Below are 72,089 nucleotides of genomic sequence, written 5' to 3'. Positions count from 1 at the left end.
TTATATCTATAAAATTGTATTCATTTCAATAAAGTACTTCTATTTCTTTTATATTTTAAGTTGAAACCCTATCTTTTTGCACTCCCAGGCATTGCTCATGCCCAAAATCAACTTGTTGCATTCATATCTTCCTAATGGAAGATCATTTTTTAGATTTGTAAAAAGAAATTTTTTCCTTAGAATGTCTAGTTTATGCATGCCAATTTTTATAAACTTTTATCAACTTCTCGTCTGTGATTTAGATCAAAAACCAAAACCATGTTGATTTTTTTTCAGAGGCTTTTGCAGATTTTTTGTCAATTTGATTGGATTGGATCTCCCCAATGAGATAGCATTTTCTAGATCTGTAGAATGGATATTTCTCTTTTGCATGTTTATTTTATGTTTCTAAATTTTCAACAATTTCTATAAAGTTTTCATATCTGATTCTCATAAAAAATCAGAACCATATCATTTTGCTTTATTAAGCATTTATTAAATTTTATTTCAACTTGTATACATGTGTCCTTTCTAATGAAAATTCATTTTTGAAATATGTAATTTTTTACGGTCATTTGATCCTTCATTCATTGCATTTTCCAAAACTGATTTTATAAAAGGTATTACTTTGTTAAAATGAAGTTAAATTAGGCATTTTAACAACTTTAAATTCAATTCTCAAATACAATTTATTAATTTCATGAACTGGAAATACTTTTTTCAATTTATAATGCCTTAACTTGATTTTATACAAATTTTAGAGTTTATTTGCCTTTATTTCAATCATTTTCAATGTATTTTCAATAGAACCTCATTTCCAAGGTTAAATTCATTTTGAATTCAAATTTTAAAATGAAATTACACATTTTAAGCCCCAATTTCAAAAATATAAAACTCCAAAAACATCATTTTGAAATACTTTTGCAAAGGCCATACACCATTTGCAATTCTTTTTATTTTTCTTTCTTTATTTTTTGATGCATAAAAGGCTAACTTTGGATTTTCTTTAATTTTTCAATAATTGAAGAAAATTCATAAATGCCTACATTTCTAATATGCTTGCTCATTTTGAAGGATTTTCTTTATATTTTATTTTATTTCCATTTATTATAATTAATACAAGGTCGTAATAATTCCATTAATAAAAATTTATTTTATGCTTAGTTTAGAATGGATGAGCATATTAGTTTATTTTTTAATTTCATTTTAACTTGTTGCATTCTTTTTCTATTTTTCTTACATACACGAATGACACATGCAACATTTAATAAAGAATAAATAAAACTAAGTAAAGTTTATATTTACGTCCCTAATCAGAATATGAATAATACTTAGAGTTATTATTTTTTATTAAATAAAAATTTGACCTACACTTTTAGGTCGTTTTAGAAAATCACCAGCTCTTTCATAACTAATTCTCTTTTCTTTTTTATTTAAATTAAAATAAAGATTAATTCAAATTATATTTGTGTCCCTAGTCATGAATATATTAAAAATTAATCTTGTTTTAATTCTATAAAGGCAAAAAATACTTTCTTTCTTTTTCTTTATTAGAATTTTAATAAAGATTAATTTAAAATATATATGTGACCCTAGTAATTAATATATGAAAGTTAATCTTGTTTTAATTCTATAAAGTATAAAATTTTCCTTAAAATTCAAATGATTTTTCAAAAGAATAGCATATTCATTATTTAAGATAGAATTACATCATTTTTCTTTAATTTTTCAAGTTATTTTCAAATTTTCAAGTGCTTTTTGAAATGATTTTAAAAAAATAATGTTCATTTCTAAATTCAAAGTCATTTTCAATTTGCAATACCAAATTCAAAGCTATTTTTCAATTTCATTTTCAATTTCATTCAATTTTAAATCCTATTTCAAATTTCAATTTTTATTCTCCTTTTCCATTTTTAAAATTCCAATTTTAATTTAACTTCTCACTTCAATTCCAAATATTAATTTCAATTTCCTATTCAAATTTAAAATTTTTATTTTTATTTTAATCAATTTCAACTTTCCATTTTTGAATTTTTTAAATTTCAACTTTGAATTTCATTTCAATTTATCAATTTCAAATTTTCTATTTCTTTCAAATTCCAATTTTGGGAATTTATTTTCATTTCAAATTTGAATATCAATTTAAAATTTTTCATTTTTAAATTCCAAATCTTAAATTTTGAATTTCATTTCAATTCCCAATTTTGAATCCAAATTAAATTTCAAATTTCAATTTGTATTTCCAATTCTCGATTCCAATCTCATTTCCAATAATTCAATTTCAATTTTAAATTTCAAAATTAATTTTTATACTCAATTATATTTTTAATTTCAGATTTCGATTCTTCAATTTCAAATTCAAAGATTAATTTTAATTCTAAGTTCTGATTTTCAAATTCAATTTTAAATTCGAAATTCAATGTCGAAATTCGATTTCTAAGTTCAATTCTCAATTAAAAAATCAACTCCAATTTTAATTTTCAATCAATTCACATTTCAAAGTTCTTAAATTTGAATTCAATTTCAAAACCTTCAATTTCATTTTTGCCATTTTCATAATTTAAACGTCGAATTTTATTTCAAAATCGAATTCAAATTTTAAAATCAAATTCAATTTAACTTCAAGTTTTAATTCAAAATCAAATCCAACTTTAAACTTTTCAATTCAAACTCAAATTGATTTCAGTTTTAAAGTTCAGATTCAATTTCAAGTTCGACTTTCCACTTCATTTGTAATTTCAAAAACTTTCAATTTTGATTTCTAAATAAATTTCAAGTTGTAATTCTGAAATAATTCTAAGTGATTTAGATTGATTTCTAAATCATTTTAAGTCATTTACAATTAAACTTTTGCAAATATATCTTCAAAATCCATTTCAAAATCACTTGAAAAATCCAAATTTCTGACATATCTTGAAAAGCATACATATTTTGCAAGTTCAAATTCATAGTACAAGCCTAATTCAATGTGCGTTTAGGATTTAGAATAATTCTTTTGGCAAAGCAAAGGCATAAATTCGATCATTGGTTCAATTACCTCTGGTAAAGGCGCTTGGAACGGTTGAACCTCATATCGACGAGTGAGCCCTGTCTCTCTATTTTTTCGTATTTTCTAAAAAAATAAAAGCGAGTATTTTTTCAAAAGGTCAAGTGGACCTTGCGAGAGCTTTTCTCTTTCCCTAAAAAGAAAAAAGGAAAAATTGTGCAACGATCACAGTTTTGGCGACCATGGTGGGACTCATCTCTGTCTGATCGAATTTATGCCTTCGCCATGTTTAAATTTTTTTAAGTCATTATTCCATAAATGTCAGCTTCATTTTCATGCAAACCTTAGGACTCTAGACTATGACCCAGTTGACATAATGCATATAGGATTAAGTATGGTTTGGTAGGACCAAATTGAAGAGATTTTATTTATGTTCACTTAGACTTAGGTTTAATACAACTCTCCTCAATCAAGGGATTGAATGCGTACAATGTATGCCAGTATGTGCTTCTTTATGATTTTCAAAATTCTATCTCTTTAGGACTTTGCATTAAAGACATCTGATTTCTTGCATGTTGATCATGTTTCTAAAAATATCCCCTACCTATATTATCTCAGTCTTCACGTTGTTGGGCTTTCCATATGAATCGTAGTTAAGGAAAAAGCCTCACAACTAGGTCAGTTCTTTGGGCTAACAACCCACTGCCACGTACTAAGGGCCCTAGTCTAAAGTATATGACAAGCGCTCAAGGATGTTAGAAAACTATTACTATAGAACCAGGGATAATTTTTATGCGACATACTTCAAGCTTCGGCTTGGGTATATTGACATATCTTGATTGGATTCAAATGATCTAACCCTTAGAGTTAGGATCAGGGTCCTGCAATCATTTCAAAATTTGTGCATTTAGAGTCAGCCTTTAGGGAGTGTTGTTTTCACATTCTTGTTTGTAATACTTTATCATGATTCTGTGTTACTTGCTTATTTCTTATATTTCCTTACATTTTCTAGAATAAATTTCTCAAAACCCTAGACATTCTCTTTTAAAATTTCCTCTCTATTTTCAAAATCTAAGTGTATATTTTCTTCTTCTTTTCTTTCATTTCTTCAGATCAATTTTCTAAAAAAATCTAGAAATCCTTTTCTAAATTCTCCTTTGTTTTCCAAAACTCTAGGTGATTTTTCTTTCTTTTCTTCATTTCTTTTGGATCTCAAAAATTCAACCATCCTGCCTGCTATTTTTCTCAAAAATCGTGTATTTTTTTTCTCTATTTCCTTTTCTACTAGATTGTGATCCCTATATTTCGATTATGTTTTCAAATCTCTTCACCTTATTTTTCTCATGTTTTCCAGTAAATCTCTTAATCATTACAGTGAAAAATCGCCAACCTGATTCTCGAATATCTCCTTCACCATCTTTTTTATCATCTCTCTTTCTTTTAGAAAAAATCTAATCTAAAACTATTCCTTTATTCAGCCGAAGAGAAAGCATTGGCGTTGTGATATGGTTTAGACAAGGTCTGGGAAGAAGACAGTTCCACCCAAGTACAACTGTGCAGAAGAAATGAATTCCCCCAGATCATCTAGAGGACATGGTCAAAAGTGGAAGGCGATATCGATCCGGCTATGTACAAACTATTTCAGAAGATGATGACAAAGATGATATCGGAGCAGGCTGAGGCAGGTCCAACAAAGGTATCTTGCAAGAGCAAAATGAGATGGAAGCCCATAAAGAAGCATGTCAGAATTAGCAGAATGAAAATTCAGCAAAACAACTCTTTTGAAAAGACAAATTCAACAAAAGAAGATTCAAAGGAAGAGCAACCCACATTTTTTCAAAACCATCTTCATCAGTCTAAGAAAACCCTTGAGGAGCCTAAGTTAGTAAACAAACCCAAGTTTCAGATCCCGATGGAAGATCCAATTCAGCTGCAATTGAAAAAGATGACCCGCATTGTCCAAGATTTGCATACTCGGGACAAAGGCAAGAGAGTCTACACCAACGATGATTTCTATAATGGCTTCGAAGGGGATGACAGTTTGGAAGACCTTCCTCATAAATTCATTAAGTTTGATGAAACTGGTAATCAAAAATCTCATTTGGCCGAGTTCTTCACAGAGTGCAGTTGGTTCAAAATGGACAACAAGGCCCTATTCATATGCTTTCCGCGCAATTTGGAAGGCACAACAATAAAATGGTATGCAAAGCATATCAATCCCGTAGAGTTGCAAGAATTTGACAAAGTTGTCAATTTGTTCATCGAGCGGTTTCTCTTTAACACTGAAGCTCTACCCACACTAAACTATCTCTGCAACCTCAGGCAAAAAGAAAATGAAAAGGCCAAAGACTTTATTCACAGGTGGAGATCCACTTGCAATCGAATGAGGGATCCCATATTAGAAGGGCATGCATTGTCAATGATCCTGAATAATTTCTCCCAACCTCTGAGGGGCCTGATCTCTACTTTCTTGACGCAATTCTTTGTTGAATTGATAGAAGGAACTTAATGTCTCAAAATGGGGATAGAAAATGACATATATGAGAGTCTCGTGCTCTAAAAAAGCAACCCATATGTCAAGGGGAAAGCGCAAGCTACTTACACAACAAACGCCACCGGCCAAAACAACAACAATAGCATGAAAGGCAAAAGGGATAATGCCCTCAAGCACGACAACAAGCTCGCTGGCTCTCAGCAGAAGCCGAATGCCCGTGAAAAGATAAAGCGCGATAGATGGGTTATGATTGCAAGTTCACTCCTCTAGGTCAGCCCCTTGAAAAGGTCCTTGAATATACGTTGAGCAGGGAAATGGTTAAACTCCCAAGAATTGATGATCCTCCAGTCACCCAAGAAAAATGGAAAGATCATTTTGGTAAGTTCCATCGAGCTATGGGGCACAATACTGAATGATGCTTCATCCTAAAAAAGATTGTTCAAGACTGCATTGATAAAAACCTCATCGTAGAAGAAGAAGATGACAAACCAGCCAACACATCAGCACCTTAAGAGCAACAATACCAATGTTTTCTCGCTTTCTTCTTTTGTGTTCTTTACTTATAAGGACGTCATAGTCCTAATTTCTTTTTCTTAGTTGGTCATCCTCTTGTAAATATTTGAGTCATCAATAAAATATCAATTTTCTTCTTATCTTTGATATACAATATTTATTTCCTTTGCTATACTGGGGCATCTTTTATTATGAAACTCTGTTTTCACTCTAACGTCTTGTGTACAAGCAAGACCAAAATCTTTCATCCTCAATCTCTATTAATTTTCATCAAATTTTTGTTCTTTCCCCTTCAGAATAAGGGAAATCCTGACATCATTCATGAGAGCGATGGGATTACCTATAGAGGTTTGTCCAAAATCATGAATTTTTAAAAAAATTTGCAAACCCTCCATCATGATCATTGAGAGTATTTCAAAGCAACAGTCTTTTTCAAAATCATGAGTAGAGTATTTTTCATCAAAGTTAATTTTTACCAATCTATTTCAAGATCAATTCTTGGGTTTGATCTTCTTTTTCTAAAAGTGGTTTCAAACCGGTCGTTTCAAATCAACCCGCCTGTTGATCTTCTTTTACAAAACTGGTTTCGAACCAGCCATTTCAAATCAACCCTCATGTTGATCTTCTTTTCTTCAAAACTAGTTTTGAATTGGTTATTTCAAATCAACCCTCGTGTTGAACTTTTTTCTTTAAAATTGGTTTCAAACCGGTCATTTTAAATCAATCCTCGTGTTGATCTTCTTTTCTTTAAAACTGGTTTCGAACCAGTTATTTCAAATCAACCCTCGTATTGATCTTCTTTTTCCAAAACTGGTTTCAAATCGGTTATTTCAAATCAACCCTTATATTTATCTTCTTTCTTCAAAATTGGTTTCAAATCGGTTATTTCAAATCAACCCTCGTGTTGATCTTCTTTTTCCAAAACTGGTTTTAAATTGATCATTTCAAATCAACCCTCATGTTGACCTTCTTTTTCTAAAACTGGTTTCAAACCGGTCATTTCAAATCAACCCTCGTGTTGACCTTATGGTTTCAAACCAGTCATTTCAAATCAACCCTCGTGTTGATCTTTTTTTCAGAAATTGGTTTTGAACCAGTCATTTCAAATTAACCCTCATGTTGATATTATTTTCTTCAAAACTGGTTTCGAATCGGTTATTTCTAATCAACCCTCGTGTTGATCTTCTTTTCTTCAAAACTAGTTTCGAATCAGTTATTTCAAATCAACCTTTGTGTTGATCTTCTTTTTCCAAAACTGGTTTCTAACCAGTTATTTCAAATCAACCCTCATGTTGATCTTCTTTTCTTCAAAACTGGTTTCAAACCGGTTATTTCAAATCAACCCTCGTGTTGATCTTCTTTCTTCAAAACTGGTTTTGAACTGGTTATTTCAAATCAACCCTCGTATGATCTTCTTTTTCCAAAACTGGTTTCGAACTGGCCATTTCAAATCAACCCTCGTGTTGAGCTTCTTTTTTCAAAACTGGTTTCGAACCGGTCATTTCAAATCAACCCTCGTGTTAACCTTCTGTTTTCGAACCGGTCATTTCAAATCAACCCTCATGTTGATCTTCTTTTTTTTCCAAAGCTGGTTTCGAACCGGTCATTTCAAATCAACCCTCGTGTTGATCTTTTTTTATAAAAACTATTTTTGAACCGGTCATTTTGAACCAACCATCGTGTTGATCATTTTTTTAAAATCAACCCCTAGGTTGACTCATTATGTTAAAAAATTATATTTTATTGGTCTCTTTCAAAAGCAAAGGCATAAATTTGATCCTTGGTTCAATTACCGACGAGCGAGCGAGCAACCCCGTCTCTCCATTTTCCCGCATTTTCTAAAAAAACAAAGGTGAGTAATTTTTCAATATCTTTTCAAAAGGTTAGGTGGACCTTGCGAGAGTTTTTCTCTTTCCATAAAAAGGAAAAAGTTTTTTTTTTTTGCAACGATCACATAAACCGATATGGATAAGTCCTAAAAACACCTTTTTTAAACTTGTTTTCAATTTAGAAAACTCATTTTTGGTGAATCCATGTCATCACGTGATCATTGGAAAAATGGTTTGCAAAACTAGACTGGTTTTGGCTTCTAAAATGAAAAACGATTTAGGAAGGCTTAGATTTTAGTTATTTGTTAGAACTTGTTTGATTTTAATATGATTAAAGGTGATTATTAGATTAGATTAATGCCATACAAGTTTAAAAAATTCTAAAAATTCCACATGTGCCTAAATCTATGTTCGTTTATGCAAAATCGTTTTGAAAAAGGATTTGTCAAAATCGATTTAAGGTTTTGTATTTTATGATTTAGATAAATTAATATGAGTATGTTTAGTTAGTCTAGTTCATACTAGTATGGTTAATGAGCATGTTAGTGCATATGTAAACCATGATTTGATGATTGATTAGGTCCCATGTGATTAATGAAAAGATATAAGTTTATTTGAGTAACTCATAAATATAATGTGATTTTTTGATGATAGATGCTAATGTTTTAATGCAATTTAGTACAAATACGCTTAAATATGTGTTGTATAGTTCTATAAATATGTTTAATACAATTATAGTCCTGATTAATTGGATTTTAATATTATCCTTAATTTTGCCTAATGAGTGTCTTGAGTTTGAAATCTTTGATATTCAGTTCTCATTTTGACCTGATCACTTTTGGAAAAAAATAATATCTTTGAGAATACAAATTCATTAAATAAAAATACTAGAGTGTTTTACACATCCTGGGCTTGAATCTAGAGAATTGATTTGTCCCATTTAAGTTAGTTGTGAGGTTGAAATGTCTATTGCAACAAAGCATAGGTTTTTATGTCAGTAGGATTGTTTTGACCAGTGCTTTTGAAAGTTCTAGAAAGCTAATCAAAACTATTCAAAATAAAGTGTAAAAAAATTGAGTGAAAACTAACACATTAAAATATTTAATATAAAGGATTTTGTCAAAAAAAAAAGAGTAAATCCCAGAAAATTTCCCAATACAAGACAAATTTCGACAGTTGACAAAATCTGCCTTATATATTTTTTTAACTGGGCTCACTCTCAAAATTTTCATAATTTTGTTACAACTGATTTTGAAGTTTCGTTTTTTGGGTTGTGTTTCCATGTTAGTGCAACTCTAGTTAAATTTTAAGAGCTAAAATCAATTCGTATGATTTTTGATAGCTTTTTCAAAATCATTTTAGCGGATACCCAAACTACATAATTGTCATGTGTTAGTACCTAGTCATTTTTTAAATTATTCAACTTTATATATGTTGCTTAAAAGTTGATTGGTGGTCTGATATGCATGCTAACTGAATGATGAATTATGAATGTTAAGAATGTATGCGCCATATATAAGGATGTGCAATATGCATCTTGAGGCATGATCAATAAGAAACACATGAATGTAAATGTTAATTTTGAATGAAGCATAGACTCAATTGAATTATGTATGAAACCTTTATGTAAGCATATGTGCATATGATATGGTGCATGCATGATAATAATGAGCATAAACATGACTCATGAGTGAGCATGGGTTCGATGAGACTCATGGGTGTTTGTTAAGCACCAAAGAAAGAAAAGACAAAATCTAAATGCACATAATCACATAATTGTCTCAAGGAGGTCATACTCAATGTCACCGAGTGATAGTGTTTGAACTACGAGTAGTTTGAATGAGTTAAAACAACCTTGTGTTATAAAATATCTCCAAGAGGAGATTGGGCTAGTGAGCCCGTGTGATGAGAGCACTTGAAATTAATTCATGAGCCTAATATTAAATAACGCCTATAACCCATTCAAACTCATGACCACCTTAGAGAGAGTGGTGGTACACTCGATCGGTCGACCATTGTCGCTTTAGAGAGCTAGGCGTCTTTGTTGGTCCTCAGTCGCTGGTCATAGGGGCGAACTACCGTGTGACATAGGTGGTATGTCTTGAATCTCTTCATAGTAGGAATCGATTTAGTATGGACCACTGAAAGATTCTCTTAGTCACTGACTGCTCCAGTAGAAACTCCGAAGAGAGTTTATAGATTTTTCTAATCAACGAGGCTAATAAATTATATGGTATAATAAACACCATATTTGATTGGTTGAATCAGAGTTAAGAATCCAGAGTGTGTACCCTTCAGGGCTATAAACATAAGTATTGAATCACTGACATTATTTCAGTCTGTACATGATTATAAGATTTAAGATGTATTGTTTGTTTACATGAATTTATGCATTATAGAATATCTGTTATGAAATTTGACTGCAAGTATGGTTGATTATGAAAATGTAAATTATGTTTAAACTGATATGTTGCATTGCACAATTTAATCATTTATATGAAAATGTGCCAATGCTTATTTTTTGTATTTGAATTATTTATGTGTTTATGCAATTTGGTGTAACCTACTAGGGTTGTTAACTAATGCCCCTACTTTAACATTTTTCAGATAATGCATAGGATGGTGTGATGGTGGGTTGCTTAGTGACATCTGATGGATCATCATCATTCTTTTTTCCTGGAGAATCCAACTTTCTTTTGAAATATTTTTTATTAAGTTAGATTTTGATATTACATGTAAACTTTGAATTTAATTATGTATTGAATTGCATTAAATCTTTTAATTAAGTACTTTAAACCCAATATGTGTAATTGTGTTTTCATAATCTCCCCAAAGTTACATTGGTTTTCAATTCTATTATTCCATTGTATTTAAAAAAAAAATTCTTCAAAATTTTCTTGATGCAAAATTGGGTCATTACAATTTTGGTATCAGAGCCTAAGAAAGAACTTGATGATTTATGAACACCTCATAAACCACTCACCCAACCAACCCAAAACTAATCCAACCTCTCTTTCAAGCCCTTCTAGCCGGCTCCCATACTTTCACCTCTAGTCTTTCTTTAACCCAACGCCGCTCCCCATCCTTATTTCCCTTTAAATTTCCATCAATCATTAACATCCTAAATTGAATGTAACATTTGCATGCATGTGACCTGTTTTGTAAGAAAGGATACATGTAGTGTTATTGAAGCCACAAAACTATTGAGAATAAGTCACATTTTTTTCATATTTTTTTAGATTTTTTTTCAGGTCAAACGTTGTCTTTGGTAGAAAATTAGTTTTGAACATGTGATTGCGACAAGATTTTTAAGGGGCTTAAAAATCATAAGCCAACAATGCACTAAAATTTTATGACTAAAAAGTTTCAAAAATTTTAGATTGAAATAAGATGATCCAAAATTTGTTCCTTAGCAAACAAACCATGCTGTACACATCCACGTGGTCAAACCAGTCAATAAATCTCGAGCCTATGACTTTTAGCTCGATAATTTTTTTGACTTCAATAGCACCAAATACAACCACATACACACGTGTGCGTGTGAAAAATATTGGCTACCCTTGAGTGCAGGTAGGGATGCAAGCGGCTTGGATTTCGGATAAAAAATACATTGGAGAGTTGGAACGAATCGTATCCAGGACAGCCAAATTTTGCAAAACCCCCATCCTGAATCCAATCCGTTTGCAACCCACTTGAGTGTACCATATACTCCAGTAGAAAAACCAATTTCCTGTCATTCTCGTGAACTTTTTATTGATCAAGCCCTATGGATAACGATCTATAAAGTTTGTTTAGTAAAAAACATGCATTAGATCGCTCGATCGTATAACCAAAAATTTTGAAGGCTGCGAAATTCGAGGGTCCCAATTAGCCAATTTAACGGAAATACGAGTCTTTGCATGTGTAGTCGAGACAGAGAGAGATCAAATCCTATTCACAGCTGAGAGAAATTCCCCAGATCTATGATCCAGCTATCCAGGCCTTGTTGCGGTTTACTCAAGGTTGGATCTGGTCCGGCATCCAACCACTTAGTTGTGAAGACCCATCACCCACTTACCAACGGGAGCTCCGCTAGTCTGGCAGGAGCAGTTGGTGAATGTCACCTTGTGTTGGGACGTTGCAAGTTCGAATCTCAACGGTATAGTTGTATAATGGCAGGGTTCTGAGTCTTCTGACTGCCTAACCCCAGCTTTATCTGTCGAACAACAAAAAAAAAAGACCCATCACCCACTTTACTTCATTTATATAGACCACGTCTTCATTTTCATAATAGTGACGTGTCACAAAAGCAAAGGAAGAATAAAAGAAAAAGAAAAATTTATTTAGTGCCCAATATTATGCTCTTAATTTCAAAAGCAGGCCTATATTTCTGAGTTTTCGGGTATCAGCTTCTTTTTCAAAAGTTCAAAACCAACCCCAAAAAGCCTGCTTTTACAACCAATTTAGATTAAATCACAAGTCAAATTTAAATAACTTTCATAATCAAATGTTAAACATATTTACCTTTTTCTTTTTTATGAAGATGAATGTGTATTTTTCAATTTCAAAGAACGATACAGAAAAACCGAAAAAAAAAACCCACGTCTTCCGGGACGATGAATGTTTACTTGAGGTGCGTATTTGACAATCCAAAAGAAAACTACAGCCTATATCAGAAATTTTATAAAGTGAGACCCACTTTTAAGATCAAGACCAAAAGGTTGGCCTCCACAAGTAAATTTTAGAAAAAAAGAAAAAAAAGAAAAAGCCTCACCTTTTCCTCTTCGTTGATTCCCCTTCTGTCTCTCCTTCGCTCGTTCATTTGTAACTGCTATTCCGCGGTTCGGTGGTGTTTTCTCTGTGTCGTTCCGCGTGGTTATTAGCTCTTCGAAACCCCAGAGAGAGAGAGAGAGAGAGAGAGAGAGAGAGAGAGATGAAGGTGACGGCGTTGCTGGTGATGAAATGCGGTGGGGAGACGGCGGTGGTTCTGGCGAACGCGTCGGACGTCAGCCAGTTCGGTTTCTTCCAGAGGGCGAGCGCCAAGGAGTTCATCCTCTTCGTCGCCCGCACCGTCGCCAGCAGGACCCCTCCTGCCCAGCGCCAATCCGTCCAGCACGAAGGTCTTTCTTTCTCCCTTTTATCTTCTCTTTTCTTTCAAATTTCCTCATTCCGGTCCTTGATCATTTCGAACCTTTCTGATTGGAAAATTTTCCGGGGCTTCCATTCGCGATCTAATTTTCGCTTTCACTCCCAAACACGGGGGAAGGAAGGATAATATCTGAATTGAGGTCTGCTCAAGCCCGACGATCATTCTGGGGATTCTCGTCGGAGAAATCATTGTTGTGCTTGATGCTGCCGTGCCTGCGATTCTTGTGATCTCTGAAATAAACGACACACTGATGATTCTTTGAATCTTTGATCTATCAAGCGCTTTGGATTTTAATCCGACTGAGTGATTCTAGGATTTAATTTCTTTTGTGCACAAGTAGGATCTTTTGAGATCTCACATGGTTCAATTATCGGTATGGACGTTCTGTCATAGGCTGGTTGGCCTTTAGAATACTGTTGGCGTCGACGGTTCTCCTTCGCTGATTCTTGATATACTTCGTTGGCAATTTGGTCTATTTGGAAGTTTCGCAACTCCGTGCTTCTGCAAGTCGTAACTTGTAAAGATCTGGAAAAAATCAAAATTATACTGCTCATATTATTTCCTGCAAAACAAAGAAGCGCACTTGTATCATTTTCGATAGGGTTGCGTTGGCATATGGACAGCGTGTCTTTACAATTGATGAAAGATCAAAGATAGAAAGAAAACATGCATCATAATGTTGATCACATGGATCTTCAAACTTTTTTTTTGGACATGTTAACATTGTTCATGAGATTCATATCGTGTGGATATCTCCGCCCTTATATCCTTGTTTGTATGATCATGGAACCAAGGTCCAATTAGTATTAGTATGTGTACTTTGCATGGTTTTGATTAATGAGAATGATCGACTTCCTGATATATTGCAATTCTTTTATGGCATCTAAGATAGTGATTGGGATTTCTTCCTGTTTGCTTCTTCGTTTTTCTTTTTCTCAGGGGTTCATCACTTAGAAAAGAAGTGGATAATTCTGTCATTGATTGCAAGTCTGGATTTTTTTGTTTCTTTTTTATTTATTTCACACAATTCACACAAGCATCAATTTGATGATTCCTCAAAATTCTAGAAGGGTATTGATATGTTCATATTCCAAAAAAAAGTTTTCTGCTGAGGTGTTTGGAAACCAGAGGGTAGCAAAAAAAAAAGAGGGCAGCAAACATTATGTGTGTTGGTGCTACAGTCAATTGTACCTGAAATCTCGTTATCTCACAATCATAGTTGTTTTGACTCAATCTAACCTCATAGGTTTCAGTGGAAATTGACTCTTGGATGTTTTTTCAACAAAAAACATGTTTTTCTGAGTCATAAAAAGTTGGTGTATCTAGAGCTGTCAATTTTTTGCATTGTTGGAAAACCCAATACGCATGGTGGATTATGGTGATCCAAAAGGCATATATATATATATATATATATATATATATATATATATATATATATATAGTGATTCATGCTCTGCTAAATGTCCAAAAGAGTACACATATGTGATCTAACTGATAGATCTGAATTCTATTGTCCCAGGTTGGACTGTTGTCTCTTAGGAAAATTGTTGTTAATTGGTTATCTGTTATTGGTTTTTCTGTTGCATTCATTTCCTTGGGAAATGATCAAGCTAAACCTAAACTGTGTGACAACAAAGGACCATGTTTCAAACTTTGTAAAGTTGATATCTCTTTTTGTGAGTCCTTTTCTTTCAGGTGATCTTGTTGTTGTCAAGGCATTTTTGGGGATATTTATATGGAGATGTTTAATACTCCTATATCTGACATGCACACATTGTCCTTTAGTTGGAGATCTTTTACTAATCTTTACTTTATGTGCATCATATCTTATATTTTCAGGACAATTCATTTTTATTACCCTGCTTTGGAGCGTTTTCAGAAGAACTTTCCACAATAACTCTTTTAGCTGTATCCTGAAGTTATATTCTGGTAATCTTGATCAACAGTTTTTAAGGTCCTGGTGGTCTTTCTTTTACTATGAGACAAAGTGGAAGACAGATAGCTTCTTAGTGGGTAGGGGTTTGTATGATTGAAACAAGGAATGAAATAGGAAGCCAAGAGTCCTTGGAAGGTCTCGATCTTTGAATATACCATAGAATAAAGATTCTTGAGGACTAGTGACAGAGTTTTTGGTCTTAAATATTGTCTTAGAGTGCTAAGGAGTTGCTTATGGAGTGAGAAACATATGCGAGTACCTTATCCCATAAATCTGTTGTAGAGAGTGGTTTTGTTTTGTGAATGCTTATGTGAGATTAATATGATGGGGTCAAGAATTCCAGTAAGTGGTACTAGAGCCAAGCAAGATTCTGACTAGACCAACATAAAAAGTCGAAATTCTCCTCATCTTCAAGATTGTAACTATGATTTATAAACCAAACACAAGTTTTCATCAAAGCTCTTTGTTACATGGCGAAAGATGTAACAAAGACAAAAGAACTGTATATTTTTATTGTTTTCACCATCGAGGAGTTCATTGTTGCAATGGTGCGGGCATTGAGAACAAATAGATTTCTGAAATTATCATTTCTATCTAAGAAAGACCGACATGTTTGGTATTAAGTAAGAAAAGACCTCTTGTAGGAAGGCTGGCTAGATATTTCTAGCCTAAGGTTGAACTATTGAAAAATTAGTAAGTGACAGTACCATGCTATTAATCTAATGCAAAACCTAAAAGCAACACAACAATATGATTCTTGACTTCCCATTTCAATTCAACCACTTTGGGCATGGAAACTCCTAGTGTTCAAAAACCATGGCCTTCAAATTTTGACTTCTATTTTTAAGCTCTCTATGGTATGCAGATACAGATACAACATTTTTATGAAGCTTTCCATCACAGCTAGTATATAATGCGATACTATGTGGGAGTAAAAATGGAGTCTCCGTGACCTGGGTTGCATTACATTTAACCCACCTCTCAATTTACCTTTCTCTGGGTTCCCTTGGAAGAGTTCTCTGTATAACATTCTATGCAACTCCATTAGTCATGCAAGGTTGAGAAAGATGGTGGGAATTTCTGAGTTTATACTGTTATGAATTATGAGGAAATGTTGGAAATCATGTGAATTATAAGTGGGTGATCACTGATCAGTATCCTGGTTTTGTGATAATAAATAGGAAGTTATGTAGTTATCTGTTTTCTGGGAGTGGGAACCTAATTAAAATTTTTTTGAATGCCAAGTTATTGCTTACAGGAATCTGCGACTGTCGGGTTACCACATGCTTTTCCTTTGGAAGGGATTAGTATGGAGAAACTATGATCTTTCCATTTAATGGAAAGGGCTCCAATTAGAAGAATTAATGTGTGATGAAACTGTGCTTTTAGTTGGTGGTGGTTATTAGTAAGGATAAAATCTGGTTGGTGAGGGATTTAAGGGGTGGATCATAGTCCTCCAATGTGCCTTGGCTGATTATTCATGGAGACGATTGTTTGCTTTAGGGAAATTATTGCCAAAGTTTTTTGAGCATTTGCTGGATTCAGTTACACTCCAAGTGTGTAAGGGTGGAAAGATCAGATGTTGGAAGAACCTGTGGGTAATTTTGCGGATAGTAGTGCAAGTCTGCTTGGTGGAATACCTGACAGTCGGTTGATTCCTTAATTTAGGACCAAAATGAACATCTGGTACCTTTGAGGTATTCTTTTAGAAAAGGTGGTTCTTCCCTGAACTTTGGCTGGCTTTCGTGGAAGGACACGGCATTTAAATGTTGCTTATTATTAAGGCTTTGATTTTATTGTTTACTATCATTTTGGTCATTTATTACTTGAAAATATTTATATCTTTTGCATGTTGATTTAGAAGGTGATCCTTTGATATGCTATCTGTGTTATGACATGATATATTGTCATCATTTCAGAATATTTTGTTTACTTTTTACAGTTGATCCAACTGCTTATTTCAATTTCTACTTTCTCAGAATATAAGGTGCACTCTTACAACAACAATGGTCTCTGTGCATTGTGTTAAAATGTATCTCCAAAAACATGTTGTAAGTATAAATATATATACTTATATACTTAGAGATACATATACATATAATATATTATATGTATCTCTACATATATAAATATATATATTTATTCATATTTTTATTTCTTACCCTAAAAGGGTATTCTTGTAATCTTGCGCATATTCCATTTTGGAATATGTTGTAATTTATTTTTGCATTTTACATTTCTTTATTTTTTTGTTTTTTTGTTTTTAATATTTTTTTCATAAAGTGCATTGGGGTCCCCCAATAGAGTCGTTGGGGCCCCGCAACGGTCACAAATGTGACCGTTGGGGGCTCCCCAACGACTCCTTTGGGAGCCCCCCTTTGCACTCCTTTCATTTTGTATAAATAGGGGTGTTCCCCCTTGTAAATCCTTAAGCTTGAGAGTCTCAAGCATTTGCTCCTTCTATAAAATACATGCATTATTGCATGTTCATTGTTTTTACGCTTTTTGCGTATTTTGTTCAAGTGTTGTGAGAGTGCTTTCGTGCACTTCTTTTATAAAGTATTTATGCTTGTATGTGTATTGTCTCTTCATAGACAATTTCACAAGAATATTTTGTTTACTTTTTACAGTTGATCCAACTGCTTATTTCAATTTCTACTTTCTCAGAATATAAGGTGCACTCTTACAACAGCAATGGTCTCTGTGCATTGGCCTTCACGGATGACCATTACCCTGTGCGCAGTGCATTCAGTCTTCTCAACAAGGTAAGATGAGATCCTCTTTTGCAGTTTTTTTTCTTTTTCTTTCTTTCCTTCTCTTCTTTTCTTTTTAACCAGGGTTTCTTGAAACATCAAAACCTTCTTCTGGCATGTTTCCTTCCTAGTAATGTGTGGAGGCTTGAAGGTATCAGGTTTTCTGCCAATGACAGTCCTTTATTCACATACTCCCGTTCTGTTTTCAATTCTTTTTGTCCAGTGTTTGCAAGTTGTAGTGATATCATTAATCACAGAATTTTGTTGACATTTTCAGAAACTTGTTTTAGTTGATGTGCACGTGTATTGAGAGTTCCCTTCTTTGTGGCTGTGTCCCATTGCTGACCATCCTGTTTTTCCTTCTGTTTTGCTTTTATTTTTATGATTTAATGTTTTTCTTCTTTTCTCAAAAAATAATTGGTACTCTGATTTTTCTGAAGACTTTTATGGTTGAGCGTCTACAGATCATATATGCATTTGTAGTCAACAGTATCTTGTTTCATTTTGTAAAATTTATTTATCAGTTTGTCACATGAATCTGAACAAAGTAGTACAATACAACCTTGCATATGTGAGAAAATCAAAAGGTGATCCCCAAAATGAATAGGACATACCTTACACGTTAAAAGTGTAAGGAAACAATAAAAACAGGTGCACAATACAAGAGCCACCAAGGGAAATACTAGAACCTTACTTATTTCTCAAAACATTTCAAAAAGATTTTGGGCTGAGGCGGTCCTTGCATCTGTTTATCTTATAAATCGTCTTCTATCAAAAAATTTAAATAAAATTTTACCTTTTGAAATATTATGTCAAAAAGAACCCGACTACAATAGATTGAGAATTTTTGGATGCAAATGTTTTGTTCTTGCGGATAAAAATAACAAACTCTTACCAAAAGCCATTCCTTGTGCATTTCTTGGATATTTCGAAACTCAAAAAGGGTTTCGATATTATGATATTAAGAATGACAAATTATATGTGTCTAGAAATGTAACCTTCTTGAAAAACATTAGTGGTTTTGAAAAATGTGAACCTCATGAAGCGAATGTAGACTATTCTTTCTTGTTTAAAATATTGTCTAGAAATGATGATATTTCTAGTGATGATGAATTCACATATAATGATCTTAGTGATAATGAAGTAGAAGAAAATAACAACTCTTATCATTAATCTACCGATCATCATATTGAAAAAAGAACATCTAGTAATCCTATCACTTATACACAAAGAGATAAAAACATTTTTAGAAGTGCAATTGAAAAATATAGTGAACCTAGTGAATCTACCTCTTCACAGGAAATAAATCCCTGAAGAACTGAAAGGACTAGAAAAGTTTCTTTTAGGTTTATATCCTATAATTCATTTTCACCTAGATATGAGCTTGTCTTAGCGCCATTCACTCGTATGTGGAACCTAAAAACTTTGAAGAAGCCAGAAGAGTGTTGAATGGAGAGAAACTATGGATAATGAACTTAGAGCTCTTAGGAAAGCTAAGACATGAGAATTTCAAAATCTTCACAGTGGTAAGAAAACTATAGGGTGTAGATGGGTTTTCAAAGTCAAGACTAAGAGTGATGGATATCTTGAAAGATACAAAGACTGCTTAGTTGCCAAAGGGTACAGTCAAGAATATGAAATAGACTATGATAAGACATTTGCCCCTGTTGTGCGTATGGTTATTGTTAGATGTCTTATTACCATTGCTTCAATTAAAAAATAGAATATTTATCAAATGGATGTTAAAAATGCTTTTTTGAACGGTGATCTTAACGAATAAGTGTATATGGATGTCCTTCTAGGTATGAAGATTTTTAAAAATAAAGTGCTTCGCCTACGAAAAGCTCTTTATGGTTTGAAACAAGCTCTCAAGGTTTGGTATGATAGATTTAATAATGTAATGTTGGAAAATAGTTTTTCTTCATGTTTTACTGACACAACCTTGTTTGTCAGAAAATCCAATGTAGGGATAATAATTTTATTATTGTATGTTGATGATATGCTAATAACAAGTGACAATACTAAAGGGATTAAGAGCATAAAATCTATTTTAAAAGATAAATTTGAAATGTCGGACTTGAGATTCCTAATATATTTTTTAGGAATTGAAGTTGCCTATTCCCATAGAAGTTATTTTTTATTTCTAACTAAACTTGTATTTGAGATTATTGATAGGTCAGGAATTACAGATGATAAAATATGTGAAACTCTTGAAGTAGTTGTAACAAAGATGAAAATTGATGATGAGATTCTTCTAAAAGACCCCACCCCTTAAAGGCAACTTGTTGGATCTCTAATGTATCTGAGTATCATTAGACCTGATATTTCACATGCTTTTTATATTGCAAGCCAATTCCAAGATGCGCCTACATCAGTTCATATGAGTGCAATTCTCTGGATCATCAGATATATAAAGGGATCTTTGAATAAGAGAGTATTTCTATCTTCATCTTCTGAATTAAATTTAATAGCTTATATTGACTCTGACTGGGGAGGTGACCCAAATAACCGTCACTCCACCACTAGTTTTTGTGTGTTTTTAGAAGAATTATTAATCTCATAGAGATGCAAGAAACAACAAAAGGTATCCTTATAATCTACTAAAGACGAATACCGAGCTATGACAACTACTACTATAGAGATTGTCTAGATTCCTCAGCTACTAAAAGACATGAAAATTCATGTTCAAGGGCCCACAAAGCTGTGTTGTGATAACAAGAGTGATACAGAGCAGGCCAGGGCTGACCCTATACATCGTGAAGCGGACATGACCATGGAACCCGACACCAATGGGATGGACGATCAGACCCAAGTGATGGATCCGATCGCGAGTCTGGTACCACGATACAGGGACGTGCCCCTGCGTACTTATTCTAGGCGAGCGAAGGTCTAAAGCACGCCGCACGTCGACAACATTCCAACGCATGGGTGATCCAGTCTGTATTGATTTAACCTCGAGTCCAGGGGCTGGACCCGAGAACCAGATCCATTATGCGGTCTATAAATACCCTGCCTTAGGGTTACGTAGAGGGAGGGAATTGAAAATTTGTTTACTTCTTTAATTGTTTCTCTCTTTCTGTCAACATTTTGTTTCCACTGCAGCCATTATTTTCATTCCCAACATTTTCTTTATTCGTCATTGTAATTCGTTACCTTCAATAAACAAGTTAAGGTGAATCAGAACTCCGATCTCCATTGCATCAAAGTGGTATCAGAGTCGAAGCCCTTCTCTCCTTGTTTGGTGACATGGCACAGGAAGCAAGGGACGATCCTGCGAGCGGAAAGGAACGAGACGGGCCAAAAACGAGCAACGATGATCACACGATGCATATGTTCGACATGATGACCGACCAAGGTTCAAGAAAATATGTTGCTCATGAACAAAGAAGTGGCAGGGATATCAAAACAACTGGATGGAATCGATGACAAGATTTCGAACCTGAAATCGTCGGTAGCAGCACATGAGGCAGCCATGATTCGTGAAAAAAATAATTTGGGCGTCGCTCCTGATTCAAACTTCGCAACCTTCAATGGCGAGGGATCTGATCCATCACCGGAGGCCGTCAGCTACATGGCTACGGTGGTGGTCGATGCCCTTCAAGCGCTTGGAAGACGAACTGGATTAGATGCTGTGAATGAGCCGCAAACCGTCGAGAAACCCCTGTGAGTGCCCACTGTCTCAGTCGAATCAGGCCAGCGCAAGGACGTGGGTCGGGTTCCTCCTCCAGCTCTGATGATCGCCACCGTGAACGGTCAACAACCTCCTCCCCTCCCAGGGTCTTCCCAGTTCGCCGGTGGTGGCCGCCCATGGCTAGGAACGACCAACGATGGATCCATCGTCGGCCAGACTTTACAATCGGTGCACACCCAGCGAGTGGCCGAGATTTTTGGAGAGCCACCCGCAGGCTCCCAACAGGTGGGGCAGGTCCCGCCGGCCAAAGATGGCCAGCGGGAGCAGCCCCCAGCGACAGGTGGATCCCCCCTCGTTCCCCCTGTAGGGGGCGGCGGTGGTGAGGGCCTACCCCTTTTTGAGCCCGCTCAGGCGGGGTTCCCCACCACGGGTCAACAGGTTGGGGAGCCCGCCCCTCCTTGGACCAACCCGGGTCCAATAGGATCCGGATCGATCCAAAGAGATTTTGGGGATAGATTCGGGCCCTAAGGACCGATCTTTGGGTCCTTGGGATCGAGTACAGGGTCCGAGACCCATTACTCAGCCAACCCAGTCAGAATTGATTTGGGGTCACTCCTGAATCAGGTCCAACAAAGTGTTTTTTGGCCCAAAATGCGCAAAGATGTTGTCAAGTTTGTCCAAAGTTGTCGAGTATGTCAAGTGTCCAAGGGTCGACGTCAGAATAGTGGTTTGTATACTCCTTTGCCCATCCTTGAGCGACCTTGGGAACACGTTTTCATGGATTTTATTGTGGGTCTTCCCAGAATCGCGCATCGTTTTGATTCCATCCTAGTCGTGGTTGATTAATTTTTCAAAATGGCTCTCTTTGTCCCGTGTAAGCGAACCACTGACGCCTCGTTAGTAGCCTCGTACTACTTCAAGGACGTGACCCACTTTCATGGATTGCTTCACACGATCACCTCAGATCGTGACACTCGCTTTATGAGTCATTTTTAGAAATCGTTATGGGCCTTATTGAAAACCAATGTAACAACCCCAACTCACATTCCTTAAAAATGCGGATTTTTTTTAACCGTTGCGAAAACCATTCCAGAAACCCGAGGCCTTTACAGTTCCACTCCCAATTGGATAACACGACCAACCACAAGAGAAACTTACACCTATCATCCAAACAAAACCAATCTTTTATTGAAATACTGATAAATAAGTCTAGAGACAGTTGCATAAAAGAACTATTTAGAGTGCAGTAACAATTAAATAAATGAAAAGAAGACAAAAGTAGAGTAACGATGTCCATCTGTGATTTGTCTAGCAAGTGTGTGTCACCCGTGACTTTCCCAGACGTCAGTCGCTTCACTGATTTCCTGTTTTTGCGAAAAACCATAAAAAAGAGAGGGTCAGAAATTCGAAGAATTCTGCGTACAGATCCCTCTAATGAAAATAAGTGAGTATAAAGAACACATGTACAACTTTATGCAATTTTTCAGAGAAATGCAATTTTGATAATTACTTAAACTAATTTAAGCATTCATGCAACATTTATTAAGTATACAAGAACCTTAATCAACAACAAGTATTTCAATTTAAGTAAGCAAGATATTCCACATGCATTAAAATTTAACTATCACTCATCCAACAACATATAACATTTAAGGAAAGAAGTAAATTATGCATGTCCTAATGCATAGCAGGGTTATGCATGATTTATGTGCAATATATGAACACCTTATTGTCTTTTATTTAAGTTCCTGTTTCCATATGCATGCCCTATTAAATGCATACAATTTAAGTTCCTTTTTTTAATTACCATCGCCCGCAGATACACCCAACGAGTAAAATCCCCGAGGTCAAGTTCGGTTCCCAAAGTAGCTTAACACACAATTTGTATTTTATTACTGGGTTCCAACTTAGCCCTCGGCCGAATCACCTTCGGAACATTAGACCTCCACATCTAATGTCGGGGACACTCCACACCCACAAGTGTTATTTCCTTGGTACCATAAACAATCACAATTGTGACAAACACACCACCTCCAGGTAAAGTGACAGACTCTCCCTAAAACCGTGGTCAGGAGAAGAAATCTCAATATTGGGTTCAGGAGACCAAATTTAAACACACGGAGTTTTTGTATCCTCACAGTCTCCCCAAGACCGGATCTCTAAGATCTCCATTCTCCAGATGGAAGATCTCAGAACATATGTTACACTGTTCTTATTTCTTATATTTTTATTAAAGTTAATTCTTTAAGTTTGCAACACCATATGCAAAAATAAAGTGAAAACCCGCATCCTCCTCTTTCGGGGACTCTTACGGGACTCTAGCCCGTGAAGACAACAGGAACAATATAGTAGTGTGCCATATCAACTTGTGATTTAAGTGATGCAATTAAACATATAAAAAAAACAACCAAGTCCACGACTCTCTGGGCCGGTGATAATCCATTATGCCATCAATGCATTACACAATAAAACCAAAGTGATGTGTTATATAACATCAAACTATTGTGCCAAACGCACGTGCACCCATACAAGACAAAGTCAATCATAAGCATGTAATTTCCCACCTCACATGCATTTTTGTCATGTGTATTTCCTACATCCATACACACGTTTCCATGTCAAGGCATACTCCCTGTGGGTGTGTGTGCACATGAACAAAATTGTTTATTATGCATGTCCATGGTAAGTGAAACCTCAATCAGTTAGCATAATGCATACTTTTCTTGAAGATGTGTATTCATATCAATGCATAAATACATTAAGTAGATACTCAACAGTCAATGAAATGATTTCTCTTTGGTGTATACATTTGATGCATACCCATACTCAATATTCAGATTTAATGTAAATGCATAATTTCAGCTATTGCATGGATTTCACCATCAACAAGTAGATACTCATCAATTATACATATGCCCTAAAATCCCCGGAATTTCGGATTTCACACCTGCTCCCAGTTTATACATGTAGTCAACACTTCATTTGAACATTGAATCATAAAGACTTATTTAGTCATAGACATCTGAAAATTTCGTTCCAGCATGCACATAGTTAAATCCCTACCATTCGTCAAAGTCCAGAAGTAGACAGATAAAACACCTGCTACAAGACATATTTATTTATTTATAGTTTTATTTTATCATATTTTTTTTTTCATTTCGGCTATATGGATAGAATGACTCAGATTTTCCATGCAAGAGGTTCATTTCCAAAGCCTCTAATATAAAATATAGTAACATACATGATTCTGGGAAGACCAACAAATGCAAATCCAAATCAGGAATTCATTGCGGTAGGCAGACATGTTGTTTAGGATGTTCAGTGCTTGGAACATCTCATCACCTTCTGTTGTGTGTCCAGTTTAACTCAATTCTACATAGCATGTTTGTATGCTATCACTATTGACATGTGTTAACCCACCATGTGGAACACATGATAGTTTGAGTATTAAAAATTTAGAACATGCGCTAACGTAGGTATGGGGATATACTCAGAACAGGAAATTATCTGAAGAGTATAAGGTTAACGTGGAAAATAATCAAAACCTGCTATAATCTATATATTAAATCGATAGCACCTAAATATACTCGTACATCGGTTAAGCAATTGCATGTTCAAGGGAAATACACGGCCTTTATTCAGGTTTACTAAGAATATAAAAAAAAACTCAAAACCCCCCCTTAGCAGACATCGACTCACTTAGCAAAAGTCGACAATAACCCTTACTGAAAATAAACCCCCCCTTTTTTTTTTTGTTTGGGCATGACCCAACCACCTAATCGGCTGAGCCTGTCGTGAAATCGATCCACCATGATGTCCATCTTTTACTCGGGGGTTCCATCTAAAGAAAAAAAACAACACAAAATCGAATCGGGGTTCAATTTCTCATTCATTTTCACAAGAGGGGACCCGTACCTCTGTCCAACGTTAGGTGGCTGCTGCAACCGTGTGAGGTTGGTCCCGCCGACCCCGATTGCTCACTGTGAGGGGTTGATATCGCCGCCTCCGATGACCTTGCTATAGAACAAGGGGCTGCGTCCCCTTCACGTCGCGTGCACGAGAGAGAGAGAGAGAGAGAGAGAGAGAGAGAGAGAGAGAGAGAGAGAGAGAGAGAGAGAGAGAGAGAGAGAGAGAGAGAGAGAGAGAGAGAGAGGATTCGGGATCCCCTATTTGAAGAAGGGGAACCCCCGAAAAGGAAGGAGGGGATAGGTTTTCCCCCCTTTCCATTCGGCAGCCCCGCACGACCCCGTCCCCTGCTTCCATCGTGTTAGGGTTCTTTCAAAACCCTAACCGCCTCCTCCCCTTTGTTTTTATCGGGCAGACCCATCCTTTTTACTAACGTTTTTTTTGTTACATAGGGCGCGGCCTGGGTCCGAACCCGGAACCCGGTAACCGACCCCGAGTTGGGTCCGCGTCTTACCCCTTTTATATGGATCCACAAGTTGGATCCAGATGGATCCAACTGTGGATCCTCGTATTAAGTTTATATATATATATTTATTTGTTTAAAATATTTATTATTAATATTTTTAGTATAAACATGGATGATATCATTTATACATAAATACCCCTTTATGGGTCCTAGATCCGAAATGTAATTCTCATGCCCAATTTGCATATTTCAAAACGTTTTATTTTATAAATAATAGCTAAAGATCACGGTTTTTACAACCAAGCTCCAGTTCAGCAGTGCATACCACCCACAAACCAATGGCCAAATCGAAGTCGTGAACCACACCTTAGGGAACCTACTAAGGAGTCTAGTTGGGGAGAATGTCAAAACATGGGACCTAGTCTTGCCGCAAGCCGAGTTCGCCTACAACAGTTCCATCAACCTGTCCACAGGCAAGTCTCCTTTCCAAGTAGTTTATGGGCGTTCACCAACCCATGTGGTAGATCTAGCACCTGTGTCTAGTCTCCCAGACCCAGCCCCAGACGCATTTGATGCCATTGAATACATGCGTGATATTCACAGACAAGTCCGAGCCAAACTTGTTGAAAGTTACGAAGTTTACAAAGCTTTCGTAGACCAAGGTCATTGTGATGTCCAGTTTCAAGTAGGTCAGTTAGTATGGGTCTACCTGCGTCCTGAGCGTTTCCCAGTGGGTACTTATGGTAAGTTGAGTCCTAAGAAATATGACCTTTTCAAGATCCTTCGACGATTGGGTCCAAATGCCTACCTCCTTGAATTGCCCGAAGATTGGCTCATTTTGCCTATCTTCAATGTGTCTGATCTATATGCTTACTATGACGAAAACAAGTCATCAAAGCCGACTTCTTCCCAACCAGGAGAGAATGATGCAGAGCAGGTCAGGGCTGAGCCTATACAGCGTGAACCGAACATGGTCATGGAACCCGACACCAATGGGATGGACGATCGGACCCAGGTGATGGATCCGATCGCGAGTCCGGTACCATGATGCAGGGACATGCCCCTACGTACTTATTTCAAGCGAGCGAAGGTCTGAAGCATTCCAACGCCTGGGTGATCCAACATGTCAGCAACATCGATTTAACCTTGGGTCTAGGGACTGGACCCGAGATCTAGATCCATTATGCAGTCTATAAATACCCTGCCTTAGGGTTACGTAGAGGGGGGGAATTGAAGATTTGTTTACTTCTTTAATTGTTTCTCTCTTTCTGTCAGCATTTTGTTTCCACTACAACCATTATTTTCATTCCCAACATTTTCTTTATTCTTCATTGTAATTCATTACCTTCAATAAACAAGTTAAGGTGCTTCAGAACTCCGATCTCCACTGCATCAAAGAGCACAATCTATATTGCCAAAAATCACACATTTCATGAGCGCACCAAGCATATTGAGATGGACTGCCTCTATCTTAGAGAAGAATATTTGAAGAGAGTTATAAACCTTTGTTACGTAACATCAGAATATCAATTGACAGATTTTTTCACCAAGGCGCTTTGTTCTCCTAGATTTAACTTTCTCCTTGGCAAACTTTCAGTCATTATGCCCTAAGTTTGAGGTGGTGTGTTAAATTGTATCTCACATACACACATGTATATATATATACATATACACTCTTTTTATTATAATACCCACTAGGGGTAAATATGTCTTTTCACCCTTTCATGTACTTTTTTTAATTTATTTTTCCTTTCTTTTTCTTTTTATTCTTTTTCTTTTTTCTTTGTCTTTTAGCCATGGAGGGGCTCACCTCATAGGAACGTTGGGCCCCTCCAACGTTCACACGAGGGAGCCCCTCCAAGGGTCCTCTCTTGTTATAAATAGGGGTCTCCCCCTTTGTAAATCTTTAAGCTTTTAGGAAAAGCTCTTCACTATTCAATAAAGTTTATATTTCATATGCCTTTGTGCATTTGTGATCTCTTCTATGTGTTGTGCCTTTCAGCACACTTATTTCAAGTATTCATCTTGTGCCTTTGTGCACACATTACGTATTGAGCATTTAGTGTTTTTGTACACTTTGTCTCTTTGAAGACATTTCACAGTGTTGTAGGGCAAAATCTTTGATCACAAATTCCATTTAACTTTAGATAATTTTTGAAAATCATTAGATAGATATTCTCCACCTGAATCGGATCTAAGAATAGATATATTGCTTTGAAATTGATTTTTAACTTTTATGCAAAAATCTTTAAAGAAAGAGAAAACTTCCGATTTAAAATTAAGAAAGTAGATCCATACATACCTAGTAAAATCATCAATGAAGGTCACATAATATTAATAACCACCCTTAGGCATAACTGGAGATGAACCCCATACATTCGAGTGCACCAATTCAAAATGTCTTGTTGAAACAAAGGTTCTAGTTGGAAATTGAATAGATTTCATTTTCCCAAGAATACAAGCCTTGCAAGTCATATTTTTTTCATTACAAATTTTATTCCCAAAAGAAAAAAGATACATTTTAGAGTAAGTTGGATGCCCAAGTCTTTTATGCCAAGTTTCAATACTCTTGTCTTAGACACAAGTACAAAATGAGTTTGAAGGAAGAGTCAAATAATCCATAAAGTAAATGATCTTCTTTCCTATGGCCTTGCCCAATCCGCTTCTCGAACTGGAGATCCTATATAAAGCAACCATTAGATGAGAAAGATATTTCACATCCATGGGCGGCAATTTGAGAAACCGAAAAAAGATTTAAGTTTAGTTTAGGAACAACTCTAACTTTTGGAACAAAATAATTTTGAGAATTTTTGAAATCTAGTGTTCCTATACTCATAATTTTTAAAAAGGTTCCATCAACCGTAGAAACACTAGATACTTTTGAATTGGTGTATACATAGGTTAAAGCATTTTCATGGGGAGTCATATGAAAAGATGCCCTCAAATCTAGAATCCAATAATGCATACCGGGTGAGGATGTGGAGGCAATGGCGGTACCCGATGTAGAGTTGGTTGCTTTGAGAATTTATTGAAGAGCCATGAAAATTTGTTTAAGTGTATCTTTAAGATCTCCACTCTTGCCTTCGTCTTTTTTTTTGGTGGTTGATTCTTCAACGGAAGCAACTTTATGCTTGAAAGTTCCATTCAACTTGGGGCAAGCGAGTTTAATATGATCCGACTCATTACAATGATGACAAACAATCATCTTTCTACCTCCACCATAGTTATTATGGTTACCATAGTTACTTTGCCTCCCAAAGTGTGGAGGTTTATATGTTTTAACATGGTTACCAGGTTTAGACATGGCTAAGGCTTCATCAACACTCTTACTCATGCCAAGCCGAGTTTCTTCTTGAATAATTTCGGCAATAGCATCTTCCAAAGGAGGAAGAGTAGATCTAACTTACTTAAATTCGGGACGAAGCCCAAATAAAAATTGAAAAAATCTTTCTTGCTCCATTTGTCTTTGCCTAAGTTCCACATCCTCAATGGTAACCCATTTAGGCTCTAAGAGTGCTAATTCATCCCATAGAGAATTTAAAGCACTATAGTAATCTTGAATACTCGTGGTTCTTACTTTTTCTTGCAAGAAATATGATCTTGCACGATCTTTTTAGGTATACATACCCTTCACAAAAAACCAAACCTCTTTGGCTTTGTGAAATTTGGCAATATTAGCACATACTTTGAGTTCTACATTGTTCATGAACCATGCAAGAATTTTTGCATGATTACTCTCCCAATTTTTTACCTTTTTTTGATGTTCTTCAATGGCCTTGAGGCGATCATCTCCCTCTAGGGCTTTCTCTTGACCTCTTTCGATCTTTGTGGGCTTAAGTTGAGGTTCGGGAATAGAACCCATCATATAACCCCAAAGCTTTTTCCCTTTAAGATTATTCTCCATTGCGGATGCCCATGTCATATAATTCTTACTATTGAGCTTGGAGGAAAGATCAATCTTGGATTCCATTGTGCGGATAAGACATGAAAGGAGTAAGAAAAGGAAAAGGGCGTTGTCATGATTTCAACTTCTTTTGTCCAAGAACCCTATGGCTCTGATACCATGTAATCAAGTATGCATAAATATAACTCAAGAATGCTAATGCATTCACAACGTCCAATAATGGACAAGTACGAAGTCACAAGAGAGAAATAAGAAAGAAGTCCACTATGGGACAATAAAAAAAGCCTTTAAAAGGCTATACAAACAAGTAAAAAAGTGAAGAATTTTATTCAAGAGAGCTCACAAGCTTAAGAATATAAGGGGAGAAGTCCCCTATATATACACAAAGAAAAGGGGAAAAGGAGAGCCATTGGGGGCTCTCACGTAGTGTCGTTGGGAGCCCCCAACGACTCTATGTTGGGACCCCCATTGCATAATAAAAAAGAAAAAAGAAAAAAGAAAAAAAAAGAAAAAATATAAAAATAAATCTACCCTATTTAAAATAGTTGTTTCTAGAAACAACTATGTAAAAAAACCAAAATACCCCTATCGAGTATTGTATATATATATATATTATTTATATATATGTACATACATATATTTTAACAGTCTTATGCATCTCATAGAGACAAATGCTTCATATGTGATTTTATGGTTGCATTTTGTACATTTCAACATTGTTTCGTGTGTTATGATTTTTTAGAATTTTTGTTATTTTTTTTTTGAGTTTTTTAGAATTTTTTTTTTCAAAATTTATGATTTTTTAGGATATGATATGGATCTTCTTTTGGGCCTAACTAATGTGGGTTACGATATGATACTTACAACCTTGGTTGGGATAGCTCCCAATGACTATAAATATAGCCATTGGGAGCTCCCAACGACTATGGGAGCTCCCAAGGCCTCTTGTCTCTTTTGTTGTTGTGTATAAATAGTGACACATTATCCCCATCCATGTTATGTTTTTTGCTAAGCATATTATCAATAAAATCTCATACTTTTATGTTTGTTGTAAGCCCTTGCAGGCTCTTTGTATTGTCCCTAGTGGACTTGTGATTGTGCATCTGTATGCCCTTAGTAGGCTCTTCTCTATCTTCCGCTCATTTTATTACATGGTATTAGAGCTATAGTGCTCTTTGTCTTGTGGAAAATAGACATAAGGTGTTTGTGTTCGTGAGAAAGCATCCAAAAGTGTTCGTGGTGCTTGCGAGTGGGCATATTCTTCCACAATTTTCTTTCTCTCTCTCTCTCTCTCATTCAAAATGGAGCATGACCACAAAATTGATCTCTCCAAACTCAATGGTACTAACTACATGATGTGGACGAGCTTCCGCTTTGAAGAACAACCTCAAAAAAAAGAAGCTTTGGGGATATGTGATGGTCACTATTCTCGAGCCTTAACACAAGCAGACTAAACTAGAAGGAAGTCAAGAGAAGGCTTTAGAAGGAGATGCTCAATCTAAGGCTATTGAAGATTATCAATCAAAATTACAAGATTGGGAGACTAACCGTGCTAAGATTCTTGCATGGTTTATGAATAATATTGAAATAAAAATTTGCACCAATATTGCCAAATTTAAAAAGGCAAATTAGGCTTGGTTGTTTATGAAAGACATATACACTAAAAAAGATCTTGTAAGACATTACAGACCCTTTCCTACTCTCAGTTCAACCAGCTAGATTCGCCCCAGCCAGGACCCGTCCAGCTGGAGTCCCGCCCAACTAGGATTGCGTAGAGAGAGTTTCCCCTTCCCTCAGGACTCCCAGAGAAACCTGGCCAGCCTGTAGTCTTGCTCAGGCTGGGACTTTGGTGGGATACCCCCCCATAATTCTCTCCAGGGAGAGAACCATGTGTATTTTTACCCTTTTGCCCTCTATAAATCTATATATAGATGTATTTTGCTTAGTTTATAATTAATGAAGTTTATTTAGAGATATCTCTAAGCTTCATTCTTGGTTCATGTTCTTGTTCTCTGAGAGAACATATTGTTAAAATGTAAAACTGTACATATATGTATATATAATAATATTATATTATTATATATATATATATAAATACATTTTTAATTTCTTTCTTTTCTGTATTTTTTTCCTTTATTTTTATTTTTTGTTTTTATGTCATCTAGTTCAGTTTGAACTAGAATGACTGTTGCTAGTCAAGTCCTGTCCAGACTTGACTAGCAATAGAGCTGTTGGACTGACACAGTCCAACAGCTCTTAATAGAGCTGTTGGACTGACACATTCCAACAGCTCTAAATAGAGCTGTTGGACTGTGCCCAACAGCTCTATTGAGTCCTCTTTCAGCTGTGTATATAAAGGGGTGCAGCCCCTCTTGTATTTTACTCCAATGCTTCTTAAGCAATTGGTTTTTCATATCAATAAAGAATACATTTTTTATTTTTATTTTGTTTCCAGTTATACCCTTTTTAAGGGTTATGCTTTAGTGTCATTCTTGACACTTGCTCTTGTTAATCAAAGCTCGTGTTTCGAAGATCCCCATTTCATTTCATGGTATCAGAGCCGCGGAAGTACTAAATCTTGAGGAAAAGCTGCCTCGGTTTCCGTGCCCGTTTGCAAAAGTGTTCGCCACTTGAAGAGAAGTGTTTTATCACTTCATTGGAGAAGATTTCACATCTTGTTGTATTGTTTTTTTTTTTTTTTTTTTCTTTCTCATTTTCTTCTTGTTTCTCTTCTATCCCTATTCTTTCTCTCCTTGTAATCGATGGATGACAATGATAAAGTCACCATCATGCCTATGAAACTAAGCGATACGAACTATGTAACATGGGCTTCAATCATGAAGCACCATATATGGGGAAAAGGCTTATGGGGGATTGTGGATGGTTCCGATTCGGAACCTAAGCTATCTCTTACTAAAAAGGAGGGAGATAAAGAGGTCCCTCTATCGGAAGAAGAGAAAATCAAGGCTATTGCCTCATACGAGAAGAAATGGAAAGAATGGAGAATATCTCATGCGAAGATAATGTCATGACTTATCAATAGCGTTGACATTAAAAAATGCTCAAGTCTTGCCAAATTTGATCATGCCGATAAGGCATGGGAATACCTTAAGAATATGTATTCCCTTAAAGATATTGCACACGTGTGCAACCTCCAAGAAAAAGTTCGAATGATGACACAAGGAGACAAAACTATTCGTGAATATTACAATGGGTTGTCCGAACTTTGGGAAGAACTTTCCCTTTTAGAACCAAAGTGGCATTGTGCCGAAGACATCGAGCTTCGTCAGAAACAACTCGATGCTGAACATTTTTACCAGTTTATCACTGGATTAAGGCCGGAATTTGAAACCACTAAATCGGCCCTACTTCACCGGGAAAAAATTCCTTCTATTGTTGAAACTATTGAAGAGTTAACAATGGAAGAAAATCGTCTCCGGAAAGGTTCTTTAAAAATTGAAGATGATTCCGTTTTAGCCGTGTCTAGACCAGGGAATCATGTTCGATCATATAGGCCTCCTCACTTTAACCGACAAAATGGTGATTATGATAAGAAGAAAGTTATTTGTCATCACTGTCATGAATCGGGACACTACAGGCCACAATGTCCCAAACTTAAGGAACTGAGAGAAAAAAGAGCTGCAATTGCTGGATCGGAGCCTAAAGATCAGGATGCACCAGTTTCCCTGGCCCAACTAATGGAGATTCTTCAGCCTCTCATCAAAGGTGCCTCTTCCTTATCTGAAGCTTCAACCGGCGCAGCAGCCTCATCTTTTTCTGATTTAGGTAAAATTTCTTGGCTTCTTGACTCTGGTGCATCTTTTCATATGACCCCAAATAATCAAAGTCTATCCAAATGTGTTAAAAATAAAACAAGTGTGTCAAAGGTCTTTACTGCTGATGGGACTTCTCTTGAAATAGAAGGAATAGGAAATTTTGAAAAAATTTATAAAACAAAAAATTTTTTTATTCCAGAAATTAGACATGTTCCCAAATTAAATTTAAATCTTTTATCTGTATCTCAAATTTCTGATTATGGGTGTAATATTTCTTTTTCTTCTCATGGTTGTTGGGTACAGGATCGCCAGTCAGGCAAGCTGATTGGGGAAGGCCATAGAGAAGGAGGGCTCTATTACATGGATTTTTTGGAAATGCCGAAGAAAGCTTTTTGTTATAATATTCAAAAAATAGAGTTGGAACTGTGGCATAAGAGACTTGGTCACCCACATATAGCCAAAATCCAACATTTTCCAAATCTAGGGAAATTTTGTAACTCTGAATCATTTGATTGTAAAGATTGTATTCTCGGCAAAATGAAAAAATTACCATTTCAGAACAGAACCTTTTTCTCTTCAAGACCACTTGAATTAATACACTCGGATGTTTGGGGTCCTGCACCAGTAATTTCTAAAGGAGGATTTGTTTACTATGTTATTTTTGTCGATGATTTCTCCCGACATACGTGGATGTACTTTCTCAAACATAAGTCTGAAGTATTTTCATACTTTCAAACTTTTCATAATATGGTTAAAAACAAGTTTCAAAATGATATTACTATTTTTCGCACAGATTCAGGGGGAGAGTTTTTATCCACAGATTTTCAAAATTATCTTAAATTGCATGGCATCACACATCAAAGATCTTGTCCTTATACACCTCAACAAAATGGACTGGCAGAACGAAAACATCGCCATATTATAGAAACCACTAGAACTTTATTAATAGCAAATCAAGTCCCTAAAGACTTTTGGGCAGAAGCTGCCTTAACTGCCACCTATCTCATTAATAGGATGCCATCTTCTTCGTTACAAAATATCACTCCCATTGAAAAACTTATGAACATTTCTCCAGACTACTCTAGATTAAGAATATTTGGGTGCAAATGTTTCATATTTACTGACAAAAATGATAAACTTTCCCCTCGTGCGATTCCCTGTGCCTTTTTAGGATATGCTGAAAACCAGAAAGGTTATAGATGTTTTGACTTCAAAAATAATAAACTATATGTGTCTAGAAATGTTTCCTTTCTTGAAAAGGAGAGCTTCTTTGATTTTAGAAAATTTAAAGGCGTCACTGAGTACTCCTTTTTGCTAGATCTAACATCAACATCTGATGAATATGACCTTGATTGTAACTTTGATGATGATCACAGAATTATTGATCTTAATGTTGAAAATGAAGAAGTTCATAGAGATACTAGTATTCAATATTCCAGGCGACAAGAGTCTAATACTCCATGTGCACTTGAGAAATATTCTAACATTCCAACTAGACAATCATCCCGAATCTCGAGGCCTCCAGAAAAGTTTGTATCATACGAGTCTTTCTCACCCACATATAGGGCAGTTATTGCATTAATTCACTCATATGAAGAACCATCCAGATATTTTCAAGCAAAAAATGATATCAAATGGATAGAAGCCATGAAAGCTGAATTAGATGCACTTGAAAAGGCTTCTACATGGAATATTCAAGATCTTCCTCCAGGGAAGAAAACTATAGGATGTCGATGGGTTTATAAAATTAAAACCAAGAGTGATGGTACTCTTGAAAGATATAAAGCCCGTTTAGTAGCCAAAGGTTATGCCCAAGAATATGGGATTGATTATGAAGAAACCTTTGCTCCGGTGGCTCGTATGACTACTGTCCGAACCTTAATTGCCTTAGCTTCTATCAAAAAATGGTCTATTTTTCAAATGGATGTCAAAAATGCTTTTTTAAATGGAAAGCTAGTTGAAGAAGTATATATGGAACCCCCTCCTGGTCTAAGTATTCCTAAGGGTAAAGTCCTTCGCTTAGAAAAAGCTCTTTATGGACTTAAACAAGCACCAAAAGCTTGGTATGATAGGTTTAGTCGTGTTATGATTGATATTAGTTTTCAATTCTGTTTAACTGACACTGCTTTGTTTATTAAGAATTCTGATGCAGGGATCATTGTGCTTCTTCTCTATGTGGATGATATGATCATCACCGGAAGCGATAAACAGGGAGTTGCAACAATCAAAACACTTCTTAAATCTCATTTTGAAATGACTGATTTGGGCTTGTTGAGATATTTTTTAGGCATTGAAGTTGCTTATTCTCCTAGAGGATATTTATTATCTCAGACTAAATTTGCTTTTGATATTGTTTTCAGGTCTGGTATTACTGATGATAAGAAAGTTGACACTCCAGAAGTTGTTAATGTTAAAATGAAGATTGATGATGGAGAACTTCTTGCAGACCCTACTCCTTACAGACAGCTTGTCGGGGCACTTTCCTATCTATCCATTACCAGACCAGATATAGCACATGCTGTTCATACAGCAAGTCAATTTCAACATGCTCCTACTTCTGTTCATATGGGAGCAGTCATGCGTATTATCAGATACATCAAGTCCTCTCTTTCACGAGGACTTTTCTTATCTTCCTCCTCTTCTCTTGATTTAATTGCATATACTGATGCTGATTGGGGAGGTGATCCCAATAACAGACACTCAACCACTGGCTTTTGTGTCTTTTTAGGGGAATCATTAATCTCGTGGAGGTGTAAAAAGCAGCAGAAGGTATCTCTCTCATCCACCGAAGCTGAATACAGAGCCATGGCAACCACGACCATGGAAGTAGTTTGGCTCCGACGACTGCTTGCTGACATGGGAGTTGAAGCAACAAAGGCTTCACAAATGTGTTGTGACAACAAAAGTGCGATCTACATTGCCAGTAACAGAACATTCCACGAACGCACCAAACACATCGAAATGGATTGTCACTACGTCAGAGAGGAATATCTACACGGGATAATTGATCTGCCATATGTCACTTCAGAATATCAGTTAGCAGACTTCTTTACAAAGCCTCTCGCTGCTCCCCGATTTCACTTTCTCTTAGACAAACTTTCGCTCATTGTACCGTAAGTTTGAGGGGGAGTGTTAAAATGTAAAACTGTACATATATGTATATATAATAATATTATATTATTATATATATATATAAATACATTTTTAATTTCTTTCTTTTCTGTATTTTTTCCTTTATTTTTATTTTTTGTTTTTATGTCATCTAGTTCAGTTTGAACTAGAATGACTGTTGCTAGTCAAGTCCTGTCCAGACTTGACTAGCAATAGAGCTGTTGGACTGACACAGTCCAACAGCTCTTACAGCTCTAAATAGAGCTGTTGGACTGTGCCCAACAGCTCTATTGAGTCCTCTTTCAGCTGTGTATATAAAGGGGTGCAGCCCCTCTTGTATTTTACTCCAATGCTTCTTAAGCAATTGGTTTTTCATATCAATAAAGAATACATTTTTTATTTTTATTTTGTTTCCAGTTATACCCTTTTTAAGGGTTATGCTTTAGTGTCATTCTTGACACTTGCTCTTGTTAATCAAAGCTCGTGTTTCGAAGATCCCCATTTCATTTCACATATTTCTCCTTCGCCTCTCTTCCACGCCCATCGTTGAATATGAGGGAACACCTTTTCTCCCTTCCTTGTTGTTGACCTCTCATCTACCTCACGCTTCTCTGTGTAGTTGACTAGGAGAAATGCCTTTTTCTCCTCCAACATTGCACGCCTCTCCTGCTCGTGATGCATGCATCTCTCTAGAGTCGTGCCTCGTGTTCAGCTCGCCGAAATCCGTAGCACTCTCCTCTATGGGAGTTTGAGTCCTAACAGGTAGAACTCGAACCTTGGGAGGATCGGTTCTACGGGTTCAACGCATGGGGCGGGGTGCGGCTTGGTGATTCACACCAAGGAGGGAGGCAAGGACACGTGCGGGTAGCATCTGACATGTTGCAGCTGCGCATCAAGGGAAAAGGGGAGGCCGTGTCCTACGGGGGAGGGCACAGTCTGGGCTAACGTGGTCGAGCATGAAGCCGGGTCGTGTCCTAGGCTGGGGACACAGTCACATGAGCTGTGAAGGGCTTGGGCCTTTGGTGTGTTATCCCAAAGCAATGGTTGGGTGGCATGGCTCTTGGGATCGTTGCATAGAAACCAAGAAGGCTGCATGAGATCCATGACATATGTTTTGATACCATTGTTAGGACCCGAACTCTCACGGAGGACAGTCTTATGAATTCTGGCGAACTGGACGACACAACTCCAAAGAGAGGCATGCACCATGAAGCCGGGTCGTGTCCTAGGCTGGGGACACAGTCACATGAGCTGTGAAGGGCTTGGGCCTTTGGTGTGTTATCCCAAAGCAATGGTTGGAGGACAGTCTGGGCTAACGTGGTCGAGCATGAAGCCGGGTCGTGTCCTAGGCTGGGGACACAGTCACATGAGCTGTGAAGGGCTTGGGCCTTTGGTGTGTTATCCCAAAGCAATGGTTGGGTGGCATGGCTCTTGGGATCGTTGCATAGAAACCAAGAAGGCTGCATGAGATCCATGACATATGTTTTGATACCACTATTAGGACCCGAACTCTCACGGAGGACAGTCTTATGAATTCTGGCGAACTGGACGACACAACTCCAAAGAGAGGCATTCACCATGACCAGGAGAGGCATGCAATGTTGGGGGAGAAAGAGAGTCGCCTCTCATGGTTGGCTACACAGGGAAGGGGTCGATAGCGAGGGAGGGAGAAAAGACATTCCCTTCGAGTCAATGGCGGGAGTGAAAGAGAGGCGAGGGAGAAATATGTTCTCTCAGAGAACAAGAACACGAACCAAGAGCAAAGCTTAGAGATATCTCTGAATAAACTTCATTGATTATAAACTAAGCATGATATATATATATATATATATATATATATATATATATATATATATATATATATATATATATATATATATATATATATATATATATATATATATATATATATATATATATATATATATATATATATAGATTACGAGGGCAAAAAGGTAAAAATATACACAGTTCTCACCCTAGAGAGGACTTTAGAGGCGTAGCGAGGCGCTCCACCAAAAACCGAGGCGAGGCGTAAAGCGTAAGCCTCAATTTTTTTTGAAAGCTTTAAAAAAATTATAAAAAATATCTAAAAATACAAATAAATAAAGAAATGCTTTATTGATGAAATAACGACCAATAAGAAATACAAAATCTCAAATAAGTACTAAAAAATATGAGATTAACATATAAAAGTAACTAAAAACTGATTACATAACTGGAAAATATATGAGATTAACCAAAAAAGTTAAAATTTACTAAGAAACTGATTACATAACTGAAATAACTGGAAAATATATGAGATTATTCTAAAAAATATGAGATTATCATATAAAAGTAACTAAAAAAATGATTACATAACTGGAAAAATATGAGATTAACCAACAAAAGATAAAATATACTAAGAAACTGATTACATAACTGAAAAATATATGAGATTAACCAACAAAAGTTAAAATATATGAGATTATTCTAAAAAATATGAGATTAACATATAAAAGTAACTAAAAAACTGATTACATAACTGGAAAATATATGAGATTAACCAAACAACAACAACAACAACTATGCCTTCATCCCAAAACAATTGGGGTCGGCGATATAAACCAAAAAAGAAAATCATTCTGGGTCTTCCACATGAATCCTTCTCCTCCAATCATTTCTATCCAATGCCATGTCCTCGGTGAGGTTCAGAGCATTCATATCCTTTCCTATCATCTCCATCCAAGTCTTGTTAGGCCTACCCCGACCTCTTTTAACTAATATATTTTCCCATTTCTCCATCCTTGTAACTGGAGCATCATTAGGCCTTCGCCGAATATGTCCAAACCACCGTAAACGATTCTCTCTCATCTTATTTTCAATGGGTGCAATACCTACCTTCTTTCGTATCTCCTCGTTCTGAATCTTATCTTTTATTGTATTTCCACACATCCATCTAAGCATACGCATCTCAGTTACACTCATTTTTTGAATATGATGTCTCTTGGCAGCCTAACATTCCATACCATATAGTAAAGCAGGCCTAATAGTCGTCCTATATGAGATTAACCAAAAAAAAGTTAAAATATACTAAGAAACTAAATACATAACTGAAATAATTGGAAAATATATAAGATTAACCTACAAAAGTTAAAATATATGAGATTATTCTAAAAAATGTGAGATTAACATATAAAAATAACTAAAAACTGATTACATAACTGGAAAATATATGAGATTAACCAACAAAAGTTAAAATATACTAAGAAACTAATTACATAATTGAAATAACTGAAAAATATATGAGATTTAACCTACAAAAGTTAAAATATATGAGATTATTTTAAAAAATATCAGATTAACATGTAAAATTAACTAAAAAACTGATTACATAACAGAAAAATATACGAGATTAACCAACAAAAGTTAAAATATATTAAGAAACTAATTACATGACTGAAATAACTGAAAAATATACGAGATTAACCAACAAAAATTAAAATATAATAATATATTAATAAACTTATTACATAACTGAAACAACTGAAAAATATATGAGATTAACCTACAAAAACTTTGTTGATTATGTCTATGAAATCTTGCTGTAAAAATTTTTTTTTTTGCGCCTTGAGACACAGAGGGCCGCGCCTCAAGATGCATTTTTGATAACACCGCTTGGGAGCTTCCTTTTATATAACCCCACATGAGAATGCCTTATTCAATATATTCACTAACCAATATTTATCTTATAAACGTTTCCACCTCCGATAGAACATCTTTAAAAGTTAAAAGTATTGGAACCTTAGACTCTAAAAATTCCCAAAACTTTTTTGTTCAAAAAATTAGAGTTGTTCCTAAGTTAAATTTAAATATTTTATCCTTCTCTCAAATTTCTGACCATAGATGTGAAATTTCATTTTCATCTAAAGATTGCTTTGTGCAAGATCCCCGGTATAAGAAACGGATTGGGCAAGGCCATAGGAGGAGAATCTCTATTTTTCATGGATTCTTTATCTCTTCTTTCAAAATCTTTTTGTAATTGTTGAGATTAAGAGGTTTTAAGTTTAAGTTTTCCTAGACTAGAGGTTATTTGATATTTTAGTTTAATGAGGGACTTATGTGTAATTTCTCTCTTTGGCCTCTCTCTATTTAACATTGAGAATAACCCTAATCAAGTTTAACGAGTTTTCTTATTTTGCAACCGTCTCTCTCTCTCTCTACCTAGGGTTCTGCGCTTCTCATCTAACCTTCTACATGGTATCAGCGCCACTGATCTCGAGAGCGTGATCGATCGTGATTTATCTACACCAACGAAAAGAGAAGTTGGAACCAGGTGTGCATTTTTTTTTTTGCGTAGGATCTGATAACAGATTTGGTGTCTGACTAAGGTCATGACCCAGATCTGTCATCAGATCTAAGGGACACGGTGGATGCGTGTCTTCAGGTCTGGCAGCCGTAACCCTTGAGCCCTTGAGTTGTGATTTTTTTTTTGTCTGGAAACAGCTGCCGTGATTTTTGTGTTTGGGAGCAGCGACAATCTCATTTCCTGTGCTGCTGTTTGTGATCGAGATATGACTGGTTTTTAATTGTGCCCTGAAGAAATGAAATTCTTTTTAGCTGTCGTGCTTTATATGTCTGAGAGCAGCAACTGTCGTGATTGTTATTTTTCTGCGTCTGCATATTATCGTTGGTCGTGAATCTGGGTGTCGAGTTCTTCTCAAATCTTATTTGGTTGTTCTATTTCAGAATATGATATCAGCAGTCGTGATTCCTTGCTGTGTCGTGATTTTTTTTACATGCGTGCTGTGAAAGAAGCATGTTAGTATCAATTGTGTTTCTGTCGTGGAAGCAACAAGTGTGATTCCCTGTTGTGTTGAAAAATAACTTGTTTGTGGGCAGTTTTTACTTACTGTCGTGGGATTCTGTGTTGAGTACAGCTGCTGGTCGTCGTTTTTGGCTGATGCGTGATTGTAACACACGCTATTTTCTGTGTCGCTTGAAGCCTGTCAAGATTTTATTTCCGGTGTGACAAACTGTGTAGTCGTGGACTTGCCTGACGTGTGATTATAAAACTTGCTGTTCAAGTGAGTGAATCTGATTTTTTTTGCAGTTGAAATAGAATTAAATATTCAGTATGGGTGAAACTTCGAAATGTGATTCCAAAATTGAACATATTGGGGAGTATAAGGCTTTTGCCAATCCCTTCTTGTACGACTCTTCCGTAAGGTTGAATGAAACTAACTATACCAAGTGGTCTAGAACTTTTATGATATCGGTATCTGGATATCATAGAAAACATATTTTGTTGGAAGACGAACCCAATGAAAAGGTGGGAAAATATGTTACTTGGGATGAAGATAATGACATAGTTATGTCATGGATCATGAATAGTGTCAAACCCCATATTGCAGATGGTTTAATTTACTATAATACAGTCAAACAGATGTGGGACAATCTTCGAGATACGTACTCACAAGAGACTAATGTGAGTCGTATCCTGCAAGTCGAACAACATATATATAATTTACAACAGGAAGATCAGACCTTGGCCCATCACTATGCATCCGTCAAAGCTGCGTTTGAAAGACTCAATGCTCACATGCCTCTTTGTTGTTCGAAGCAAAAGGATCATCAAGAACAGACTATGGTTGCTCTGTTTCTTACAGGTCTATCTTCAGAATTCTCTGTTGCAAAAGTTCAAATGTTGACTGGATCAAATGTACCTACTCTTGCTGATGCATACAATTGTCTGAGTAGACTTGCGATCTCTCTTCCACAATCTCAGCCTGTGACCCAGTCATCTGCTCTAGTTGTCTCATCTGGTTATGGACGTGAAAATATTCAGAATATCAGAGGACGAGGTCGTGGACGAGGTATGGGATGCAGAGGAAAGCTTCAATATACATTCTATGAAAAATCTGGACATTTAAAAGATCGTTGCTGGGATAAGCATGGTCGGCCAACCTCTTCTTCATCAAAGTCATATGCTCCTAAAGCAAATGTTACTACACTAGAGGCAACAAATGTACATGATAATATCTCTGCTAGTGACATTATCACCCTCAGTCGTGCTGAATATGATGAGCTAATAGCTCTTCACCCTTTGAGTTCCACCCCTCCTGTAGCCGGTGTTGCCTACTCAACAGGGAATCATCTTCATCCGACTGACAGTAAGTGGATTATTGACTCTGGTGCATCCAGACACTTGTACGGAAATTCGCTTGTTTTTTCAGATCTAAAGGATATTACTGTTCATCGAGGAGTCTCATTAGCCGATGGGAGTTCCTTACCGGTTGTTGGTCAGAGAAATATTTCTATATCCTCCTCCTTACAGTTGAAAAATGTTATTCATGCTCCCAACTTTCCTCAAAGTTTACTCTCTGTTAGTTGCCTTACAAAAGAACAAAACTGTAGAGTAATATTTGATCCAATGGGTTGTCATTTTCAGGATTTGCTGACGGGGAAGAAGATTGGTGGAGGCTATGAAGAAAATGAAGTCTACTACCTACATCATCTAGTGGGTAATGTTCATGCTGCAGTGGAACACTCATCCAGTCCTGTTCAGTGGCATCGTCGTCTTGGTCATCCTTCATTGTCAAATCTTTGTTCTGTCTTTCCTCAAATTCCTTCCACTATATCATTTCAGTGTGAAGCATGTCAGTTGGGCAAGCATCATCGAAGTTCATTCCCTTCGAGTCAGAGTCAGTCTAGTCATAAAGTTTTTGAACTTCTTCATGCAGATGTATGGGGTCCTAGTAAGATTCCTACTAGGACTCAGTGTCGATATTATCTTGTTATTGTTGATGATTTTTCTAAGTTGTCATGGGTGTTTTTAATAAAAGAATGATCTGAAGTTCCAAGTATTATCAAATCCTTAATTCTTGAAATAAAAACTCAGTTTGAATCTATTGTCAAGATTGTTCGCACTGATAATGCTCTTGAGTTTAAATCAAAAGTTCTGTTACAATTTTACCAAGATCATGGCATTCAACCACAAACTTCCTGTGCCTATTCCTCTCAACAAAATTGGGTGGCTGAGCGAAAACATCGACACCTGCTTGATGTTGCCCGAACCATTATGATTCAATCCAATGTTCCTGCGTTATACTGGGGTGATGCGATTACCACTGCTTGTTATCTGATCAACCGCATGCCTTCATCTTCTGTGGGTGATCAAATTCCATTACATATCCTAAAACCTAATGCCCCACTCTTCTCTTTCTCACCAAAAATATTTGGATGTGTTTGTTTTGTACACAAACTTGGCCCTGACCGTGATAAATTATATGCTTAAGCTACAAAATGCATATTTATAGGTTATCCAAAAAATCAAAAGGGATATCGATGTTATGATCCTATTTCTCGCCGAGAGTATGTCAGTGCAGATGTATCTTTCTTGGAATCCACTCCATATTTCTCTATTACCGTTTCCCCGCTGCAGGTTGATCCAGCTGACTCTTTTCCATTACCTATACCTCATTTTCCTTTGGAATCTGTGCCCTCATTACCGAACCAAACTTCATCCTCTTCACGATTTAATAATCCTCCATTGGTATATGTGCGTAGAGCTCCACCTCCGCCAGTGCCTCCATCCTCTTCTTCTCCTGAGGTAAGTACTACTGACAATAGTGATCTTCATGATGATGATAACAGGCCTATCACTCTACGCAAGGGGACACGACAATGTACCTTATATCCCATATCTCATTTTGTCTTCGATGTCAGAATTGGAAATCAGATGAAAACTTTTATTTCAGCCTTATCTGCTGAAACGATTCCTCTGAACTATCAACAGGCAGAGCTAGATAACCGCAGAAAGCTGGCTATGCAAGAAGAAATAGATGCTTTAGTGTCTCAGCATACATGGGATCTAGTTGATTCCCTAGTAGATGCTGACATTGTTGGATGCAAATGGGTATATACAATAAAGTACAAATCAGATGGTTCTATTGAAAGGTACAAGGCCAGATTAGTAGCAAAATGATATACTCAGACATATGGTATTGATTTCTTTGAAACCTTTTTTTCTGTTGCACGGATGGGCACCATTCGTCTTGTTCTCTCAGTAGCTGTTCATCATGGTTGGAGCTTATGTCAATTAGATGTGAAAAATGCATTTCTATTTGGGGATCTATCTGATATCTGAGACAGTTTACATGCAACAACCTCCAGGATTCGAGGTTGAGGGGGAGTGTCAGAAGGTGTGTAGATTGAGAAAGGCGATTTATGGCTTGAAACAAAGTCCGCGTGCATGGTTTCAAAAGCTGTTTGAAGTGATGTCACACTTTGACTTCAACAGGTCAGCGACAAATCATACACTATTTATCAAGAAAACTAACTCAGGAATAGTTGTTATGGTGGTATATGTGGATGACATCATTCTTACAGGAGACGATGTGAAAGATATTGAAGCCACAAAGGCTCATCTTCAAAAACACTTTGTTACAAAAGACCTTGGTTCACTTAGATATTTTCTGGGTATAAAAATTGCTAGGAGCCGTGAAGGGATGGTTTTGTCTCAACGGAAGTATGTTCTTGACTTATTAAAGGAAACATGAATGTTGGGAGCTAAACCGGCAAATATTCCCATGGACCATAAAGTTCAGTTGTTTGAAGAAGGGTCAAAACCGGTTGATAGCAAAAGCTATCGCTCACTAGTAGGGAAGCTACTGTATGTAACTGTGACCAGGCCGGATATTGCTTTAGCAGTAAGCAAAGTTAGCCAGTTTATGGACAAACCAACTGAGGTACACTGGAATGCAGCTATAATGATTCGCAGGTATTTAAAATCTTCTCCTAGAAAAGGGTTATTGTTCAAGAAAGGTGAAACTCTGGAGATAGTGACCTATTCTGATGCTGACTATGCAGGATCTGTAGTAGATAGAAAATCTACCACAGGATTCTGTGTGTTTTTGGGAGACAACCATGATTTCATGGAGAAGTAAGAAGCAAAATGTGGTTTCTAGATCGAGTGCAGAATCAGAATATAGGGCTATGGCCCAAACAACTGCTGAATTGATGTGGGTTCGTACTGTTCTTCATGATCTTCAGGTGAAGGTTTCCTCTCCTATGACCATGATGTGTGATAACAAGGCCGCTACATATATAGCGAACAATCCTGTCTTTCATGAGAGAACAAAGCACATTGAGGTTGATTGCCACTATGTAAGAGATATGGTTCAAGCTAGTCATATCACTACCAAATATCTAAAGTCGGAGGACCAAGTTGCATATATGTTTACAAAGCCTCTTGCTAGACCAAATTTCTCAAAATGTTGTGACAAGCTGAGCATGATTGATATCTATGCTCCAGCTTGAGGGGGAGTGTTGAGATTAAGAGGTTTAAGTTTAAGTTTTCCTAGACTAGAGGTTATTTGATATTTTAGTTTAATGAGGGACTTATGTGTAATTTCTCTCTTTGGCCTCTCTCTATTTAACATAGAGATTAGCCCTAATCAAGTTTAACGAGTTCTCTAATTTTGCAACCGTCTCTCTCTCTCTCTACCTAGGGTTCTGCGCATCTCATCTAACCTTCTACAGTAATTCTGTCCAAGATAGTAATATTGAAACTTGACATAAAAGCCTTGGACATCCAAGATATTCTAAGATGTACCTTTTCCTTTTTAAGAAAAAGTTTTGTACTGAAAAAGATGTGTGCAAATATTGTATACTTGGCAAAATGAAATCTATTCCATTTTCAAATACAACTTTCATTTCCAAAAGGCCCTATGAGTTAATGCATTTAGATGTTTAGAGTCCTTTTTCATTCACATCAAAAGGAGGTTATTTATATTATGTTATATTTATTGATGATTTTACTAGATATGTATGGGTCTACTTTTTCAATTTAAAATCAGATGTTTTTTTTAAAGAGTTTCACATGATAGTCAAAAATCAATTTCAAAGCAACATTTTCATGCTTAGATCTGATTCGGGTAAAAAATATTTATCCAATGAGTTTTAAAATTATTTAAAACAAAATAGATTTTGCCATAAAAGATCTTATCCTAGAACTCCTCAACAAAATGGGCTAGCAGAAAGAAAACATAGATATATTATGAAAACCACTAAAACCTTTCTTATTTATAAAGATATTCCAAAATCTTTTTGAGCCGATGTTGTTCTAACTTAAACTTATTTGATAAATCGAATGCCATTGTCATCTTTACAAAATATTTCTCCTTGTAAAAAATTGTTTAAAATAACGCCGACTTCAAAAGATTACGTATTTTTTGTTGTAAAATTTTTGCACTCCTACACAAAAGAGATAAATGATCTCCAAAAGCCATTGAATGTTTTTTCATTGGATATGGGAAAAAATAAAAGGGCTATAGATGTTTTGATTTAAAAAATAACAAACTTTATGTCTCTAAATATGTGACTTTCTTAGAAAATGAAAATGGTTTTGATAAAAGCAATAGAAAAGAGAAAGTAGACTACTTTTTTATTTGATCTCTTTCCAAGAAATGATGATTCTAATTATGATAAGACCTTGAATAATGAAGATATTAATGGTAATCATCTTAATAATGAAAGTATAGAACCTTGTGATTCTTCTACTAAAAATAATGATATAGTAGATGAAAGACATACTAAAGATATACATGTTTATACCTGGCGTAAGCAAAAAAAACACCTCAAAATGCATTAGAAAAGTATTCTCCCAAAGAAGAGACCTTAGATAGTAATTTAGAGATTGATCATGATTCCCTATAAAAGAATTCAGTTTTAAAAGATCTAGTCGTACTTCCATTCCACCAAATAGGTTTGTGTCTTGTGATTCCTTGTCCCCAAACTATAGAGCTTGCTTAACAACACTACATTCTTATCATGAACTATCTAATTACAATGAAGCTAAAAATTTCTCCCATTGGATTGAGGCTATGAATGTAGAATTAGACGCCCTTAAGAAAGCTAAAACATGAAAACTAATTACTTTACCTCTAGGAAATAAAACCATAGGTTGTAGATGGGTATTCAAGGTTAAAATGAAGAGTGATGAAACTCTAGAGAGATATAAGAAAATGCTAGTAGCCAAAGGTTATTCTTAAGAATATGGAGTTGACTGCGAATAAACATTTACGCCTATAGCTAAGATGACTAGTGTTAGGACTCTCATAGCAGTTGCTTCCATACAAAATGGTCTATCTATCAACTTGATGTTAAAAATGCTTGTCTCAATAGAGAATTAAATGAAGTTTATATGCACCCTCCGTCGAGTTTTGGTATTACAACAACAACAACAACAACAACAACAACAACAACAACAACTACGCCTTCATCCCAAAACAATTGGGGTCGGCGATATGAACCAAAAAAGAAAATCATTCTGGGTCTTCCACATGAATCCTTCTCCTCCAATCATTTCTATCCAATGCCATGTCCTCGGTGAGGTTCAAAGCATTCATATCCTTTCCTATGACCTCCATCCATGTCTTCCTAGGCCTACCCCGACCTCTTTTAACTAATATATTTTCCCATTTCTCCATCTTTCTAACTGGAGCATCATTAGGCCTTCGTCGAATATGTCCAAACCACCGTAAACGATTCTCTCTCATCTTATTTTCAATGGGTGCAACGCCTACCTTCTTACGTATCTCCTCGTTCCGAATCTTATCTTTTATTGTATTTCCACACATCCATCTCAGCATACGCATCTCAGCTACACTCATTTTTTGAATATGATGTCTCTTGGCAGCCCAACATTTCGTACCATATAGTAAAACGGGCCTAATAGTCGTCCTATAAAACTTTCCCTTCAACCGCAATGGCATTCTACGATCGCACAACACTCCAGTTGCACTTTTCCATTTCATCCACCCAACCTTTATCCTATGATTTACATCTCCATCAATTTCTCCGTACTTTTGAATGATAGATCCCAAATATTTGAAACAATCATCCACCGGTATTTCTTGCTCACCAAGTTTCACTACACTCCCATCACTACTTTGTTGCTTACTAAACCGACATTTCATGTATTCTGTCTTACTCTTACTCAACTTAAAACCTCTTGCTTCCAATGTCTGTCTCCATAATTCTAACTTAGCATTAACCCCAGCTTTAGACTCATCAATCAAAACAATATCATCAGCAAACAACATACACCACGACACATTTTCTTGAATTGATCTCGTAAGCTCATCCGTCACTATAACAAATAGGAAAGGGCTTAAAGCAGATCCTTGATGTAACCCAACCGTTATAGGAAAATTGGTTGTCACCCCTCCACAAGTGCGGACATTGGTTACTACTCCTTCATACATATCCTTAATTATACTAATGTACTTGAGAGAAATACCTTTTTTCATCATTGTCCACCAGAGAACATCCCTAAGTACTCTATCGTATGACTTCTCCAAATCAATAAAAACCATATGCAAATCTTTGTTCCTCTCTCTATTTTTCTCAATAAGTTGTCTAAGAAGATGTATAGCTTCCAGAGTTTTGGTATTGTTAAAGGAAAAATCCTCAGACTTAGAAAGACCTTATATGCTTTTAAACATGCTCTTAATGCCTGATATGATAGATTTAGTAATGTTATGACTCATTTGAATTTTCATTATTGTTATAGTGAGTCACACTCTTTTTGTCAAAAGTGCAAGTACCAATGGTATTCTTCTACTATACGTGGATGGCATGATAATAACAAAAAATGATGAACAAGAAGTTAGTGAAAGTAAAAATGTTTTGAAAGAAAAATTTGATGTCTAATTTGAGATTTTAAAGATATTTTATAGGTATTGAAGTCACCTACTTTCTCAGGGGGCTATATTCTTTCTCAAATGAAGTTTTTTGCTGATATTTGTGCTAAGTCTGGGATTACAGATGATAAGAAAGTGGAGACTCCTGAAGTTATCAATGCAAAATTAAGGCTTGAAGATGGGACACTTCTGAAAGATCCTACGCCGTATAGACAATTGATTGGGTCACTCACTTATTTGACTATTACCAAACCAGACATAGCTCACATAGCTCATGTTGTTTACTCTGCTAGTCAGTTTCAGCATGCTTCAACCATCACACACATGAGTGCTGCGTTACAGATTGTGAGATATATAAAAAATTTCATAAATAAAGGGTTTTTCTTATCCTTATCTTCATCTTTAGATTTACTTGCTTATAATGATGCCTATTGGGGAGAAAATCCCAATGATAGGGTCTCAACTACTAGCCTTTGTGTTTTTATAGGAGATTCTTTGATTTTTTGGAGGTGCAGGAAGCCACAGAAAGTTTCACTGTCATCTACTGAAGCTGAATATAGGGCTATGACCAGAGTTGCCAGTCGAGGAAGCGGGAGCGGGAAGCGATACGGGAAGCGAAAGCGGGAAGCGAGGCACTTTCAAAATTTTAGGAAGCGGGAAGCGTGGGACCACTTAGGAGTGAACCGGGAAGCGTCTCGGAAGCGACATAGGAAGCATCTCGGAAGCGACATAGGAAGCAAACCGGAAGCGACCTAAGAAGCTATAAATTTCTAAATTGTAAATTATAAGCTACAAAGTTCTAAACTCTAAGTCTAACCTTAAAATTAACATAATCCACTACTTCACTTCATCATGCAAGATTCAAAATAAAAGTATACCAAAAAAATATTATAAGACCATGACAAAAAAGTAACATAAAAGTTTTTAAGTTGGACTACTCCAACTACATCATCAAAAAAACAATTAATAATTCAAGAGTTCATTAATCTGTCATCTTTCTCTTCCCCTTCAAGTCAGCAATAGATCGCGAACTTTCTGCATCATCACGTGCATCTTGTCCTCCACGACCATGTCTTCTGCTCCTTTCTTCATTTCCTATAATGAATACGTTAAAAAATTAAAATGTTCAAAAACCATAATTTAAAATATAAAAAACACAATATCAACATACCTTGCGTAGGTCTCCTGCTAAAGAAACGATCAATCCGACCATGCGGAACTGATGGTCGCTCTTGTATATCTGCAGTTCTACTAGCTTTGTTGGATTGATTTGTATCCTCTTCAACTTCATTTGTACGTATGATTATTGGAGGTAATGGAGCTCTTGGTTGTGCATCTTTATGTTTGGATTTGGAAATAGTGCTTGATTGTTGTGCACTATCATCCAAATCTCTCCATCGCATATCCTCTAATCTCAACGTATTTTCTTCTACAATAGGAAGTTCTGGATTGATATCCCATTTTCGACTAGGTCCTTCTTTATAGCGATTGTTGCACCTTTTATAACAAGAATATAAAATATGAATGCTAATAAACAATCAATGATAAAAAAAGAGAAAAAAAATACCAAAACAAAAGTACAACACAGTTTAATTATACCTGTCAATCAATCGAAGATTGGAATGAATATACACTAAGGTATCAGCACGATCTTCATTGAGTCTATTTCTTTTAACATTGTGAATGTAACTATAGGTGCTCCACACTCTTTCTGCAGAAGATGTGCTAATAGGTTGAGATAAAACTTTAATGGCTAATGCTCTCAACTCAGGTGTATCACCACCATAAAAACGCCACCAATTAAGCACTGACATTGTAGGATTCAGTGCATCTATTCTTGCTGCATTTCGGCTAAATCTTCCACTTCTTGATGCAAAAGCCATAAGTTGTGACCTATAAAGTGTAGATAGCTCTTCATTTCCAGAAGATATGACTTCAAGCGCGAGCATTGCACCGTCTAAGATATCATTATCCTTTTCTGCAAAAAAAAAATGTTTAGTAACTATAACAAGAAAATGCAAATGAAATAATAAAATAATTAAATCATTTAACTTTAAACTTTATTAAATAAATAGAATTAAATTTTTACCAGGAGAAACTCGTTTGACCCCTCCTGCTGCTGGGATTTTGAGATACTCCGACTCGTAATATTTTGGAGTAAGCATGTGGGCTAGACTATGGAGAGGCACATTCATTCTATCCCATCTATTTGAGACAATCTTATGAGTATTTTCATATAAATCTGGTTGTCCTTTTAGATTGTCTTTGATTTCCCCCAACATGTTGTCCATGCCTTCATACACTTCACCAATTATAGGGCCTTCCTGATCACAAAATTTAATCATCTTATAGATGGGTTTTGTAATCAATAATGCTAAACGCACAGAATCCCAATATTCTTCATCAAGAACAGTTGTTTCTGTTGTAACAACCCTTTTTTTCATAGTGTCATTCGTGCATGATTGCTTCCAATCGCTCCATCTATCTGAAATTACTGTGAGCCTTAAGCTCTCCCTCACATCAAGCAAGCGTTTCAAAGTAGTATAATGTGAAGCAAACCTTGTTTTTACAATTTTTATTAATTCTAATTTTTCATTGCTTCTAAAGATTGCTAGTGCTTTTGAATGATTTGTGATATACTTCACAATTTCTTTACTCTGCAAATATGTTTCTCCCAACTAATGAAACTCATGTGCCAAATCCTTGAAGATCAAATTAAGTGTGTGCACAACACAAGGTGACCAAAAAATATACTTGTACGTTTGTTTTAATTCTTCACCTGCTAACTTGCAATTTGCTGCATTGTCTGTAATCACTTGCACTACATTAGAAGACCCCACAAGTTTAAATCCCGTCTTCAAAAACTCGACAATGTTTGCAGCTGACTGTTGCACATTAGAAAAATCGCTTGCATATAAGAACATCGAGCCAAAACAGTTTGAGGCAAGTATATTTATCAAGTGTTTGTTCTTGATATTTGTCCAACCGTCTGAGACAATGGAAACTCCAAACTCCTCAAACTTTTCTCGAAATTCATTTAACTCCCTGTGAACACACTCTTTCTCACTGTCAAGCAACGTTGTTCGCGCTTTTTCATATGATGGGGGTTTATATCCGAGCACTTTACTAACTGCAGATATCATCTCTTCCCAATATGGTGATCGAAGCACATTGAAAGGTATGCCATTTGCACACAAAAATCTGATAATTTTGTGATCTACATCATCTCTTTCTACCTTTTTAAAGGTATCACGAATATCAACTGTTTTTCGGCTTCCACTAGATGATGTAGTCATACTAATAGGCTTCTTCGGAGTATCAATTCTTGATCTCCTCAACTCAAATGCACTTGATGAAACCTCCACTCAACGAACTTGCCTCTTAATTTTTTTTGCCAATTCTGCATTTTTTGCAACTACAGGGCAAAAGGCAATCCCAACACTTTGTCCCTTTGGAGATCCCATGAGATGTGCAAAAACTTGAGTATATGACCCATGATAAATTTTTTTGCAGTGCCTGCACATAAAAACTTGGGTTCCACCTTGCTTTCCTTGCCCACTCTTCTTTTGTTTCAATACATGGCGCCATAGCACTGTTGTTTTATGCATGCTAGGTGGTTCATCATCTTGGTCATCTTCAGAATAGTAGTCATCCAAGTCATATTCTTCTTCATCTTCCTCATCAAAACAATTTTCGTTTCGGTCCTCAAACTGATATGGACAAGCAGAAGACCTCTTCTTGCCCTTCCCAACACCACTAGATGATTCATGCTCCAAATTGTACAAAGAATCGTCATCGTCATCAGAATTATCGTGATCATAGCTTGAGATGGTCATTAATGAAGCAAAGAACATGCAAATATATCTGCATCATAAAAGTATCAGAATCAACCTAAAACACTTTAAAAAAGCTATTATTAACAGTAAATGATGGAGAGTGAAGAACACAAATCATTACTCATAATTTACCAATTACTAAAACAAATAAATAAACATCATTTAAGGAGGTGAAAGATCTATGATTCTATAATATACTATGATAAAGCAAACAATTTTTTTTTTTAAAAAGTTCTTTCAAAAGTTTGCATTTATGAAAAAATGCCAAAATAAGATAACATAACAACGAAGAAAAACAAAATCCATATTGGCTGACTGTTACTAGCAATAATGATATTTATTTAAAATTTTAAACAACTAGCTGCAACATACTAGTTGCCCCACTCTTCTGATAGAGTAAATGAGCCAAGCCCGGTATATCAAAGAATTCATACTTAATAGGGATGATAAGCTCAATCATGATTGGTATACATTTTGTATAATATGTTTTTATAATATGAATTCACGAATTTTCCTATAATATATTTTTTATATATTATAGGATACTTATAAGTATCTCTTTTGTTTTGTTTCTTTTATCATGCTTGGTTCACTTGATCGACATGTAAGTTCAGAATTCACATAAAGCAAAATCACTTCAAGAGATCAAGGAGAGAATATATTCTAGAAGTCTGCAAGATCAAACACCATAATGAAACCATAAGACAACTTGTGGAGGCAGAACATGTTTTTCATTGACTTTGAAATTGAAAACAATAAATCAATAATCCATATATATCAAACAGTAAAAGAATAATAAAAGTGATCCAGTCAATCTGATCAGGAATCAGGATTCAAGCAATCGTCAAAATGACTTAAAAGTTAAAACCTACAAGAATGATAAAAAAATACTGCATTAACCCTTATTTCTAAAAAAGACGACCAAATAAACTCAGTTAAACCACAAAATGTGAAATGTTTCTCAACCAATATACTGATCATTCATGGGTCTCAAATAAGAATATAAATGACCATCGTATGATAACACAAAAGATAAAGACCATCATGTTATTGCAACGGAAAAATGAAACAAATAGTCTCTAACAATCCCCTGTTCCCTAAATGTACTTTCTAGAGAGAATGAAGGAATCAAACCTCTGCTCACGAGCTGAACCTCACACCACACAAGTCAGACACCAGCCCTATATCACTCGAAAACTCTTCATCAAAGCAAAATATGGGCCTCCCGGTCCAGTTAAAAAAAAAAATTTAAAAGCTCAGTACTAGCCCAGCTCCGATTCCATATGAAATAGATTTTTATCCATTTTTGTAGCCCAACCCTGACTGCAGCAAATAGTTTGATTTGTCCATATGAAATAGATTTTTATTAATAATTGTAGCCATTTTTATTTTATCTCAAAAAAAAAAGGAGGATGCTGCCCCTGAACCCCTATCACACAATTTTTTTTTCTTGCTACACCCCTATTTGCGCCCCCCCTCTCACATGAATCCTAGCTACGCCACTGCCGGTGGTTCTCCCTGTTGAAGCCTCCTTCCCCAACCTTCTTTCCCTTTGTGTGTCTCTGTCGAGCCACCCCCCCCATGCCCAAGCCACTTGCCATGCACAGGTGGTCAGAGAGAGGTCCTCCTCTCCCTAGGGCTCGCAGTTGGCAGAACCCAACCACCATCAACCCCTCCAACCGAAGTTACAAATCCTTGCTTCTTGCCGTCCCTTTTCACCAAGGACCCGACCGATCCAGATTCGAGATAGAGAGAGTGACAGAGCGTGAGAGAGGGGGGTAAGAGAAGATAGCGTACCTGAAGGTCCTGAACATCTTCATCTTCGGAAGTTGGTGGAGGCCACCGGAATTTTTTGAGGTCGCCGGAACTCGGAGCTCGCCGAAAACTCGAGAGAGAGAGAGAGAGAGAGAGAGAGAGAGAGAGAGAGAGAGAGAGAGAGGAGTCGGAAGATACGCGTGAAAAAACAAAACCCTAAGCCCCTTTCGATTTTATTTTTTCACGGGTTTTGTAAAATACCCATTTTATCCTCAGTAAAAAATATATTCATGTGTAAAAAAAAAATTTAAGGGCAAATTCGACCTTTCCATAATAGCGTACCCCTTTAAAGGGGTACGCGTACCCCTTTAAAGGGAGACGCGTACCCCTTTAAAGAGGTACGCGTACCCCTTTAAAGAGGTACGCGTCTCCCTTTAAAGGGGTACACATACCCCTTTAAAGAGGTACGCGCTTCCCTTTAAAGGGGGACGCGCTTCCCTTTAAAGGGGGACGCGCTTCCTCAATTGAACCTGCGCTTCCCCTCGCGTTTCGGAAGCGCTGCGTTTCGCGCTTCCGAAGCGCGTCCCGGGGAAGCGCGCTTCCCCTATTCTATAGGCGTTTTCGGTAACTCTGGCTATGACTACGACAACCATGAAAATCGTATGGCTAAGGAATCTTTTTAGAGATATGAGAATAGTCATTTTCAAACTTTCAAAAATGTGTTGCGATAACAAAAGTGCTATTTACATTGCCAATAATTACACCTTTTATGAGCGCACCAAGTACATTGAGATGGACCGCCATTATGTGCGGGATGAATATATGAGAAGAGTTATTGAGCTACCATATGTTACATCTGAGTACCAACTTGCATACTTCTTTGCTAAAGCGCTTTCTGCACTTCGTTTCATCTTTCTTCTTAACAAATTTTTGGTGTTTACAGGATAGCTGTTAAAGTATATATATATATTTCTATTGTAATAAGTAATGCCCAACAGGGGCATTTTAGTCATTTCACCTCTTGTAACTAGGTCTGTCCCATAGGGACAGTTTAGTTAGTTTTATTTTTTGTTTTCTTATAATTGTAATTCCTCTAGTATTGAGGGGCTTTATGGTAAACTGCAATAGAGTCGTTGGGAGGGATAGCTCTCAACGACTCTATGGGAACTCCCAAGGCCTAGTCTCTTGTGTTGTTTAGTATAAACATGAACACATTATCCCCATTCATGTTATGCTTTTTGCTAAGCATATTATCAATAAAATCTCATATTTTTTGTGTTTGTTGTAAGCCCTTGTAGGCTCTTTGTATTGTCCCTAGTGGACTTGTAATTGTGCACATTGCAATTGTGCTTTTGTATGCCCTTAGTAGGCTCTTCTCTATCTTCCGCTCATTTCATTACATTAGCTGTGTACACTTTGCAATGTACATAGTTTTTTAAGGTCACGAGCCATGTACAATTTGCAGTGTACATAGCTTTTTAAGGTCATAAGCTATGTACACTTCATAGTATACCTGCCTAACGGAGCTAGCCGGTAGGAATAGCTACCATCTAGTTTGACTCGACTAGCCGTTAGCTATCCTTAACGGCTATAATTCTTTATGTTCTTTATAAATGGGTCATTTGGCCCCTTTGTAATACATTGCATGTTTTGTGCATTTCAAATGATTAATAAAATATTTATTCAACATTTTGAGTTTGTGCTCCTATTACCTTTGTGAATGCCCCTTTGTGGGTTGTGAGTGAGCTCTTTCCCTTGTAGGCATCATTTTTGAAATCTTGATGAATCATTACAACATTAAAACCTTATGTGTGTACCAGAGACTTATCCTTCACAATATTCCAATGTGAATCATGCCTCTTCCAAAATTTGGAATCTGCACTCATGCATAGTTGCCTGCAGGATGGCTGTTGAGCTGCCTGATGACCCTCAATTTTGTGCTTGAAGCAGTTCAGATCCTGTACTAATTTAGTAAAAACTAATTAATATAATCATAGATAGGAGACGGGTAGATAATAGATCTAATTTTCTGAGTACGTAATCAAGTTAGCCGTTGATTTGGACAATAGCTGCCTTTGACAGATGGCAACAATTAACTATCATGGTTGTTGTTGACAAGTGAAGACTGAACTAGTGAAGTATTTGCTAACGATCTTTTGCATGTCGGGCATTCATTTTATGGTATTGGTATGCTTATAGAACTATGTGCTGCAAACTTTCCAAGAGATTCTCTACATCACTTTACTTTTGAATCAGCTATATGAAAGATGAATATGACTTAAAACAATCTCAGATACTAGATGAATATCAGAAGAATTTTGGGGATTCTTGGAAGACAGTGCAAACTGATGTGAATCAACCATGGCCCTATTTAAATGAAGCTCTTACTAAGTTTGAGGTATGTCTCTTTGTATTCCTTTAATGTGAAATTGTGTGCTTTCTATTCCAGTGTCTGACGTATGCTCAATTAGCTTTCTGTCGTGCTATTTAGTTTACCAAAATTGCATAGTATATACTATAGCTTCCAAAATCCATGATTTGAGTTTGCCTTGAGTCTTGAGGGGCATGATATTGAGAAAGCACTTCTTGCAATTTCAGGACCCTGCCGAGGCTGATAAGTTGTTGAAAATTCAGCGGGATTTGGATGAAACCAAAATTATTCTTGTGAGTAAAATTGTTGTGTATGTTTTGAATGTTATGTTATTACATCTTTCTTTCAGACTGTTAATACAGCATTGGACTGCTGTTATTTATTTTCCTTGAATGTTCCAGAATTATATATCCACTGCTGAATCATTTAAGTCGATTAACTAGTTCTTAGTTTGTAAACATTTTGGATGCCAGATACATCTAATCGCTAGATACGTTTAATTACCAGTAAACAAATACAAGCGCAAACAGCAATGTCTTGTTGTCTTGGTGTTCGCTTTTCATTTTCTTCCTTAAGATGTTTCAATAGCGTGAACATCTATAGTTTACTGACTGTGTGCTATGAATCTCTGGAATAAATGCAGCATAAAACAATTGACAGTGTCCTTGAGAGAGGTGAGAAGCTGGATAGTTTAGTGGAGAAGAGCTCAGATCTAAGTGCTGCCTCCCAGGTAGATATTTCCTGCAATCTCTGTATGTGTGTGTGTAAAGTTCAATGGATTCTGTATATGATGGTGCTAGAGTAATGGACACCATACCTTCTATATGATGATGGAAAATACCGTAAGTGCCCCTTGAAAGACTTACCATGTTCCATGTCCTCTTCTATATTCTTAATAGAAAATTACACATGAATGGTGTTATATATATATATATATATATATATAGAGAGAGAGAGAGAGAGAGAGAGAGAGAGAGAGAGAGTAATGGGTCCATGCTAAATGAAATATGCTAAATGAGTTTCAGGCTTTTTTTGTTTTATTTTTAAATTCTGACCGTACAGATGTGATCTATGTACTTGATTTTATAGGGATCAGCTCTTGAAGTGTTTGATTCCGACACATGGGTGGGTTTTTTATAACATTCGAAAAATCAACGGTCCAAAATCTTTGTAAATTTTTGAGGCTTCAAATATCATTTTTTTCATCGAAAACACATGATCCAGGTGTGGATTCCTTGTAAATAGACCATGCCCAACACATTTATGGGGTCGGAACTGCAAAAAAAAACAATAGAAGAGCAGAGAAAACCCATCTAGCACATTTCATTTAGCATATTTCATTTAGCACGAACCCATTTCTCTCTCTCTCTCTCTCTCTCTCTATATATATATATATATATATATATATATATATATAGAGAGAGAGAGAGAGAGAGAGAGAGAGAGAGAGAGAGAGAGAGAGAGAGAGAGAGAGAGCTTAAAACATTTTATGTTCTAAATTGTCCTTAACACATCTAAAGATCATAGTTGCACTTTTTTTTAGTAGCTCCTAAACAGTTTATGTCTTGCATCATCTTTAACATGTCTAAAGAACATATTTGCACGCTTTTTTTGCTTAATCCTAGGCTCTAGATCTTCATGATTGCTTATTCACTAAAAACCATGCTTTGGATCGAATAAATTCGATGGAAAACCGTGATTTCTATTTCACCAAGTTTTGGTGCAATATGAGCTGTTGATTTTTTATCGCTCTAAATACAGATGTAAACATGAAAAATGTCTAATCTAATATATTTTTTCTACTAAGGCCGTGTTTGGAAATTAGTAGCTGGGATGGGAAGTGGCATATTCCATGCTTTAGTGTAAATACAATGCCACTTCCCATCCCAAATGCATTAACTCCCATCCCAGCTACCAGTTTCCAAACAGCCACCAGGTGGTAGTTTGACCAATTTTTTGCCAAATGCATTAACTCCTATCCCAGTTCCTAGATTCCAAACAGGCTCTAAGCTAACTATAGAGAGAGTTCAGATTAAGCAAACACATGAAACTTTGTCCTTTGAAGCTGTTTAAGATGGTTTAGCAGATAAGGCTGTTTATGAGCTATTTGTTACTGTGTGTGTGGATGGATGAAAAAGTGGTAGCTGCCACTTTTTCAGCCTACCGTGAGCAAACAGGTGTTTTTGGGTTTTTTTTTGCAAATCCCACCTCGCTGATGTGTTCCGCATGATCAATTTGCTATGAAATAACAATTGGATAATGTTTTTTCGATAAAAAAACATGATTTTTTAAGCCTTGAATATTTATGAAAATCTTTCACAGTCAATTTTCAAACTTTGCAAAAACCTACATGTGTGTAAGAATTGGACGATCCAAGACTCGATTCCTATAAAATCAAGCATGTAGAACACATCTGTACAGTCAGATTTAAGGAAACATGAAAAATCTTCTTCAAAAGCCAATAGGCCAAAAAAATGGTAGGCAGCTACCACCTATATATATATATATATATATATATATATAGAGAGAGAGAGAGAGAGAGAGAGAGAGAGAGACACTTGAATATGAGAACTAATGTATGAACCGTGATTTTCATGGATTTTTTGTTCTTTTCTCTTGAATCTAACCGTACAGATGTGATCTGCATGCTTGGTTTTATAAGAACCCGCTCTTGAATCATCCGATTTTGATGCATAAACGAGATTTGTTTAAAACTTTAAAATCGATGGATCATAATCTTTATAAATATTCAAGCATTCAAAAATCACATTTTTTTCATCGAAAATACACGATCCAATGATTGATTCCTAGCAAATTCACCATGCCAAGCACATCTGCGAAAAAAAGTGTTGGAAGTGCCCATATTTTTAGTTCTCATATTTTAGTGACTATATATATAATGATATCATTATCTGATGCTTCTGATACCGCGACATTTGTGTAATTATGACAGATGTTCTACAAACAAGCAAAGAAAACCAACCAGTGTTGTACCATTCTTTAAGTTAGAGAAAGGAGCCCAAGATCATACAAAAGGATTTGCTGTTCGTAGCCCTTTATGATATATATGGATGATGGATAGTTGACAAAATTGATTGTAATATCTGTCATTTAGTGTTGGCCTTGCAATTTCTATCTGTCTAATTGTTTTGCATCTTCTTTTGGGTGGATTTTTTTTTTCATGTTCGAGTTCTTTGTACAGTTAGTTCTTGCCTGAGAACATGGGAAAAGAAAGTCCTACAAATAATCAAGGGAGGCATGCGTCAAAGTATCCATGCCAAAAGAAAAAGGGCTATTAGTTAGGAATTGGAGACTTTCTTGGATCACATATTTTGGCTATTTCTTTATTAGACTGTAACTGGAAATTCTTTTAGTTTTAGATGAGCGGTTGAAGCATTTCTGGTTACCTTAAATCCAGATTTTCTATATGTATATAGGTTAGTATTTTGGGGTAAATATTTGGTACTAATGAAGGTGTGGAAATTGTGAATATAAATCACATTTATGGATGTAATCTAAAACGTTTGTTCGGTAAGAAATGGGTTTTGAATAATGTGATTATGACATGTAAGCAAGTTTTTTAAGGGCTTCAAAAATCAGTGGCTCACAATGTACCCAAATTTCACTACTCAAAAATTCATATTTTTACATCGAAAAGACAATTCAATGTTTGATCCTTAGTAAACAAGCCATGTTCAATGCATCTACGTGGTCAGATTGAGTCGGTACAGCATGCATCTATGATTTCTAGCTCAATAATTTTGTAGCTTTGTTAGTACCAAATATAAATACCCAATATTTGGTGCTATTGAAGGCACAAAACAATTGAATATAAATTGCCTTCATTTCATATTTTTTAGATTTTCTTTTGTAAATTAGACGGTATGGATGTGATCTACATGGTTTGTTTTGTAAAAAATGTGCTTTGAATCACGTGATTGTAACATGTAAGCAAGTTTTTTATGGGCTTAAAAAATCCTACTTGGTGTGTTTCTTAAAAAATGAACTTTGAATCATGTAACATGCCAGCAGGTTTTTTATGTGCTTCAAAAATCAATGGCCCACAATGTGCAAAAATTTCATGCCCCAAAATGTCATATTTTAGATTGAAATAATGCTATCCAAGGTTTGATCCTTAGGCAATAAACTGTATTGTATACATCTGTGGTCAGCTTGAGATGACAAAGCTTGAAACGGCAATTTTCATCTCAATAGTTCTGTGCCTTCAATAGCACCAAAGCTTTATATATATATATATATATATATATATATATATATATATGGTTCTGCCCAGTTTCTCATTTTGCCCCGTTCTGCCCATTCAAAATCATAGTTTTTTGGTATTTTTTTCTCACATCTAACACCGTAGATGTGATCTATAGGTTTTGTTTAGTGACAACCGGCTTTTGGATCACCTAAATCTGACATGTATAATGGCAGAATTTGAAAATGGAGCCTAATGTGTCCAGTTTTCTCTCTATATGTATGTAATGTAGTTCCCCGTACTAAACTATGCAACCAAATATATACATGGATTTTTCTAAGGGTTTATTATTTTTTATTCTGACCATACCGATGTGATGTACATGCTTGATTTTATAGGGATTGGCTCGTGTTGTTTGATTTTGATTTGTGGGTTGATTTAAAATTTTCATAAAATATTCAAGGCTCATAATTATTCAATGATTTTAGAACGGTAGTTGGGTTTGGAAAATAATCAGCTATGCTTTTTCCACTTCCCTTTTCTCTTTTTCTAGTGTGTGAGTGATTTCTTCGTCATTGGAATCATTATGGGCATGTTTGGAAGAGAGAAAAACTCTCATAGGAAAAGAAAGTTTTGCCTATGAGAGTTTTTGATATGAGAAGTTTTCTAAATGAAAGTTTTTTTACTTGTTTGTTTGGCATTAGAAAAACAGAGTTGAAAAATGTGAAAATGAGAGAGGAAGAGGAGGGTGGTGGAGAGATGAATGGTGGTGGTGATGGTGAGATGGTGGGTGGTGGTGAGATGGGTGATGGGGGGTTTAAAAATAATTTTTCTTTATAGAAAACATTGAAAACATTCGTCCACCCCTCCCATGAAGGAATGTTTCCTATAAAAAAATGTACTTTTTAGAAAAACTCTCAGCCAAAAAGTTTCTCTCGTTTGGAAGAGTCGGAAAATCCATATATTTTGCATCACTTTTCTTACATCTCTCGCTTCCAAAAGTGCCCATATATTGGGTGGTGATAGAAGTTCTAAGAAAGCTTTAACTTGGGATGCGTGTTGCAGCAACACTGTTGCTGTCATTAGGCCTTGCCATAGGTTGGGTTTTGTATTTTTCTAGCAAATGATTGGATGCCTTGAGTTGAGCAGCCAAATAATCCGAGTGATCTCTGTTTGGGACCCAGGAATCAAAAGGTAGCTGGGCAGGCAACCACGAATAAAAGGTTTGGGATTTCTGCATTTCTTACCAGGGCAGTTTGGGAGCACGCTAATAAATTCGGCTGGGTGTTTACCAAATCCATCTATCGCTGTTAGAGACCAATGTTGTTAAAAGCAAAAAAGCTAGCGAAGCGTTAGACCCAATGTTGTTAATATCGGTGCCTGTATCACGTATTGTATCGACAGAAAATGGATACGATACTAACCTGAATTGGCTATTTTTTTAATAAATATAAAAAATCATAAAATTAAATTCTAATATTCTTTTGATGGTTTTAACACTTGTCACATTCTGATTGACACGAAATATTTTTTAGCCTCAGAAGGATTCACTTCAGAATCAGTATCCGCCGATTCACCTGAGTCGTTGGCCAAATGATTTGGGGACATTTGTTAGACCTCTTTAAAGCTATGCGTATGCTTCACTAAAATTATTCAAAAAATTAAAAATTTCTTTAAAAGATAGAAAATCGTGACATTTGCATATATTGCCAATATTAAAATAGTAATCAATCCCATCATCATAAAGATGAATAAAAGAACATGACCAGTTCGATGCTTTCAATAAAAGAAGCAAGTTGATTTTCATAACAAGAGTCTATAATGAAACATTGGGGGAAAAAAGAAAAAAAACGAAAAGGAAGAGTTCCAAAAAAAAGCTATATCCAATCTGAGCAGTTCATCCAGGACCTGTCTCCTTCATCCGGCAAATTGGTAGGAAGACATAAAAGGAGATTCCTTATTATGTTGCCCTCGAAAGCCCAACCCTCTTTCGGTGGCTCGATGACAATGGGGTTTTCACTCGTCGTTCCCTAATCTTGCATTATAGCAAATGATTGGTTGAGTGCCAAAAACTCAACCACAAAAAAAAAAGTAATCTAAAACCAAAAATCTATGGAAATGGCCAAAAAATGAAGCTATGCTTGCCTTAATGCAGCATCAGACCAGTTCTTGAGTGCCAAAAACCTACCAGACAAAATTCCTAAACGCAATGTAAAAAACCCAACAACGAGGAAAAAAAACCCATAGAAGTTTGTGGTTTCGTCAGTCACTCATGACGCCTCATGGCACCGACACCTCACCAAAATTGGGGTGTATAGATAGAGTCTCTTACGCCCAAGGAATTGAAGGATTATTTATTTAGCTCAGTGCATTTGATTTCTTTCTTTTTTTAATTTAAATCATGAGTGGTCAAAGCAATTTACCTCCATATAAATGAAGAGCACCATATCTGGAGCGCAAAGCGCAATGAAGCGTGCGCTTTTTATAAGAAAAGCGTACGCTTCATTTGCATGCGCTTTTATATCGTGCTTTGAGGCAATTTTCAACACACTTCTAAAGGGAAGTGCAAAAGGCGCTAAGCATGCTTTTCACGACACTGTTCTGGACATCAGCAGACACTCTCCCAACACAATTTAGGCTATGTTTGGGAGGAAAGATGGTATTTAATGAGGGTTTAATTGATACAACCTACACCTGCAAGTCTTTGAGAACCGTGTTTTGGGAGGTGAGAATGGTGCTGAGAGTAGAGATGAGTTATTTTCAACTACACCCTTACAAAGATGTAATTGATAACTCCAACCTCATCTCCCATTTTCTTCTCCACTCCCATCATCCCTTTTCATATCCTCTAAAACACCGAGTCCCAAACAGAGCCTTAATGTGATTGTAGCTGGAGGATTGTTGGAGATCACTGGAGGGCTGTAGGAGATGGTCGTTGGAGTGGTAGTTTCAAAGTTCCACTCACTGTGGTAGCAGTCTGCCTGTGTGACTTTCAACACCCTTCAAAACTTTTTTGTACTCTCTTTTATTCTACGTTTTGGAGCATCACAATGGGATGGAATCACGGTTTCATTGTATTGCTGAAATATTGTTTTGCCAAAACATCCTCTCGGGAAAGGTGTTTGAAATATGGTGTTGGGGACAACACCATTCCCAATGCATTTTTTCAACAACGGCACTGCTCCCAAACACCAATAAAGTACGAGAGCATGGTGGAAAGTGTAGTTTGATTTTTGTATTATCTAGATAATGGCAAATTTAAGGCATTTTCATGATTTTCGTGTAATTGGTTGCCTTCTTAGGAATTTTTTTAGAAGAATGATCATTATTTCATCTAAATCAGAGTTGTAACAAGTTTGGAGTGAGCCTGACAAGTTTAAAAGGCATAATATTTAATTCGATAATGTTTTGGGAGCATTTGCGAGGACATAGTCGTTCAGCCCAAAGTTGACCCAGCTCAATCAACTGCATGGGAGACATTCAAAATTATTGGAATTATTTGAGTGACATTATTGTAGTTTTTGGTTCTCGAGAAGGCTATAAATGAGTCTAAAGGACTCATTTGGCCAAAGTTTGTTTTATGAAGGCATTTTGGTCTTTGCGGTTGAGACAACAGTTGCATCAGCTGCCCAGCTCAGCCAACCCCAACAGGTCGAACATGCCAAGGTCAGCTGGACCCAGACAAGTGGCAGGGCCTTGTTGTGGTTGCCTCCTATTTGGTTAGACCAACTAGGTGGGACTTAGTTACCCCAACTAATGGGCTAACTAGGAGCCCATGCCTCCTAGATGTCTGGAATCTAGTTGGAACCTAGCCAGATCTAGACCCATCTGGTCCAGTGGTGCCCACATCTATACCCATGTTGTGAGGATCCTACTTGAACTTTCAACATCCATGCCCCTCATTTTCTCTCTCTTGTTGCATAGTCCTTCACTCTCACACTCCCTACACTCCCACCTTCTTCACTGTGGTAGATGCCCCACCTGCTCCACCACCGTCTTGCGGTCGAGCTGCATAACCATGGAGCCTTGTTGCAGTTGATACAATATTGTGGGTGTGCCCAGTCCGTGTGAAGGCCTTGGGTTGGAGGAACGACCTCCCTAGCTCAAGTGTTGCAGCTGGGGAATGCGTGTTCATGTGTGAAAGTTGTGTAGTATGTTGGTGTTCTTTTTCCAGGAATTCGCCAGCAAGGTAAGTGCTCAATTTTCTCTCTTGTAGGTAGTGAGCATGTTAGGATGACATGTAGTTTATGATGTGTTTTTGTGAAATATGACATATTTTTAAATATTCTCATATGTTGAAAAATCATATTTTGGGCAATGTTTTGGTTGAACAATGTGTATAACTGATTTGAGGCACCCCTAAGAGTGTTGGGGTTGAGCTTTATTTGAGTTGGATGCTTTGAACCCCGAGCTTTTTAAGTTATAAAAGTATGAAATCGAACTAGAATGCCTCAGGGGCCAACTCCTACATTTTGGAATCGACTCCTATCTTTTCAAGTTCTGGATGACATGAGGGTCGACTATTGTAGATTAGGGGTCGACTCCTCCTAGTTCTAACTCTATCTAGTGTTGTGAGATATAGAAGAGTCGACTCATGGGACAAAAGAGTCGACTGATATGATAATTTGAGTTGACTCTTGAGATAAAAGAGTTGACCCTTGCAGTGTAATAGTCGACCATTTGATCTTAGAGTTGACTCTTGCAACACAAGTGTCAACTCCTAAAACAAAAGAGTCGACTCCCGTGTGTTGTTATTACCTGTTTAGCTCAAGAGTTGACTCTTGAACCCAAGAGAGTTGACTCTTGAGTGGGATAAATGATGAATGTGGTGGATTGTGTGCGATTAAGGATTGTTTAGCTTGGGATTTGGTAGAACCAACCCGTAGTAGTCGTGCATAGGTTGGTTGGACATGTGTTTGCTCACATTTTTCATGAATTCTCAACTAAACCATGTTTTTTTCTGGTTTCTAAGCTTTAGTTAACTTTTAAGAACAAAAATGTGTTTTGTTGTGGTTTTAAATTGTGAATATACAAATCTGTATTAGTCCCTATTACAAAGAGTGTTCACAATTTGATTTTTGTACTTGTTATATGAACTAAAATTCCATAGTTCTTTATCCTTAAAAAAATGTTTAAAAATGGATCTTTTGTACCTATTAAATAAGTTGAAGTTTCTATAGTTCTTTCTTGTTACAAAAGTGTTTAAAAAAATGCTTTATGTACATGTTAGATGAAATGAAATCCTGTAGTTATTTTCTATTACAACGTATGTTTAAAATTCTAATTTTTGGTACCTATTATATGAACTGAAATTTTGTTTTAGCATGATGGGTATTTTTAATGGTGTTTTCTTTGAATCAAGACTGTAAATTTTTGGGAAAAAAAATCATGTTTTAAAGTTTTGCATTTCAGAAATTGTACGTACAACAAATTCTATGTGAAGATAATATGATTTAGCATGTTTTGTTGGATTTACATGCTTTAAGTTGTGTTGATGTTTGGTTCTGTAGGTAAAAGCTATGCTGAAAAATGATAAGTAGAGTTTTGAGAATGAAATTTGTGTATGAGAGCTTGGAAAAGATGAATCTTGGGTTGCAAAAATGTATATGTTCTAGCTTGAGTAGCCCAAGTTCATATTCATGACTAAGGTTGCTTAAAATTATTCTATGCCTTCGAATTTTTGCGAATTGTGTGTGTTCGGTTTGTTCTATTTAACCCCTAGCATGTTAGAGTGGAGTTTGATGGGGTAGAATCATCGTTAGGTGGAGTATCATAACTCATAAGGGTGTTTTGACAGAGCTACCCTAGTCTGCAAAGCACAGGAGTTGACCCCTGCACAGCAAGAGTTGATACCTGTTGCTTTAAAGATGGTTGGAAAGACCCAAGGGTCGACCTCTGCTCCTTGGAAGTCGGCTCCTCTCTCTTTTTAGGGTCGACCCCTGCCTTTTGAAGAGTTCTCTTAATTCTGAAGAGTCGACTCATTTCAGAAGAGTCGACCCCTGTTACAAGAGAGCTGACTCTTTTCAAAAGAGCCGACTCCTATTCTTTGCAGAGTTGACTCCTGAAAACTGAGCGTCGACCCCTATAATAGAAGAGTTGACTCTTGTGAGTTGTTTAAGAGCTGTTTGGTCAAAGACTTAACTCCTACTTATGATTTCAGTTATATTTGGTCTAAGAGTCGATTCTTGTGTTCTAGATTGTGGTTTCTTGATGGTTTGATCTTAGGTAAAGGCTCTTGAGACTGAAATTCGAGTGAATCACCCCCAAAAACAGGCTAAAAGGTTTGTATTTGGTGTATTTTTTTGATGTGGTGCACTGGTTTGTGTTGGTGGTTCGAAGTTGGACCAGTTTGTGTTGAAATGCTCGTATGTGCAAGTATGCATGCATGAATGATGCATATGAATATGTTCATACTCTTTTTTTTTTCAATATTATTGATGAAAAGTTGCTGTTATGTCAGTAATGCAAATATGACATTACGTGGTTTAAGCATGCATGGTTTTGATACTATATATGGTTCGTATTTGCAAGTGTGGCAATACGAAAGTGTGGTGCTGATGTGGGCACCAAATTCTGGTTTTGTATTGTTAGGATGGGCAATACATAGATGAATGCATGACATGATGCATGTTGGGGTACAAGAGTGACTTTATGTGTGCAATAAGGATATTTGCATGAATGAAATATATATTGCTTAATTTAATTATATAGCTTGTTGGGCAAGGACCCAGGGTACTGGTGTAACGCCCCAAAATTTCGACTTGTGATTTCGAAAACCTTATAAAAAAAAACCTTTCAAAGACTTAAAGTTTTAACTTTTAAAAATGACAGCGGAAGACATTTAGAAAGAAACTCAAGTCAACAATCCTGGGTACGTTAGCTGAAAAACCATCCTTCACATATACAACCACTTAAAGAAATTGAAGAAATAAGGCAATAGATTAAAAATTTGCAGTTTATTACAAAATGAGCATTTTGTTCCAAAGTTCAATAAATCTAAAGAAAACTCCAAAAAGACCCAGAGCCAAGCTGCCAGCAGAAAGAAGATAAATATTGATCCATATTGCACCACGCCATCGGCCGCCAGTGAAGTCCTACTCCTCACCTGCTCATGAAATGGGTCAGTTTTATAACAAACCAGTAGGTGCACGAACATATAAGTAGAATGAAAATAAAACATGACATTCATGAGATAAGCAGTTATGATATTGAAACAATCAATACAATTGTAATCTATTCTAACAAGTGTAATATGTGCAAAGAGTTGTTAGTTGAAGCATTTCAAGCAATGTAAGTTTCAATCATCTACAACTATCCATGAAGATATTCTTTAAGTTCTGATATTAACTGGCCTGTGGGTACGCACAGACGCGAAACATAGAAACAGCCGAGACCGATCCGGTGGTTTATTATGTCAGGTGTTTTCATTAACCCGGATGGCTGACTGAGTCCGCTCCTAAGGGGACGGTCAGTGACCAAGAGAGTAAATCCCCAAAGGCATTCGTGGCCCATGGATGCATCCAACTTCTGCAGAAGTGCCTGGGAGTTACCACCTAGAATAATTTATGGTAATCCCAATTCCCCTAACTCCGATGACTGGAGAAGCCGAGTCTTTTGCCCGTGGGGTGGTTGTTAACAACCTGTCCATCAGAGTTTTTGTACCATCCATCCTCTCCCTTGATGAACCGTGAAGGTCGAATGGGTACGACGGGGGTTTCTTAACCGCCGCCCCATCCTACATGCTCTGGTCTATTAGACTCACTCGAGCATCTTGCCTGTGAAGGCGAATGGTCACCATTTATGTGATCTCAACATTGTGCTAATTGCATGCATCGAGGTTGCTACAACCTCATCCTTCAACCATCGTAAGACGTACTTGTCCAAAAGTACGGTTGTACCTCCCTAGAGGTACGACTACGATGAGAGGGCAACATATAAGGTTTTATGATTCTTTTGTCTCATACATGACATGTATTGCTTTTCTGAGCAATTGGTCTGTGGAGGCCGATAATATCACATCAAAATCAATAAAGTGTTGATTCCCACTTCAAAATACTCCATGACCTCACATAAAATTCATACCGTACATGACTTAAGGTTCGGTTACAATAGCAATTGCAGTGGTTTTCTCTCCAGAATTGAGTCTATTCACAAAGTCTACCTTAAGTATGCAGTTTCAAAAGAATAAGCATGCATAACAGACAATCACAAGTTAAGTAATCCTATACGTAAACAGGTATGCCAATTAAACTACTTGATTCTTTCTAGAATGAGTTTAACCACAGAATTTACATTAAGCATGCAATTTCAAAAGAATCAAAATGAGTAAAACTCTGACCAGCCAATACTTCTTCAGATAAGCAGGTATGTAAAATAACTATTCTATCTCAGAAGTCTTATTTTATTTTGTTCATACAAACTTTTCGTGCGACTTTCCCCTACCTCGAGATGTCGCACAGCTGCGTGTGTCTACGCGTGTAGATGATACGTGGATCAGGCCGCGGAGCCAGAGCGGGGTTCGATACGAAGTCTGCAAAAGTGTAAGTATTCAGCGCTACTCTATTTATCATGCGGAGAAATAGAAAAACAGGCCTGCCGATAGAAAAAGAGAGAGGCAGCAGGGGTGTGCCCCTGCTGACCGAAATCAGAAAAATGACAAGGGGCGAGCCCTTGCCTGCAGATAGCCGCGGGGTGACAGGGGCTGAGCCCTCTGTCAAAAACACTGAGGCGGCAGGGGGGGGGTCAGCCCCTGCCGAACACAACGAAGCGGCAGGGGATGAGCCCCTGCCGGCAACAACGAAGTGGCAGGGGCTGAGCCCCTGCTGGCAACATCCAAGTGGCAGGGGCAGAGCCCCTGCCAGCAGCATTAAAGTGGCAGGGGCTGAGCCCTTGCCGACAACATAAAGTGGCAGGGCCTCGCCCCCCTGCACGACGAATAAGAAATGGCAGGGGTCTCGGCCCTTGCCTGGCACAAAAAGAATGGTAAGGGCCTTGGCCCTTACCTGACGAAAATGGGGAAATGGCAGGGCCCCCAGCCCCTGCCTGACGAATTAAGGGACGGCAGGGGCCTCGGCCCCTGCCAGAAGCACCTACAAATGGCAGGGGCCTCGACCCCTGCCTGGCAAAATCACGAAGCCGCAGGGGGGTTGTCCGCCCCCTGCATGCCGAGGATCAAGAGCAGCAGGGGGGTATTCCCTGCCCTCCAAGAAGCCAAGAGGCGGCAGGGGCGAGCCCCTGCCTGCCGGGAAATAGAAAACGGCAGGGGCATTGCCCCTACCTACCGAAGATCGAGAGGTGGCAGGGGCTAACCCCTGCCAGAGAGAGAGAGAGAGTTCGGGACGGGGGTGACAGGGGGCAGCCGACCTCCTGTCAGATTCCCTATCACCCCCAGAGGTGAGGGAGTGTCGCAGGGGCCATTGGTCCCCTACCGGCACTCCGGTGCACCCACAGAGGGAAGAGAAGACGACAGGGGCCTTGCAGGCCACCTGTCGGCCCTCCGATGAGTACCGGAGAGGCGGGAGGGCGCGGCAGAGGCCGTGTGTCGCCTGTCGGCCTCCCGACGAGGTGACAGAGAGGAGGGTGAGGAAGAGAAGAGGGAGGAGAAGAGGGCGGCGTACCTGGGAGGCGGTGGCCGGCGTCGGCGGCGGGGCGCAGTGACGGCAACGGCAACGAGCACAAAGAAGAAGGAGGCGGCACAGGGGGGGGGGGGAAGGCTGTGCCTCCCTTTGCCCTCCCGCAGAGCTTTTAAAAGCTCCAGGGAGGCGATGAAAGGGGAAACCCCGGTGGGTTTCCCTAATCCATCCGAAAACGAAGGGGGAGAAAGGGGGGGGGGGGGGGGGGGTCGCGATGCTCAGGATCCTGAGTCGGGTTATTTTAAAACCCTAAAAAAAAAAGGGCTCAGGTCGGGTCCGGACCCGACCCGACCCGGGTCCAAAACAATATATATTTTTTAAATTGCGGGCTTTACAACTGGTGTGGGTAACTAGATACTTTTGCATTAATGCATATAAACTAAAGAGAAATTGAAACAAGTTACAAAGAGTTATTTGGTTATGCTCTGAAATATGGGGCAACCTATCACCTTGAGTGACTTTGTACTTGTCTTGTAAAAGAGTTTACACCAACCTCGTAGGATGTGCTGAGTTGCCGACAGACTCCTTCTCAGCTAACGGTGGCATGTTGTTGTGAACCCTGTCTTGGTCACTAGGGTGAACCAGTCCTCGTCCACGGTGACTTAGGGAAAAAGGACACCTTTGTGCATGAGGTCCTTTTACGTATCCTAGCGGTATCACACTATGACTTTATTCAAGAAAATGAACGCCTTGATAAAGGGTTCTGGACCTTGGTGCTGGTGTAATAGAGTACTCTTGGGGTTAATAAAAGATGTAAAATATCATTGTTTGAAACTACACTCTCATGTAGACCGGTGAACCTATAGCAGCCTGATGTAGTGGTGCCCTTATGGAAACAATAATTAATATCAAACAAAAGAATTTGTATTTGCATCATGTAGAAAGCAAATGAGTAACTTAAATGAAAAAGTAATTAAAAGATGTTTATGCATGTAGGTTGTTATTCTCTCTCTTGAGTTAGAGGTTGAGTCAAGTCAGATCCCGCAGAGGTTCGGGTGTTTGACTTGTGTTGAGTTGTGGACTTAGTTGGAGTCCAATTTGGCTCATTGACCTATCAATGTTCACTATCATAAAATGGGAGATCGAGTTTCTTGCTAAGACATGTGTTAGATTCACCCCTGCTTACTTTTTCCTTTTCAGGTACTCACAGATAGGCGTGTTTTGGTGATGATGGATGCGGTGGATTCGGGTAT

General features: G+C 36.9%; 1 protein-coding gene across 2 annotated transcripts; it reads left to right on the top strand.

The window, feature by feature from the left end:
* The first annotated feature begins 12,619 nt into the window (after positions 1–12,619).
* On the top strand, positions 12,620–60,211 carry LOC149845801 (VAMP-like protein YKT61). 2 transcript variants are annotated; one of them, XM_089996015.1, is made up of 6 exons: positions 12,624–12,900; positions 17,533–17,630; positions 56,983–57,087; positions 57,288–57,353; positions 57,704–57,790; positions 60,014–60,211. In XM_089996015.1, exons 1-6 carry the CDS (start codon positions 12,714–12,716, stop codon positions 60,062–60,064), a joined length of 594 nt encoding a protein of 197 aa, XP_089852141.1. In that variant the 5' UTR covers positions 12,624–12,713; the 3' UTR covers positions 60,065–60,211. The 2 variants fall into 2 exon arrangements, with proteins under 2 accessions (XP_089852142.1, XP_089852141.1); XM_089996016.1 differs by lacking the exon at positions 56,983–57,087 and having other exon boundaries at positions 12,620–12,900.
* Positions 60,212–72,089: the final 11,878 nt, after the last annotated feature.

This window comes from Nuphar pumila, chromosome 2 (assembly GCF_984573655.1).
Source record: "Nuphar pumila chromosome 2, dmNupPumi1.hap1.1, whole genome shotgun sequence".
In the NCBI taxonomy this organism is placed as follows: Eukaryota; Viridiplantae; Streptophyta; class Magnoliopsida; order Nymphaeales; family Nymphaeaceae; genus Nuphar; species Nuphar pumila.
Note: the sequence above shows the minus strand (reverse complement) of the source record. Positions and strands in the feature narration are given on the sequence as shown.

What these genes read in the sequence shown, in the direction of transcription:
- LOC149845801 (XM_089996015.1), top strand. Translation starts at nt 12,714, where the DNA reads ATGAAGGTGACGGCGTTGCTGGTGATGAAATGCGGTGGGGAGACGGCG. An exon ending in ATGAAACCAAAATTATTCTT is followed by an intron (nt 57,354 to 57,703) that starts GTGAGTAAAATT and finishes GAATAAATGCAG; the next exon opens with CATAAAACAATTGACAGTGT. An exon ending in ATCTAAGTGCTGCCTCCCAG is followed by an intron (nt 57,791 to 60,013) that starts GTAGATATTTCC and finishes TAATTATGACAG; the next exon opens with ATGTTCTACAAACAAGCAAA.